Source organism: Eurosta solidaginis, chromosome 4, assembly GCF_040869045.1.
Source record: "Eurosta solidaginis isolate ZX-2024a chromosome 4, ASM4086904v1, whole genome shotgun sequence".
NCBI lineage: Eukaryota > Metazoa > Arthropoda > Insecta > Diptera > Tephritidae > Eurosta > Eurosta solidaginis.
The window spans coordinates 274,993,570-275,065,658 of NC_090322.1; the positions used below are offsets into that span (position 1 = coordinate 274,993,570).

The 72,089-nt window shown below is 36.5% G+C and overlaps 1 pseudogene; it reads right to left on the reverse strand.

Moving 5' to 3' along the window:
* Positions 1 to 21,494: 21,494 nt before the first annotated feature.
* Positions 21,495 to 22,918, reverse strand: LOC137249565 (piggyBac transposable element-derived protein 1-like; annotated as a pseudogene).
* Positions 22,919 to 72,089: the final 49,171 nt, after the last annotated feature.

Sequence of the window (72,089 nt, forward strand, 5' to 3'; positions counted from 1 at the left end):
CTTGTCAAATTTGGTTTTGAGACAAACCGGTTTCGGCGTTGTGCCATCATCAGTGTCGATTTTCGTTCTGAATATCTTTATTTGGAAAGAACCATTTTGGTGTTTGCGGAAGTAAGTAGCATGTCAAATCAGATATCAGATACTAGATTTAACCATTGACTTTACTCTGTCCTTATCATATATGTTTTCCCTATATCTGTTAGGTTTTCGTATTCCGAAAGCTGTGAAATCATTTCTTACCCTGAAAAATGAAGACATCGTAGTAGATTGATTCACCTATTCACTTTGCTGATGCTAATACATACATGGCTACCTCCAATTGGTATACTTGTAAATACAAAACACAATTTACTTAGTTACTAGCATGTATGTGCATATGCATACGAGGGGGCACTATTTATATTTCAGAATGGAAAATAAAATAAGCACCTTATTTTATCAAAAACGACCAATTACGCCCTAACATATCCGTACTATGTACTTCTTAAGATGGCTATCGGTGCGCATACGTAACATTTTTGTAAATAATGCAAGAGGTAAAATAAAAAAAGAAACAAACATTAAATGTTTGAATGAAAACGTCTTCTTTTCATTTTTTTCACACATGGGTTTGACCATTTTTGTTGCCAAATCAAGGTTCCTTTAGCAGCTGAACCATCAGTTCGATATTTTCATCAGTTGAATATGCAGTTGTCTTCACAGGTGTGCGAAATCACGCGCTGCCTTGATGAAGGGTGATTCTTCTCTCGTTCCCTTGCTCGTCTAACGAATTCATCAGAGGGTTTCTGACTAGAAAATAGTGTTCCGCCAAGAAACGACTAAATCAATTAATTTATGTGTATTGAACCAAACCCAGCTGAATTAAGCCATAAGCAAAGAAACCATAACTACGTTCTGGAAGCCAACTTCTAAAAACTGGAAATTGATTTTTTTTGCTGCAGGCTCGATCTCTTCATAAAATTGGTTTGGTCTAATAGCCAGCTGGATGATACACAGTGTTACAGATTTTAGCCGAACTATCTTAATTTGTAGAACCACGCTTAAATTCAAGTTACTCCTATTATCCAAAGGCAAACAATTAAGTTCATCGACATACCTACTATTGTTTAGATAATCCACATTCAAACTTGTGAGAAATAATAGAAAGAAAACATTCACTTGAAAAAAATTTGTTTTCCCAAAGAAAATTTTTTGGACAAGACCTCTGAATAAGTTTATGTACAAAACAGTCAATCTTTATTTTCCCTATTCCATAATTCCTCTCTCGACATTAGTGTTGCTAGTTCCCAGAATATAAATGGTACCCTTCGTACATATCTCGGCACCTTGCGCAGTGGGTGCAAAAACCTTCATTTATTCGTTTTCTTGCAACAATTCTCCATTGAAGAGCCTCGCATATTTCCACTTGTTATTCATTTGATTCACTATACGTTCGGAATGGCCATAGCGACTGCGCAACGCCAGCTATCGCTCCAATTTATTTGTTACGCTTGGCTAACGTGAACAACAACGTCACCTTTGGAAAGAAGCTACATGAAACTTGTTGACGCAGTGGCGAAGGCTTTGCTTTGTTGGTTGGCCATAGAAGACGTCGGTCGAAAATGACTGGTAGGCATTTGTTCGTGCTGAGCTCTAGCATTGCTGTTGGTCACTTTTGTTAAAGCTTTGGGCAATGGCGGTGGGTTGAGCAGCATTGTGTCAACATCAAGCGGATGTACAGTACATGGACTTAGCAATTATTTGACCAAAGTGAAAACATCAAAATGTAGAACAACAAAAACCAACCAAGCCATCGTCGCATTGATGCAGACAGTAGCGCACCAAGTCGATAGCCTCGTCCAGCGATACGCTCTGGCGGTCATACTGAAATCATTCAAAATAGTGAATACTGGCGGCGTAACATTTATATATTTGTAACATACATATGTACTTATGGTTGCAATAAAAATGTCTGACGCGAGTTCGAAGTATTGCACCAGTTTCGCTCATTAACCCATTCATATATACTCACAGAAGTATAGATGCACGCAAGCTTATTTGTGCAATGGCACAATCGATCGATTAATTGTATGCTCCGCAAAAGTTACAACAAAGTCTTTACAAATACATACACCGAATGCATACGATTTATTGTCTTGTACTTGGAATGGTTGAATTTTTTGTGCCACAATTTTCCAATGATTACATGCCAACACTTTAGTGACGGATGAACGCGCACATTCCAGTACACAACAAAAAAAAGTGCCACAACATCAAGCACATGATGATTGGTGCCACATTTGGAGGGGACTTGGCAATACTCGTGGCCACAAATCAAGTAACGTTACGCAATTTTAGCTGACCAGAAAACATTGGGCCAGGTCGCGGGCCCATTGTTTGTTGTTGATTGTGAATAACCGCAACAACAGTAGCTGCTGCTGCTACCGAAGTGTTACAACTGTGAACAAACAAGTGCACACACAGACATATATATATGTATGTATTTCCTCAACCATCAAAATACAATGGAATGTTGTTAATTTGTCAATTGTCATTAGCTTTTGAAATACGAAAACCAAACAATTAAACAAAAATGCGACCTTAAGCTCTATAGGACAGTACTAATGCATCTTCGTTGGTGCATTCCATCTCGAACCCCGCAATAGTCCATTGCTATTGGGTCAACTGCGACCAAATGGCAAACCACAAAAGTCTGTCAACAATTTTCGTCTGATTGCTCATGGGCACCTACATATGTGAGAATCTACATACATGTGGCATTGCTTGCTAACTTATAGCCAGCCCCCTTAGACCCTAGACACCTGCCGTTGATGTTACATTAACAAACGTTTTATCTCTCTTTTTCTTTCCATTTTACTCTATTTTCTGTCATCTGAACTTAGTCACCGCACGCATTCCCTGCTACTGTAATTTCCTCTGGTTTTGGCTATTGTTTTGTGTTTTTCGGTCGTTTTACTGCGTGAGCCAAGCTTTGTCATTAAATTCACGTAAGTATTGTTGCAATTTAGGTAACTTTTATTGTTGACTGCTTATGTATTTGTGAAATATCTAGCAATTTCATTGAAGCAGCCGTATTTAGCCAGTTTACTAATTTTTGGTCATAAACGTCATGAATGGCCGTGATTATTCGTGTCATATAAATAATTATTGCATTATAAAATGTAAATGTAAACTAATAAGGAAATTTAACTAAATTTAGCTTTTTTGGGTTTTTCATATTGTAACGAATTTACTGCAAATCCTCTTATTTGCAACCTTCTGCTAAGTTCGAATAACTAAACTGTTGAATAAATAACTCCAATATTTAATAATGCAAAATGGCCTTTATTAAATAACTCTACTATCGCCCGACAGATAGCGTGCTTACTCGAAACTGATTATTGCGCCTCTACCGTTGGTGCTTTTATACTCTGTGATTTCCTCGTTGCATCTTCTAGGCGCTTCCAGAATTTACTTAGTTACTGCCGTATAATTATAACCACAGATGCACGTGTATAACTTCTGATATGCGCGTGTATTTGTGAGCGACACTTCCACAATTAAAATTGCATACTTTTGGGAGCATCTCAGATAAGATATCTGCATGTGTTTGTGCATCTCTTCTCCGCTGCGTGTACGTACATATGTGTAGACATAATGATTGAATTATTGATGTGCGTACAGTCACTGCTTAGCATCGGCTTAGAGATGGCAATATCCCTTAGTTTTGCTAATATTCGTAACACTGCCCTCCACCTAAGTCTGATCGTCCCGATCAGACAAATCTCTCGATCTAAACGTTGCTAGTATCTCCAAGTGTACCACTCTTCTATTTCGTGGTTTCCCAATGGTTTGAATGCGGTACATGGTATCACTGATCTTCTTCACAACTTTGTACGGGCCTTCCCAACTGCACCGAAATTCGGATGGAGCACCTTTCCGCCGGTGAGAGTTGTATAGCAGTACCAAATCTCCCTTCAAGAAACCTTCCGAATTATTGTTCTCATCGTAACTGGGTTTCATCTTACTACGCATTACCCTAGTTCGTTCCTTCACACTCTGTTGTTTAGCCAATGAACTACTTCGTAGAGCTTGCGCTGGACGGATTTGCTTTGCATAATCAGTATCGTTCCGACGCTTCACAACAGTAGTGTGCCCTGGCTTGAAACCACCCTTGCATTCTTTCTGCGAAATTCTTTCCCTCGTTTTAGTGCGTCCGTTAGGGCTTTTCAATGCCAGTGTTTCTCTCACAGGTGCCTTCGGTTTTGATTTGTTTGGCCCATTTGTTCCATCAACCTTTGCTCGATCTACTTTCCTTGACTTTCGTGGTCTCTGTCGAATCTCCTCCACCAGCACCCGCTTACTGCTGAACCCTTTTTCCAAACTGAAGTTAAGTGGCACATCCTGGTTTTCATAACGCATCACCCTTCTCTGCATATCGATCTTGATGTCATGGTCAACCAAGAAGTCCACTCCCAATATGACTTCATCAACGATCTCCGCCACAACGAATTTGTGTAGAACCATGACCTTCCCAATTAAGAGTTCACAGTCCACTTCTCCCCGGACTTGGTTATACTCGCCAGTGACCGTACGCAACCTTGCTCCAGGTAATGAATTTACTCTCCTGTAGACCAAATCAGATCGAATCAAGGAATGAGAGGCGCCCGTATCTACAGTCCGTACATGTTCTTTGCCATCCGTATTCCCTCTGACGGTAAGACTGCTCGATTTTCTGTCAATTTGCGACACAGATATCACAGGGCATTCAATAGCTGGATCTAGCTCTCGATCTCTACATCTTACTCGCTCTTGCTCAAACCCTCCAGCTTTGTTATTAAGACCACTCATGCTGTTGTAACCACTAGGATCAAGATCGCAATGACGTGCAATGTGACCGGGCTTCCCGCATTTGATAACTCTCTCATCCCGCTTTTGCGATCCTTTGAGCGCCTCCAATATTGCGTCTACCCACTCTGGTCTTTCTACTTCCACGAGGCGTGCTTTGAAAACTGGCTTACCCAGAAGCGACGCTGTTTTCTGAATCAGAGCTTGTGACACCGTTTCTGCGAATTTTGGCTTTGGGTTTGCGTATGTAGCTCACTTGTTTTCGACGCCCCGTATGCCATTTATAAAGCTCTGAATCTTTACCCTTTCAGTGTATTCCACGGGTGCGTCCGCATTCGCTAAATGTGCCAGCCTTTCAACATCCGACGCAAACTCTTGCAATGTTTCACCAGGTCTCTGGAAGCGGTTCAGTAACTCCATTTGGTATATCTGCTTCCTGTGTTCGCTTCCGTATCGCCTCTCTAGAGCGCTCATCAATAGTGTTGGGAACTATCGAATGAAAACTATCGAGTTATTCGATAGTTCAATAATTTTCATTCATTCGATAGTCATTTGAAATTCGTTCATTACTATTTTTTCGAATTACTAGTTTTAGGTATGAATGATTCGTTCACTACTATTTTTTCGAGTTACTAGTTTTAGGTATGAATGATTCGTTCATTACTATTTTTTCGAATTACTAGTTTTAGGCATGAATGATTCGTTCACTACTATTTTTTCGAGTTACTAGTTTTATGTATGAATGATTCGTTCATTACTATTTTATCTAACTACTAGTTTTTGGTATGAATGATTCGCTCATTACTATTTCTTCGAATCATTCGTTCTATTTAAATTTTTGCTGTGCATATATCAGTGTTAAAAAGATATTAAAATAAATTTAGCATACGTCAACCTAATCGACAAACGTTTTAAGCGTGGTAATTGTTAAATATTTTTAACTGAGGAAGTGATTTTAACGATTTAATTTATGTAGATATTTATAATGCGGCCTGGATTGAAGAGATCTTCTGTTTGGGAGTTTTTTACCAAAAATGGCAATGAAGTTAAATGCCATATATGCAAAAAAATTTTTAAATTTTCTGGCAACGCATCAAATTTAAATGACCATCTACGCTGTAAGCATCCGTCTTCCTCAGAACATAGGAATCTAACTTCAGGAGAAATAGCGCCAGTAATTTCAGAAGAGGAACGTAGTTCCACTTCTCTTTCGTCAACTACTGCAGGGAGTGCAGCGCGCAGTTCGTTAACGGTACCTACCGAAGACATTTCCAATAGTGGATGTTTGAGAAGGACTGTTCAAACAAAATTATTTGTTACCAGCACACGTTCTGAGCTCTCAGAGCAAGAAAAAAATAATATTGATGAATCTCTTTTAAAGATGATTACAAAAGACTTGCAGCCGCTTTCCATCGTTGACAATGTAGGATTTGTAGAATATACAAAAAAGCTTCAGCCATTATATTCCTTGCCAAACATAAAAGTTTTATCAAATACAATGCTACCTTTTAAATACAATGAAGTAAGAAAGAAACTGCATGACTTGCTCAACATTGTAACACATATTTCAGTTACAACTGATATGTGGACTTCTGATAGTCAAAAATCTTTTTTGTCAGTTACTAGTCATTTCGTTCGGGATAACAAAATGATTTCTGCAGTTTTATCAACAAAGGAAATCTTACGAAATCATACCTCCCAAAATATAGCTACAGAATTGAAGTTAATATTTGATGAGTCGTCCGTTTTTGACAAAATAGTTACTGTAGTATGTGATAACGGGGCTAATATTAAAAAGGATATAATTGAAATGCTACAGAAGCACCTCCACCCATGTGTAGCGCATACATTAAATTTATGTGTAATTGATGCCATCAAAGTTGTTCCACAAGTTACTGTGCTCATAAACAAGTGTCGTGCCATAGTCACTTACTTTAACCATAGTTCTCAAGCGACGGAAAAATTAAAAAATATGCAAAAGCAAATGGGCGTTACTGAACTGAGGTTAAAACAAGATGTCCCTACCCGGTGGAATTCCACCCTTATAATGATGGAGCGCATATGCTTGGTAAAAGAACCACTCTCTGCCATAATAACTTCTTTACCAAATGCTCCTGATTTCCTCAATTCATCAGAATGGGAAACATTGTTGGACTACACTAACCTTTTCAAGCACGTAGAGGCCATGACAACCGAATTGTCAGGAGAAAATTATCACACGATGTCACTGGTAGTGCCCCTAATCAGAGGTCTTCAATACGCAGTACGAAATCGCAAAATGAAAACTGTAGAGGGAGAAAGTTTGAAGAGCAGATTGTTAGAGGTAGTTTGGAGACGATTAGGGCAGTTGGAGTCTGACAAAATGTTCGCTAAGTCAACATTCCTAGATCCTTGGTTTAAAAAAATTGCGTTCGGTAACGAAATTAATGCAAATAATACAACAAAATGGCTAGTGGAAGAAGTAACTTCCCTAAAACGGCAACAAAACACAAGTGTTTCTACCAACACCCCAAGAGAAGTATGGGTCGATAAAAGCGAAGTATCTCTCTGGGACCTTCTCGATGAAAAAGTTGCTGAAGCAAAAACAATTTGTCAAAACGCGCCCAATGTCAATGCAAATATTCAGTTGGAGCAATATCTAAGGCAAAATTTTGTTGACCGCTCAAATAATCCCCTAGACTATTGGAATCGTAGCCAGCCAACATTTCCGGAACTATATATGCTTTCGAAAAAATATTTATGTATACCCGCAACATCGGTTCCGTCAGAACGAGTTTTCTCGAAAGCAGGGCAAATAATTAACGACAGGAGAAACCGACTTAAAGGAGATAAACTAGATATGATAATATTTTTGAACAGCAATTTAAACATTGAAGGTATTTTTCATGTCAACTCAATGTACATACTTGTATTATTTACTTTACAATCAATTTTTTTAGGGGTTTAATAACACAATCAGTTGCCATCTCTGCGGCGAAAATTTAATATAGACCCTCATGCACTATCCGATTTTGGCTAGAACAACCATAGCGACTTTTAGTATTTAAGTGTTTGAAATATTTGTTTTATGTTTCTTTTATAAGTGAAATTTAATGTGCAATTTTTATATTAATTAAACGTGACCTGAATTTTGCAAAAAAAAAAAAAAAACAGTAGCTTATGTATAAGTTAAGGCAATCAATAATGCCTCTGAAACAGATTTGAATAATACAGATAAAAATCCATTTTAAGTAACCTTATTTCCTGTTGTTGTTGTTGTTGTTGTTGTTGTTGTAGAGGCATAAAATCTCCCCACAGGTTTGGGGAGACCAAAAAACTCTGTGGGTTGCGAACCAAGGTCATTTGCATATCATTCATGCGCTTTGCATAACATGTAACAAAGGCATTTAAATTGAATATTTTCATTATTTACTTGAAGCACAATTTACACCATTTTAGTCATATTTAACGTTTTTGTTACGTTCCAATGTAGCGTGATCCAGATACGGATAGAAATTTAACATACAAATGCAACAACAAATTGATCCATATGGTTCACATTGTTGTCGCATTTGCATGTTAAATCTCTAGCCGAATCTGGATCTCGTTTCATTGGAACACGACGTTTTTTGTCTTATATAGGTTTGTTCTTTAGCTACCCCGAGGGGTAACTAAAACAATCCAGAAATTGTTCTTTTGGCTTCTGGCAAGCTAAAGAACAAATTAAATGAATGAATGAATGAATGAAAAAATTCGTTCGATAGTTAAAATCATTCAGTAACTAACTATCGATAGTTGAATTCATTCGATAGTTCCCAACACTACTCATCAATGTTTTTTAGTTGTTCCGCTCTCCCTCGGGAATAGTCTGTAGGATTTCAGCAGCAGATCCTTTCAATGCCACGAATAGTGCAACAACTTTATCTTCATCACTCCAGTTGTTCACTGCTGCGGTCTTCTCAAACTGAATCTTAAACACCTGGAAAGGAACAGAACCGTCAAAGGATGGTGTTTTTACCTTTGGATTACTCGCAGAAACTGCTGGGCGATTTAGTTGCAACTGCTCCATACGACCTTTTAAATCCTCGACTTCTGCCTGAAATTGGGCGATTTTTGTATCCTGTGCTTCCTTCCAGCTTTGATGATATATGGACTTCATGCTCTTCAAGTTGTGTAGAGATCTGAGATGATATCTGCGCTGAAATTCGTGACGACATTTCGGATATACGCGTCTCTTGCGCTTCCAGTTGAGATGCCAAATATGTCTTCTGTTCTTCCAATTGTGATGTTATATTTGTCTTTTGTTCTTCCAGTTGAGATGACTGATTTCTGAAATGCGTACCTCCTGTGATTCCAGTTGGGATGATAAATGCGACGACATTGATGTTACTGTCGGTGTTTGAGCAGTTATTGCAGCCAATATCATGTTCAAGTCTGTGCTGGTAACTGTCTGCGATGTTTCGTTTTTCTCTTCAATTTTTGTTGTTGTCTCATCGACATTAAGATGAAATACATACTCTTCCACGTTAATTCCTTCTGCTTCCATTGCCTGTCGTAGTCATGCCTGAAGTTCGAGTTTAATGCCGGTTGTATTCAATCCACGGCTCTCCAACTCCTTCTTCAGTTGCTGGATCTTCAATTCACTGAAATTTGCCATGTCCTTGTTGTCCTCTGGAATTTATTCAACAATTCCTCTTCTGACACCAATTGTAACGAATTTACTGCAAATCCTCTTATTTCAACCTTCTGCTAAGTTCGAATCACTAAACTGTTGAATAAATAACTCCAATATTGAATAATGGAAAATGGCCTTTATTAAAGTACTTCACAAAAACACTTATACTTTGCAACGAATAGCTTGCTTAATAACCAAACTGATCTATTGCCCGACAGATAGCGTGCTTACTCGAAACTGATTATTGCGCCTCTACCGTTGGTGATTTTATACTCTGTGATTTCCTCGTTGCATCTTCTAGGTGCTTCCAGAATTTACTTAGTTACCGCTATATAATTATAACTACAGATGCACGTGTATAGCTTCTCATATCTGCGTGTATTTGTGAGCAACACTTCGACAATTACAATTGCATACTTTTGGGAGCACCTCAGATAAGATATCTGCATGTGTTTGTGCATCTGTTATCCGCTGCGTGTACGTACATTAGTGTAGACATAATGATTGAATTATTGATGTGCGTACAGTCACTGCTTAGCATCGTCTTAGAGCTGGCAATACCCCTTAGTGTTGCTTATATTCGTAACAATATTAAAAAAAAAAAAACGGTGGCCCAGTTAAGCTTTAGCAACCATGTCACTGTTGAAAGCTTTAACTCTAAAGCCGTGAAGGACATTTTTGTTTCGTAACCGGCTTTAACAATAAAAGTTATATGATCCTAGAAATCTTACGAAGATTAAATTTGCTCCGAAAATGTTATTCCGAATCTAAGACTCAAGTCTAAGGGGCTAAAAACAAAAAGATTTACTAATCCGTATTATATCAGTACATGCAAAGTTCTGAACTATTTTTAATTGCAAAAACTTGTTTCCAATGTTGAATTTAGAATATCTGGTGTGGTTGGTGGACTTCGAAAGTGATTATCTATTTATGTTTTCGTAATCGATTTTGCCAGTTGAATTGCGGTGAACAGGGGATTTATATTAAGATTGAATAAAAGTGAAACTTATAAACATATCAGTAAAAGTGCTGTTAAAATAAATTCATCCAAATATAATAATCAGTATAATAAAACGATGTTGGTTCGTTGGATCACACAAAGTAATTGTCTTTATTTTGGAAATGCTTTTATACCAAATGTTCTTGTTCTACTTATACCTATTTACACTAATACTTACGAATTGTACATTTTAGACATATTTCCTGTATGTAGAGTCAGCATATTGGAATGACCTATTTAGGTACATGAGTACATATTTGTGTATATGGCCAAAGTGTGCCAGTCAACGTGACCAATTGACCGATATAAACAGATATGTGCGTTCAATGGATAAGTGCATAGTTAGCAATTGGATATTCATATTTCGTGACGTGTGAAGTCTGCATGTGTGTAAATATGTATTGAACAATTGAATATATAGCGGAACTAATTCTAAGGGCATATGACACTGTAAAAGAAAAAAGAATTCAGTAAAACGGCACTTATTGTCTTTTTCCATCAAAACGAGGACACATCGATTCATAAAATAAAACGGCTATTCATTATTCTTTTTTATATTCGCGTGCTTTGCACACAGAGTATATTAACTTTGATTGGATAACGGTTGGTTGTACAGGTATAAAGGAATCTAGATAGATATAGTCTTCATATATCAAAATCATCAGTATCGAAAAAAAATTGATTGAGCCATGTCCGTCCGTTAGCACGATAACTTGAGTAAATATTGAGATATCTTCAACAAATTCGGTACACTAGCTTATCTGGACCCAGAATAGATGGGTATTGAAAATGAGCGAAATCGTATGATAACCGCGCCCACTTTTTATATATATAAACTTTTGGAAAACACAAAAACCTGATAATTTAGTAAATAATACACCTAGGATGTTGAAATTTAGCAGGGACTGATATTGAGAGTCTTAATAAAAATTTGTAAAATTTTTTTAAAATGGGCGTTGCACCGCCCACTTGTAATAAAATCAAATTTACAAATAATATTAATCATAAATCAAAAACAGTTATACTATGTTCAAACAGAAAAATAAATTGAGGCAATTTCAATTTAAATTGAGTGGTGTTCATACAACTCAATTTAACTTGCACAATTGTAATTTGATAGCCGGTTGGCTCATCTCTACAGCAACAACATACCTTTGTTCAGAATGCCAAAATTTGCGTGTTGGAATAAGGCGAATTGCATGGAATGGAAAACATAAAACTTTGAAATTTTTGTGTGTTTAAAGAAAATGTATTCAATGTTTTGGTTTCATTTTGAGTTTGCCATCCTCTTTTGACAATTCCTACTCCAGTGAAATTAAAAAATTAATATCAGCTGATGAGATGAGGCAACCATATAGTTGAGCCATGCGCAACTGACGTTTAAATCTACTAAATAAACACACTTTACAAGGTTGTATTTGCAGTTTGAAACAATTTATTACGCAATTTTTTTTAAATTGGCAATTTCTTATTACAATTTATTACATGATAAATTGCGAAATAAATTTCCCAAATGGTATAAATTGCCAATTTGGTGTGTGTTTGTACCTAGTATTAGACCTATCGTAACAAAATTCGGCAGGGAGCTTGCCTTTACATAAGGAATGCTTTGAAAAAAATTAACGAAATCGGTTAAGGACCACGCCCACTTTTATATAAAAGATTTTTAAAAGGCTCGTAGACGAAAATAATAAGCTATATCTTAGCGAAAAAGAGCTTTGTGTCAATAGAATTTTACTTTATAAATTGAATTATAACATTTAATTGGAAAACACTAAAATTTTTGAAAATGGGTGTGGCACCGCCCTTTTATAACTAAGCATTTTTCTATGTTTCGGAAGCCATAACTCGAAGAAAAATTAACATATCGTAATGAAATTGTGTACACATATTTTCCTTATAGCAGAAAATATTTGTAGTAAAAATGGACGGGATCGGTTAAAGACCACGGCAACTTAGATATAAAACAAGTTTAAAGGAATAATAAGCTATAACTTAGCAAAAAATGGGGAGACATTTTTTTTTAACGGGCGGTGCCACGTGTTGTGTAGAAAAGTAATTTATCTGAAATGAAATTTACAATTGAAGCTCACGCTGAATATATAATGTTCGGTTACACCCGAACTTAGACACCTTTACTTGTTTTTTAATGATTACGATATCTGAGGTATGACAACCTACAATTTAAATGTCATGTTATTTTTTGAAGATTTTCAAGTTAAGATTTTTCTGTGGCTGAAAAATTAAAAAAAAAAAATAAATTAACCGTGTAAGTCATTGTGGATAAAATAAGAATAATATCTTATACGTCAACTGTATGACAGGATATTCAATATGGCTACTTTTTAGCGTTTTGGCAGAGTTTAGACAGGATGTTCAATATGGCGGCGCATAGGGCCGGCTATCTTCACCGGGTGATCGAAAGAAATACCGAAAGAGGCCACGATAGTCAATTAAAAATCAGTTGATCAGTTCTATTTGTTATTTTGACGTCTATGCAGAAGTTATCACACCTGTCTTATCCACAATGATGCAAGTGGCCCTTTATGCCTACTTCGATATGAAAAAATTAAACGTCAAATAAAACTGGAGTGGAGACAGAGTGGATTCAAATATGAGAGTGGGTTGATTTTAATTGATTTATTATAGCATTTTAGATTAATAAGTAAGCACCTGAATATTAACGGCAACAAAAAACATTTTAAATAATATTTGTTTTTATTAGTTGATTCACAATTAAGGTTAATAATGACAGTACTTAAAAATAAATAAAACCTGAATTCTTTGCATTTTTTTCGATCTCTTAATCGCTGCTAGCTCAATATACATAGGTATGTATATAAAGAGGTACCTGCCGTAGAGTGGGCCCAATTTTTCAAGGTGATCCAATTCGCGATCTCACCCTCCTCTCCCCTCAAAAAAATGTGGAATATTCCTAAAATTGAATGTAAAAAATTTAAGGCCAATCAAACAAGATTTAGAAGTAGCGCAAGGAATTTCAAATCGTGAAGAGGGCGAGTTTTTGTAATTCCTTGGCTCACCCTGAATTTATTTTATTTACTGTGAGCGGTATTGCCTCTCACTTATTACAATGGCCTCTTGTTTTCACACATATCTAAAATTTAAAAAAATTCTCAAATAATAAAAAGATTTCAATAATGTGCAAAATTTTAGAACTTTCATTATGACTTTTAAAAAATTTTTAAATTGTAGCACATTCAATTTGACTATAATGATGTGCAAGTTACAAAAAGCTATCGACTTTCGTTTTGAAAATTTTTTTCCATAAAATGTGTGTAGAAAATCGGTTTTTATTTATATTATATTTTTACCTGTAGCTCTGTTAGTAAATTGCCGTTTTCTAAGATTGTAGTAATTTTTAAAGAGCGAGGGAGTAAATATATAAAAATTGGTTTGAAAGGAGTAAATGGTTTCTAAGGGGAGATACCGAAAATCTAAACATGTTTTTTCTCCACGCAACTAAGGGCCACCCTAATCTACATGTGTGCTAAATATTTATTTTTCGATTTCTTATCAGTTAATGTACGCAGAGGTTGCTTTATTTGTCTCTCTTTTATTTTTAAAAAATAACTATAAGTCATCTTCATATAAATCTCCTTATATTTATATAAATACTTATTTTTTTATCGTTGGGTGACAGATAAAACTCCTTAAGTACATGCAAAGTATATTTCAGGTAATCAAGTTTTGACAATTTACTTCGTTGGTATATTTTAATGAAATTTGTATATAATAATATTATCAGTTTCATTTAAGTCTCTTCTCTTAATTGGCACCCCAAGAGTTCGATGGAAAAAATTAGTTTTATGCAAAGAACATGGCTTCAAAAACTTTACTTAATAGGTTTTACCTGTCACCGACGCATACATATCAACAAAAATTTTGTTTTTCTTATGTACATATGTAGAAATGCTTGTATATGTATGTGTTCTCGAAGTTCACATTAAGTTATCCACTGAAGCCAAACATTTTAATTTCGAATATGATTTCTTTTTTTATTAACGTGTTCCTAATTTTAATCAAATAGCATTAAAAATTACGCAACATTAATCATTGACAATCAGTAACCTAAACGTACATACATACATATGTACACAACTCGTGAGTATGTATGTATAATATTAATTGTATATGTGCTGCACGGCACAGGAAAAAATTGGGTAAACAATATCAGAAAATAAGACTACACTCCTCTGATGACACCGATGATTCTACATAGAAACACCTTCTGGGCCGAGGCATCGACATAACTTCGTCCAACATGGCCTGACCATTGTAGCGGCTCAACTTGTTTTCACTGACCTTTGCCTCTTACAGCGTAGACCTCGTGCATATCATCATTAAATCATCATTCAATGTTATCCGTTGGCGTGGAACTCTTCTAAAGAAATTTCCCTCGAATAATGCTTCTGTGCCATGTGTCATGTAGTTATGAAGACTTTATATACTTCTTAGTTCCCTACTGAAGGAAGAGTGTATTAGTAGAAAGCCTTAGCTTACCTGAACCTTCACCAGAGTTTCCGAAAAAAGGAAAATAATTGATGTAAAATATCGAAAAGTGTTAAGTGCTTTAAGTTTACGAAAAGAGAGAGAGAGAGAGTCGAATGAAATATACATACATATGTGTCTAATATAAGGTGCCCATTTTATGTTGGGAATATAAATACGTATTTGATTGTATTTGTCCACTGATGGCGGCTTGTCAAACACAAATGTCATAATGATGAATGAGCTACATTTTGTAATTAAACTGCTGATTAAATTCATCAATACGATATTTGTGTAGGGTATTAGGGCAGATGACAAGATGCTGCGAATGGCCAAAATGCAAAAACAATGGAAATTGGATAATGAACCGTTCAACCACAAATAAAGAAATCAACAAATCTAACATGACATTGACAAAAACAATGTAAACAACAAATAAATTATCTGAGTTCTCCAGTTGGGGATAATGTTTAAAACTAAATAAATTTTCAAAGCTTTCACTTATAGTACGAGTTGGAAAAGACTTGAAAATATTTCCTAATTTATCCTTTAAATAACCCAAATCAAACAAATTCAAGACTGATTTTCGAACCTTGCGTGGCTCAATCTAAATTAGGTAGATATTAGGGGGACTCATGTAAGCTTATAAATGCCTTATAAAGTGTGCAAACGTATAAATTTATCTAGTGCGTAAACGAACTGTCAAATTTTGTATGAAAAATCATTTACACAATTTTTATAAATTTACGCGCACATTTCATTGTGTAAACGCGGCAAACTCAAAGGAATGCAACCTTGCAGACATTACAGCCGGAATTTTCATCAGAAATCTCCAACATCAGCAAGTCATTTACAAATATATCTTAGTAAATACGTTTTAGTTTTGATTTTTCACATAATCTTGGCATTTTTTAATTTGTATAACAAATTTTTTTGGCAATAATACGGCTGATAAGAATTAAGTTTATCAGGAATATTACTAGGCGCGTTCATATAACAGAGTGTGTAAATGGATATAATTTTACACCTTTTAAGTTTATATGACTTAATGAGTCCCCCTATTGATTTATTGCTTTTTTTGAAGTATTCCATTTTACTTAACAGAATGAAGCGTCTTTCTTGTCTCCCTTACATCAGAGCATGCATATAAACACTAATATTTCAAAGTCATAATTACATTAATTAAAGCTTACGATTTCTTGTCAAGTACAAACAAGAGTTTCGAGATTTAAGAATTAATTGAATGTCTCGAAGCTCGCGAGTCTAACGAGTATTTCGGGATTCGAGAATCTTTCGAGAAGCCGATACACGCGTGAAATTTATTCTCGAATAAACTCCAGATATAGTAAGCTCTACCATACATTGATCTAAATGATGAATACTATCCTCACGTACATACATATGCATGTATTAATATTCATATAAAGATTGGTCCACATACTAGACGTAGAACTAAATACATTCCCATTCATATCCTCACCGGGGCTTTCTTCTATGTAAATAGAACATTTATCAGGTAATTCGAGTCTCACATACAAAGTTCAATATGCTCCATCCCCACACACTACTGATAAAATAGTACCGAACGTGTAAGAAACATCTTTGACTTGACCGCAAAGTTCACCGGACATATTACTCAAAAAGCCTATACAGTAATAAAATATTGTAAGTAAAAGTACAAAAAAATAGTCAAACGATCATTTGCGTGTAAAAGAGGAGCACGAAGGGAAGAACGTGAATGCAAGGGAAACGCATGATTGAACGTCTCCGATGTGAAACGTGCAATGTGCAATGTGCGAATGGCAAGATCATTGCCGGATTAAAAACGAGTCAAGTACATAAAATATTTATCAAATTTTTAATATCAGCAAATAAAACGAAATGCTTTGAAAAAAAAGTAAAGGTTGTTAAGAAGCAAATAAATAAAGGATAAGAGGTAAGGAAAAGTCGCTTGCTTACTCGCTTCAATGGCCGATCGCTTGGGTGATCATATGGCAGACCGTCGGTTGGTTGTTTGTGGCCAGCGGCAGGCGATTGTCGGTTAGCAGTTCAGAGGTTCCATTGAACGGCGGCAACTAGGAGAACGGACCAACGTCAGGCTGGGAATCAATAAAATATGAATGCCCGATAGCAAAAGTGATTGGTCAATGTGAAATAATCTACACACACATACGCATAGAATGTTTTTGCAAACGAAATGGTGCGATTCGCAGACTTTAAATTGCGACGAGTGAATGGCATTGCCATAGAGGACAATATTCAGCGACACAACTGCTCAACGACTTCGTCTGGACAACAAAGGTGCATATCGGTCATCACAAACACCAACACTACCACTACCAATAACTAAGACCACCATCACCAGCGCCAAAACCAATCGCTGACGAGTCACCAATTGGCCAACTGGCCATTCAAACGATTACTTCATCGATCGTTTGGTCATGGAAAAGCAGGAAATAATGAAACACATGCAACAAGCTGAAAAACATCTGCTCAAGTCTATCCTTTCGATCGACGTTCATTGCTCATCCATTCATATGGTATTTTAACGTATTTATGTTTGTACGTTTATTGGTTTTTTACTCATTTTAAGCTGTTTCATTCAGTTAATTTTTTTTTTTTTTAACATCAAGTTTGGCAAATTGCGGCTCAGATGTTCAGATTAGCTGGAGGGGTTCAAATATTGCAATGCATTGACGTTACTTAAGTACAACCGGAACGAAAATGCGGCAAAACGGTGTTTAAATGAGCGAAAAGTTTATGTGATTAGCTATTGGGAGGGTTGCGGGAATACATGTGGTATGTTTTTCTAGAAGTATGTACACATGACCATACATACATGCATCTATTTTTTAAATGAAAATTGGCTATTCGAATGACAATTTCTCACTCAAGATATTTTCCTTCAGCATTACAAATAAAAATTAATTAAACTACAGTTCTATATTCCCACCCAAGTGAATAGAGCTCAGTTGATTTAGAGAATTCCACATGGCTTATTGTTAACTATTCATAAGAGAAGAACTAGTTTTATTAAAATCTGTAGAAACGGCATGTCGATTGAAGTGACATAAATCTGTCATATCAAAGTCAGTAATGTCGACCATGCAATACTTCCAGAGACAAACCAGCAACTGATTTGAGAAATCAAACAATAAATAGTTCTATATGCCTGTAGTGATACATATCGTCGTCACGCCGCTAAGTCCACTTTTCGTTTGAAACGACTTTTAGATACTGATTAAAGAGTGTGTTCCAGCTTACTTGGGATACACGGATAAATATCCGTTGATCACCGGCCCAGCAAAGTGGGTACCAATGGGCTGAAGTTGGAAGTTCAAACCAACCAGCTTTGGTGAGTTCGGGGGTCTATCTATATGACACGCGGTTGATCGGAAACTGCACCGCAAGTTCCGAGTTTATTCCGAGCTCAGTATCCCTCTCTCATTGATTATTGTTGTCACATTATCTGACAAAATTAATAATAAGTATGAGATATGTTTGTATGTTTATCACAATTAGGGAAATGCACATCTGCACAGCCGATGCAACAATCCTGAAGTGAATTTCTGGTTCGGAACTATACTTAAGTGCCAAATAAGTACTTTCTTGTTAGTAAATAGATTTTCTCCAGTTACAAATTCGATATTTTAGATATTTAAATTTCATGTTTATAATATACATACTATATTTGAGAAAAAGGCCTCCAACAAAAAAACTGCTACCAGCCTTATCGAACTTCGACTATGAGTAGCCTGTTTTTTCCACACCTTCCCACCGGTTTGGAACTATCGAAAAATGGGATAATATCGAAATTGTAGAATTTCGGTTTGGTCCGAAGCCAACGAAATAGTACCAAAAAAATAACTGGGTCTTAAGTGTAAATTTTTACACTAGTTCGGAACTATCGAAAAAGTGCCAATAAATAACTAGTTCTAAAGTTGAAATTTGTATCTAGTTCAGTACCAGAGAAAAGGAAATGTTTAGGACATTTCTATGCTAAATTCGCTAGTTGAAAGCATGCAAAAGAGACATATGGCTATTAGTGGTTTTAAACTAGAGATTTTCCCTACATGAAATGTACGATACATTGTTGACAACAAACTGCTTTTTACTACGATATTGTTTCAACTTAACGACTTTGCCCACCGCTATGCACCTGTTGCTGTTGTTGTTATTGTAGCGATAAGGACACTCCCCGAAGGCTTTGGGGAGTGTTATCGATGTTGACGGTCCTTTGCCGGATGCAGATCAGGTACGTTCCGGTACCAAGCCCGACCACCTAGGGAACTACTTGTTATGACCACATGCGACCTTCTAGGCCATCGCGCCCTCCCACCGCCTACATCTATGAGGAGTTGGTTGCCGCCAGAGCCCCGGCTATTAATGAAACAGGATTCTCCACGGATAGGCGAGGTTGACAATTCGGTTTAGAGAAGCTATATATTGCGCTGGCAACCTGAAAGGGTTGCGCTACTCAACCCCTTCAATTTGGTATTTTAGTCGCCACTTACGACAGGCATATCTACCGCGGGTATATTCTAACCCCCTAACCCGAACCTCGATCCATCTTGTTCGAATCCTCGGCCCCTTAAAAGTGCGAGAGGTTACAAGACATGTTCTTAACTCATTCCGTTGTTAAAAAGGGGCTATGCATTTTCTATAATTGGCATGGTATTAAATTCATATGTTGTATCTTGAATGCTCAAACAAATAGAGGCTTTTCGGGAATTTGCGTAAGCTGCGAAGACGACCAGAGATATTTATAAGTTACAGATATCTTTTGCAAACGCCCCCTTAATGTAATTCTACATTGGTATCAATCCACCTTGCAAGACTTATTTATTTTTTTGACAAACTTTTCCTAAATCGATCATTTTTGTTTCGATTCGAATCTATTCAAAAAGTATTTGTTTCGATATAAATAAGTATATTTCATATTTAATAGAAATCCGCGTATACATACATATGTGCATCGAGCTCTCTTTTAACAAACAGCTCAAGTATTAACTTTGAAGTATCACATGAATTTGATTGTGTATTAAACTTAATTAAATTCCGTATTAAACTAAATTAGTTTTTATTACAATGACAATGACGAATTAAAGTATCGTAATATTTACATCTACGTAGATTCAAAAGGCATCTGGCATGCATATAGAATGTAGGCTACGAGCTTTTTGAGTGACAGCTGGGCTTAGTGTTGTTTCGATACGATTAAATACTCGAGTACACAGCTGAAAAGCCGATCACTTTCCGTATTCGATTACCTCTCGTAGGCTGGCAATAATTAAGGTTTTTTTTTATCGGTTATACAACGAATTGAGAATCAGCGCTATTCTCACGTCTACACGGCAGTATACGATTCCAAAAAGGTTAAGATGATTTCTAATTTTCTAATGGGACTCTAAGATTTATAAGATGACGGTAGGCACACTTAAGTCAGTTAGGCAAGTCGAGAAACAAATCAATCAAGCCTTTTCACCTCCTTTGCCATACCAGGCGGTGGAGTTCTGGCTTTACAGCGGCCCTTCTCATTATAGTAAAGAGTATTTGTACAAAACCACCGAGCGACATGTTAAAAACCATTTCCAGCTTGGCGCAGCAGCTAATCGTTTGACATTTATGTAAAAACGAATTGTCAACCCAGATGTCAGTGTCTGTGGCATGCAGGCATGTAATCTTCCAGTTTGGGTAATTATGGAGCCAATGCCAGATCGTGGTTCGTTGTTTATTATTAGAATGGACACAGTGTGTGTGTTGCTTGTTCCTCATGCTTGCTTTGAAAGAAATCGAAGAGGTTCTGTTCAGAGGTTCGAAACTTGAACCGTTCATGAACCAATTTGTGGGTGCCTCTGAGGCGGCGAAACGGTTTGGTTCCAGCAGTATAATCCTTTTGTATTAAAGTACCTGGGAAATCATTGTTTTTATGGTTATACATATATTTTGTAGTTCTAGCAGATTACACTTGGAAAAATTTCTCATCATGTCCCACTATAACATTTTGCTATATTTTTACATATGGCTTGTCTGGATCAATAGCGAGCTAACTCGAAAATCTTAAACTTTAAGTTATAAGTACCTCTGTGGTAGACGTACCAATCTGTTTGGAAGAAATCAAAAGTATAAAAGAATTGCATATAATCCACCAAGCAGGAAACGCGTGGACAGAAGCGAGGGTCTGCAAAATTTTTACGATCATGTGCAAATCTTACGATACTGGACTCACTAAGTGGCTCAAATCTCCGAAAAGAGAAGACTTAACCCTCTAATGCATGAATTTTTGTTTGGCTCCAAAAAATTTAATTACATTAATTTCATGTATCTGAACTCGAATCTGCTAGTATTTTTTTAATGCGACTTTTCGTTTTTCGGAAATAATTAAAAAAGTGCAGTCCGCCTTGAGGCGGACCCATGTATGAACGCCTGGATAGTTATAAAAAAGAAAACAGCAATATATTTCGAATGTTAAACATTTTCCAGAGATTTATTTCAAAATTGTTTTTATTGTTTAGTGTGGAATTCTATAAAACATTGTTTTGTTGTAGAGTTACATAAATTTATTTCAAATTTTACACAAAATGATTGGGTTTCTGATTTACAACCTGGATACTTGCACATTTTCTTTCCAGATCTATCTAAAAACTTGCACCAATGTCCTGATTGGTCATAGCGAATGTCAATTGGTGGCATGTACGCCTTTTTCGTCTTTGGTTCAGGGGCAGCTAAAGGGGGGCGACCAGGTTTCGTAGACGGAGTTGAACGCGTCCAACATAATACTTCTGCAACTTCTGTTCGGAACTCAGGTAGGATATACTGCTTTTCATTAGGATTTTGATGCAACCACTTGTACAATATATAAGAATTAACCATAGCCACATCTAGTAAATGATAGAATAAGCGATTTGTTCACTTTTTTGTTTTCATTCGAATATGGTATCGTCCGATAAGTCCATCCAATAAGTTGACTCCACCCATATGTTTGTTGTATCCTTTGATTATTGCTGGGCAGCTTCTATCAATTTCTTCTTTGTTTTTTCGATCCCAACGTGTTACTGTTGAGGGATATGATGCGACTGGCGACTTATAAAGGGTTCTGTTCCCACATAATTAGAAAGAAGACGAACTGGCCTTGTATCGTACCACAGAACATTGCTTACTTCCACGCCATAAGCTGCTCCAACATACTCTTCGGAAAAGCCACGACTTACATTTTTCTTTTGGAGCTCAGCATTAGTAGAAAACTTAATGTTCGGAACGCGATTTGCCCGCACTGTTCCCAATCCGTAAAAACCGCGGCTTTTCAAATTAACTAGTAGTCCTACTGATGTGTAGAAATTATCGAAGTATACGATGTGATTTGTATTGTTCGTTATGTTTTTTGACAATCTTACAACGACGTTCGAAGCAGCTCCTAGATCAGGACACTCAGGAAAAACTTTATTGTCCCCAACGCCGCAATATAATTCGAAATTGTAAGAAAACCCCGTATAGTCGCAGAGAACAGATAACTTCGATTCCCACTTATGAGCCTTTGCCGGCATATACTGCTTAAAAGGATTTTTTTGCATTTTCGAAAAACATATTTGTTCATCCACACAAAGACGCTGAATCATAGGATTTTACCCGAAATGGTTATTCAAATGTTGAATAAGAGTTCTCGCTTTATACAACGGGTCATACCCAAGTTCACGATTATTGGAACATAATGAATTGTCATTAAAGTGAAGTTTTGATCGGAGCTCCTCAAAACGATTACAAGTCATTGCTAAGCGTACCGGTTCCAGAGAATAATGTCCCCAATACGAGCAAGAACTCGGATACCGGAAAACTGACATAAAAAACAATATCCCCAAAAATTTTGGAAGTTCCACTTCGTCAGTTTTAAACTTTGTAGAAATATCGTTTTTGGTGGCATAAAGATTCATTTGAGTAGCTAAAGTCTGGATAAAAAAATTTATCAAATACCTGTAATATCTTGAAGTAAATAAAAATTAATTTAAAGACATACCTTTAGAAAATCGTCTGAAACAAAGTGTTGAAAACAATCATATGGTGTTCTTAAATTTTTTCGAAAATCTGGGGTGTCCTTGTCACCTCGAAAAAACTGTTCGTTGACGTGAAGCCGAACGTGTGTGTTTTTCCATAAAATTCCTTTGATAGCTGGCATATCATTTCGAATATTTTTAGGAGTGCCAAAAAACATACTGCCAGATGACTTATTAGGGACACCTTTCTCATATTCCAGCTCTGAGATATTTTGGAGAAGCATCCGCGTTTGCGGCAATACTAGAATTTTCAGACGACGATGGCCCATAATCGCATAGATTAAAGTTCACATCAATTGCGTCTCTCAAGGTTTCTGATGAATTTAGCAATTCGTTAACCAAAGATACTTCTGGTAGATCAAAATCAAAATCCTCAATGCTATCTTCATCCGTGTCAGACTCATCCTCCGAAGAGTCATTGTCAAACGGTAATTGTTCAAAAAACTTTTGTATTTCATCATCTGATAAGTACTTATTATTTGGTCGGAACATTTCTAATAATAATACGAAAATTTAAACAAATCGTAAAGTAGTAACGTGGCTCTTTTTCAGCAAAGGCTACGAAAATAAACGCACGTATCTGCATGGGTCCGCCTCAAGGCCGGGTTATTTAAATTCAATTTACTGACCTTCTTGCTATAAATATTTTTAAAAATAATGCTTCTTATGTATAAATAATACTATTTAAATTCGTATTCAATTTTTTATTCCGCTCTCCAGCACCTCAAACTATTTTAAATTTTTTTATAAAAAAGCAAAATGCAGCGGAAAAATTAAAACCAAGCGAATTGGATCAACCGCAACTTCAAACTGATATAATCTCAAAGCCAACATTAGAATTGACAAACCTAATGGCACATAGATGAAGCTTGAGATATTCTGCACAGACCTGTATAAAATTAAAAATTTTAAAACTTTTATATTAATTAATTGATTTTGTATTGCCCTTCTAAAAGCGGGACGATGCACTAGAGGGTTAAGGCTCACGATGGGCATACTGATTGGACACTGCCTTCTGGCATCACATGTTTATAAGTTTGGCCTAGTCAGTAACAGCAGATCTAGAAAGTACGAGCTGCGGGAATAACCGATTGAGTACGTTCTGTGTTCGTTTCCTCTGCTCACCAGGTCAGATTCCAGCTTAGAGGCGGAAGAATTGCCAGATATCGTTGCAGCAATTGAGCTAGGTCCTAGAAAATTTATAGTATTTGCTAAGACGACGGAGCTCTTCTATAACATAAGCCCTGTCAACTGATTGGGGTTCTTCCGTTTGGTCGTCAAACAAATTCTGGTAATACTATGGTCACATTCAGTCTATGTGAGGTTCTTTATTGACCGGCCAGTTCACTTATCAGTGAGAAAAGATTATATTAGATTAGTTGTATTCATTTTCTTTCAATAAGTTTTTTACATATATGTATAAAATAGGAACTTAACTTAAAAAATTAGTAATAAATGAAAGAAAAGTAAGGCATTCAGTAAAATGGTATGCAATTTTAGTGTTGAATGCCGTCACAAATTAAGATTAATGAACATGTACGATATGTGTGGGGTGAAGGTGGAGATAATCCATAAGTTCAATGAGTTAAATAATGAAAATAATAAAACATTAAAAATAACAATTTTGGTTTCAGTTCACTAAGTGACAGGGTTCAGCAATGTTTTGATGTCGTCGCATAGTCGCAGGTATCTTATTGAAGACTTTACAAGAAACGATAGTAAAGAAGTTATTAAAACGAGTAGTACGAGAAGTGGGAACAACAACAAGTCCGAGTGAGTTTTGCCTCAAGTTATAATTATCAGAAAATAAAAAATATTTTTAAGGTTTTATAATAGTACATGTGTTTACCGGAAGAATTTTCAACTCCCTGTATAAGTCCATGCTGTGGTGAAAACGGTTAACGTTGCATATCTTCCTTATGAAAAATTCTTGAGTAATAAGGAGCTGCTGGATATTATTGTGAGAAGCACCTCCAACAGCACATGCCATACTGAAGCCTTGAGTGAACCAACGCGTAGTAGATTGTTCTAAGCGTTGCGTTTGAACATATCTTCCTCAAACTATAAAAATAGCCAACTGTGGATCGCATGTAGGATTTCAGGCGAGAAATATGTGTTGACCAACTTAAGGATTGGTCCACAGAAATTCCCAGATATTGGAAGACTTTAACTCTTTCAATTGGAAAACACTTGTCGCTACAAGTTGCTTCAGAATTATACCACGTTCCGGAACACAACAAATTGTTTATAGCAAAATGTTCGCAGTCAGTAGCGTGGAATATAATATCAATATCGGGGGAGATTTGTGAATGTAAATCGAAATACATCATCTGTATTTTCCTGCTGACAATCATTTCACACTCTCAACAGATGAACATCACAGTTGACACCTGCTACCAAATCTAGATAGTTCGTTGAACTATAGGCTATAGCAAGATTATCTGCAAACGCGGTAACCTTCCCAAAAAAGGGCAAGGAAAATATGGAATTCAAATAAACCAAGAACAATGTCGGACCTTGGACAGAACCTGGGGGTACTCCCAGGTTGATAGTAACAGAATCACTGAAACAACTCTTAACCTTAACTTTTTGCGCTCTTCCTGATAAGTAAGATTTCAACCAGTTATACATAAAACCACGAAAGCCCACGCAATGTAATTTATTTAAAAAGATTTGGTGATCTACCATATCAAATGCTTTCGTGATATCTACGAATAGGTCAGCACAGTTCTTTTTTTGTCTAACTCGCTATATATAAAGGAACAAAAGTTCAAGAGGGCATCTTCGGTGGAACGTCCACATGGAAAACCAAATTGCATCGGGCTGAACAAATTTTTGTTGTTAAGAAATTCAAGAATTCTACGTTTAACAAACTTTTCAAAAGTTTTCGAGATGGAGGAGAGTAAAGAAATTGGTCGGTGATTGTTTATATCTTTTTTGTTACCCTTTTTAAATAAGGGAATGACTACAACACAATTCAAGTCAGCAGGAAAAATTCCAGAAAGGATGCTTTTGTTAAACAAATAAATTAAAATGTCGACTAAATTTAAAGCGACATGATTGGAAATTCCATCAGAGCCACAAGATCTGGAGTTATCTAAAGAATTAACTGCCTTTAATAATTCAGCGCCGGTAAAAGGTACAAAGAAAAAACTGCTACCTGAGGTCGAAAGCTTTGTAAAAACTAAAACCTGCATTGGCTAAATTGGGGGATGCAGCCAATTTTTCACGTTTCGGAATTTTCTAGAATTTACTTTGAAAAACTCTCTTAGAAACCACGACCTATGTAATAAAATAATTCCATCCTCTTGGCAAATACTAGAAACTTTCTAGGACCTATGCAACTTACTGCTTCTATATCTAACAGCCGTATCACACCTTATAGCTGGAGTTTTAACCTGGCAAGCGCATGGTATGAGCGCAAAACGTGTACCTCGAACCCTATTTCCTACAGCTGATATCACTAACTGGCCCTTATTAGAGAGCTTATGAAGCCAGAAGGCAGTGTCCAGTCAGAATACCGGCCATGAGCTTACAGTCCTCTCTTTTTATTTATAAGAGTAACTTTGTTATTCTAAGGTGGTAAGACCTTCAAATGATCTTAAACACTTTACAGCCCCGCGATTTGGTCCACGCCTTTTCTGCTTGGTTGATCATAAGTAACTCTTGCCTTATCCTAATTTGGCGCAATCTTTTTGGGACGTCTACGGTACAGCTGACAGACATTTTAATGTAAAGTTTAAAGGAACTTTAAGTCCTTTGAATTTTGAACCGAACTTAATTATTTTTTGATTTTTTTTTTTTTTTTTTTTTTAATAATCGGGGATTGCCCATATTGCTTTTTTTTTTTTTTTTAAATGTATGAAAACATTTATTTGAAGCAATTTTTTAATTTTATAATTTATTTAATAATTTGGGAAAAATTTAAACAACGTGACATCAGGACGGACAAGGCGACAGCTGTTTCGATTATACCTTGTAAATCTCTTCAAAGCCTTTTCTCCCGGGAGTGGGAGTCGAACTCGCACCCCTACGATAGTTGAAATGGTTGTAAACGCATTCAGCTACGTCATGCCTGTTGTGAAGTCTTTCCCAATTGCCTTCTTTATGCATATTTTAATCTTTTACACATTGCATACTTCGTATGCAATTATGTGTTAAAGCTATGCTTGGTACGGCGGTTTTCAAAGAAACTTTGGTTTTTGTTGCTGTTTTCGTTCTATTTATAGAACTACAACGAATTAACCAATTTTGTCTGTTTGTATGATTTTTTTTTTTTTTTTTTTTTAATAATCGGGGATTGCCCATATTGCTTTTTTTTTTTTTTTTTTTTTTTAAATGTATGAAAACATTTATTTGAAGCAATTTTTTAATTTTATAATTTATTTAACAATTTGGGAAAAATTTAAACAACGACTCCCACTCCCGGGAGAAAAGGCTTTGAAGAGATTTACAAGGTATAATCGAAACAGCTGTCGCCTTGTCCGTCCTGATGTCACGTTGTTTAAATTTTTCCCAAATTATTAAATTAATTATTTTTTTTTGATGGGTTTCGGTTCTGTTTTCGAATTAAAAAAAAACCGGCTGGGTTCGTTGTTCGGTTCAAAGCGCCGAAATAGCGGGTGGTTTAGTTAAAGAACCGGTTCGGTTAAAACGGGTTTATGGCCTTGATTTTCTCATCGATTGTGTGTATTTACACACTGAGGCATATATATTTGAAGGTATGCACATTTGTACATTCATGCATGCATGTGATTTTCTCATGGTGTGGTGGGGGTTCCTTGGTGCTGGCAGGTTTTATGCGAAATAAGTTTGAGTAATTTTTGACAGCTTGTTTATTTTATTTTGTCGCATTGTGTGCGTGATTTGTGGGCGGTCGAGCATTGTGGTCCTGTTAATTACTTAGTTTATAGCACGTATACCTCATCATTCGTTTTTAGTTTGAGGAACACATTTGGTAATATTCCCTGAGTGACTGCTAACTACTCGACGAAGTTGCTAGACGCCAGTTTATGACAACGTTGCTCGATCAAATGGCAGCACATCTAAATATTTATAAGCAATGAAGAGCGTTTAATGTGCATTTAATGTAGATTTTATCACCAAGAACCAAGCCAAAAGTGTCTAGTACCAAGCAGCAGAACTAAATGCCAAATTATATGAAATACAATGTTGACATAATACTTTAATCATAACCAACATCACAATTAGTTGAAAATACCACCCACGAATTAAGGCATTTCGTTAAAATATGTAAAATTAGCCAATTTTCAATTCAAATTCTTCATACCCAGCATTAGGACTCCATTCGAACTAGTAGCCCGTTACAGTTTTATCGGCGTCATTATGTATTGGCGCTTAGCCGCGACATTGGCCATTTTGTGACGCCAGCTACATCTGTTTCCTGACAACTGATGCATTTTGAAAGATCAAAGGGAGATCAAGTCCTAAAGAAAAGCTATTGGGCTTTAATTCGTTGCACTATGTTCATATCAACGCTTCGAAAAAGATATTGGATCCACAATCGGGTCGAGCTGGTTGGTATGGTTCCAAATTAACGAAAAGGGCCCGAACTTGCTGTCTATCCAGAAATTAGTACGTCCTAGAGGTTGGAATATACTGTAATGTCTTTAAAACGGATATTGTAGTGGTGAAGTAAGCTGCAGACGTTCTGGAGGATGCGTGCTTAGCTGCAGCCGCATCAATATATATATTTATAGTTAGGCGGCGAATAATGAAATAATTTCTTGCAGTACTTAATCAAGGAGCTCCCTGGAATGCACGCAATAATTGCATATACTTTGATCAGGCCGAACCATACATTCATAATTTGCTGCCGCTCATAAAGGGATGGAAATTAACGAAAAGGGCGTAGGAGCGTGCAGTCTCCTTGAAAAGTATGTAGCCTTTCGAATCCGTTTGGGAAAATCAAAGGGAGACAGGAGTTGCATGTCATCAAGCAGGTAAGGCGTGGATCATGTACAAATCGTACTGTATCAGACTTACAAGAGAGAAGACTTAAAAATCCTGACAGGCATACGGACACTGCCTTTTGGCGTCACATTATTATAAATTAGACCTAGTTAATAACAGCTGGGCATGTTATGTATTTATATTCAATATTCCAGCTACTAGATATGGCAGAGTTGCCAGATCTCGAGGCTCTCATTAAGCTTGTCCTAAGAAAACTTCAAGTATTTGCCAAGAGGACGGAGTTATTTTATAACATAAGTCCTGGTACCTAGTTGCGGTTTTTCCATTAGGTTGTCAAATAAGTTCTGCTAACACTATAGACACGTCCAGTTAATGTCAGGTCATTACTGACCGGCCTGCTCAACATTGCCTAACCTTTGTTCTTATCTATGGAAAGCTTAAACACCGCTTGGAACCTCCATCGATGGAACAATTATTCCTCTGAAGTATTTTTCTCTAGAATAATCCGTCCACGATTCCGAGTCATCCATCAGGACTGTCATAATAGGTAATTATATAACGTGACTATTCAATCCAAAGTAGCAATCCATGGCAAGAGTGATTCTACCATCGATTTCAAGGCTGCCATTGCTGACTCTTTCATACCCTTGAATTTGCTCGGAATATTTCCTTGATACCAGCAAGTAACTGGTTTCGTCCTCGTTTACCGTAAGACCCAGTTTTTTTACTCCTTATTGCTACATGTTTCCTCTATAATTAAAGTAAGAACTTTTTGCTCGTCGATTACGACGCCGTTATAGTTCCTGCAGGAATATATCTCGATCCAAAAATCTCCTGTCATTGCCGTAGAATTTTCGACGTTCGGTTTCACGTTTCTACATTCCTCTTCGCTTCATTTACCGTATGTTGCTGCTTCCGTATGGATGGTCCTATATGTAACGCCTTTTATAAGAGACACCATCACATACCAGTTGCGACCGCAGAGTTACATTGTCAGTTCGCAGATTGGTCTCACTGAGAAGCTGCCATTCTTTTGGTGTACGTTAGATCCAAATTTTACTGACCATGAATTAATTACACCACAACCTCTGAAATCTTTATCAAAACACCCTGTATATATGCAATTTTATTTAAATATTTGTGATGAATATGTATACCTAACACCTGACATCAACACACTCTCACAGCCCACGCTTTTTATACTGAGGTGAGCAGAGTTCACAGAGTATATTAGTTTTGTTCGCATAACGGTAATCCGTAATGCCATAAACTAATCGAGATAGATATAGACTTTTATATATCAAAATCATCTGGGCGAAAAAAGAAATTAATTTAGCCATGTCCGTCCGTCCGTCCATCCGTCCGTTTGTCCGTAAACACGATAACTTGAGTAAATTTTGAGGTATATTGATGAAATTTGGTACGTAGGTTCCCGGGCATTCATCACAGATCGCTATTAAAAATGAAGGAAATCGGACTATAACCACGCCCACTTTTTCGATATCGAAATTTTCTAAAAATTGATAAAGTGCGATAATTCATTACCAAAGACGGATAAAGCAATGAAACTTGGTAGGTGAGTTGAACTTATGACGCAGAATAGAAAGCTAGTAAAACTTTGGACAATGGGCGTGGCACCGCCCACTTTTAAAAGAAGGCAATTTAAAAGTTTTGCAAGCTGTAATTTGGCAGTCGTTGAAGATATCATGATGAAATTTGGCATGAACGTTACTCCAATTACTGTATGTATGCTGAATAAAAATTAGCAAAATCGGAGAAGGACCACGCCCACTTTTAAAAAAAATTTTTTTTTTTAAGTTAAATTTTAACAAAAAATTTAAAATCTTTACAGTATATAAGTAAATTATGTCAACATTCAACTCCAGTAATGATATGGTGCAACAAAGTACAAAAATAAAAGAAAATTTCGAAATGGGCGTGGCTCCGCCCTTTTTCATTTAATTTGTCTAGGATACTTTAAATGCCATAAGTCGAACAAAAATTTACCAATCCTTTTGGCATGTACATAGATCCTGTAACGATAAATGTTTTCTGTGAAAATGGGCGAAATCGGTTGAAGCCACGCCCAGTTTTTATACATAGTCGGCCGTCTGTCCTTCCGCTCGGCCGTTAACACGATAACTTGAGCAAAAATCGATATATCTTTACTAAACTTAGTTCACCTACTTATCTGAACTCACTTTATCTTTGTATTAAAAATGGGCGAAATCCGACTATAACCACGCCCACTTTTGCGATATCGAAAGTTTCGAAAAATGAAAAAATACCTAATTTTATACCAAATACGAAAAAAGGGATGCAAATTGGTGATTGGACTGGTTTTTTGACGCAAAATATATCTTTAGAAAAAACTTTGTAAAATGGGTGTGAAACCTACCATATTAAGTAGAAGAAAATGAAAAAGTTCTGCAGGGCGAAATCAAAGGCTTTGAAATCATGGCAGGAATACTGTTCGTGGTATTAAATATATAAATAAATTAGCGGTACCCGACAGATGATGTTCTGGGTCACCCTGGTCGACATTTTGGTCGATATCTCGAAAACAGCTTCACATATAAAACTAAGGGCCACTCCCTTTAAGACCCTTATTAATACCTTCCATTTGATACCCATGTCATACAAACAAATTCCAGGGTTACCCTAGGTTCATTTTCCTACGTGGTGATTTTCCCTTATTTTGTCTCCCAAAGCTCTCGCTGAGTATGTAATATTCGGTTACACCCGAACTTAGCCTTCCTTACTTGCTTTTTATTTTATTTTATCTTTTTTTTATTATATAACATTTGTCATTTTCAATAGTCATTGCTCACCGTGTGAGTGAATATTAAGTGATTTCGAACTGCTTTGACATTTCAGTGGTGTCAAACTCTCGCCCAACAGCTGCAAAAGATTTTGTAATTATTAGCGTTCGTGCGGCAGAAAAAGAGAAAAAAATTTTATTTGGTACCATTTGTATGCCCTGAAACTTTTATTCGTTTGTTGACATTCGACCACGTAATCTTTAATTCGCTTACGGTCGGTCATTCATGCATTCCATAAGTCATTAACCCATTATTGCTGCCTTGTCCACACATTTGTACATACATAGATACCTTTTGGGTGTTCTTAAGCATTTATTGTACCACGTGCTTAAAAATCTTTGAACTTGTCACTTTGCCTCATTGAAATCCCACATCAACTCGATTGTGTGACAGCCATTGACTCATTGAATCGAACGGCTGCGTATCGGCTTGTCAAATGTACTAAATCGCATTTTGTATTCGTAGTTGTGTCGTTCCACTTGTCAACTGGCAAATATCCAACGCTTTTTCGCCTTTCTGTTTTCGCTTAATTTACCTGTGACAGTTATGCCGATTATCTTCGAATGTTCAAGGTTGAAGCTGTCACTTGTCAACACTGTCAGAATGCGTACATATGGACTCATATCGTTTCCTATTTATACTTACACTCTATTGTCATGTTTCCATTCATGCTCACCAAAGTAACCATAAGATTCGGTTTTATTTAACTGCTGTCAAAAAATTACGTTTACTCCCTTTGACACATAAATAAAGTGTCACTTTTAACGATATCGAACTTTTGCATTAACGATTTCCACATAGCTCCAATAGTAAAAGCATCTCTGCCGTAAAAATCCAAACAGGTTAAACAAACAAAAAAAAATACTAGTGAAAAAAAAAACAAACTTGCACTAAGAAGTTTCGAAGAATGTCGGAGAAACACCAAATATAGCGCTGGAGCCCAATGAGCTCCGCTATGTGAGCAAAGTACTACTGCGTCCCAAGTCATCTGAATTTTTTTTAAACTTAATTCAAAAAATATTTTCTTGCCCACTTTTAAAAATTGACGCCTTAACACAGCCGAAAGCGGACAATCGAGTATCGTGGAACTTTCGAATTTCGGAGGACATTTTCAAAATGGCTCTGTCTGCACAGTCGAATGAAATTTAGGTCAATAGTTGGTATTGGAGTTTATACTAGTCTTAAAGTTATTAAAAATAAATTTGTTTGTACCTACACACTCAAATTTCTAAGAATCCCATTATTAAACTGTAACATAAACTTATAAACAATTTCAAATGGGCAGATTGGTTTGAGTCAATCTATTCAAACAGTAATTGGATCTTGTGGCTTTACTTTAATTGCAAAACTGGCACTTACTATGGCGCTCAATATTTTAAAGCGAGAGAAACACACAGAATATTCTTCTGTAAATCATGGGGGAAACAGAATTTTTGTATTGCACAGTGTTATAAATTCTTATTTCATCCACTCAACCTTCTGAAATGCTGGAAGGTTCTTTGCTCTAAGCTTAATATATACATTAGCACACTTGACAGATATTTGTCCTAATTTTGATGTACCTGCACGATGGAAAATTTTAGTCTAAATATTAAACTTCCTGGTCTACATATATGACCAAACTTTTTTCGGTTTTAAATGCAGACCTTGGAAAGTTTAAAACGAACGAACCAAATAAACTGACACAGTTTAAAGTTTGAGAAATGGAAATTTTCTGGACTAAAATTTTTAAAAATTGGGTTTGTTCTCTCATAGTTTATAATATAGACCAAAAAAGTTTGGAACTCGGTACGGATAAAAAATTTTGGTTTTAATTTTAAAGTTTTCATCGAAAATAAATTTTCAAGTGTCTGGACTAAAAATAAAACCAAGTTATCTTAGAAATTGCTTTAAACTATTTAGTGGTTTTAAAAGAAGTATAAACAAGTAAGGAAGGCTAAGTTCGGGTGTAACGGAACATTACATACTCAGTTGAGAGCTGTGGAGACAAAGTAAGGGAAATCACCATGTTGTAAAAGGAACCTAGGGTAACCCTGGAATGTGCTTGTATGACATGTGTATCAAATGGAAGGTATTAAGGAGTATTTTAAGAGGAAGTGGGCCATAGATCTATAGATGGACGCCATTTAGGGATATCGCCATAAAGGTGGACCAGGGGTGACTCTAGAATTTATTTGTACGATATGGGTATCAAATGAAAGGTGTTAATAAGTATTTTAAAAAGGAGTGGGTTATATATGTGGACGCCTTTTCGAGATATCGCCATGAAGGTGGACCAGGGGTGACTCTAGAATTTGTTTGTACGATATGGGTATCAAATGAAAGGTGTTAATGAGTATTTTAAAAGGGAGTGGGCCTTAGTACTATAGGTGGATGCCTTTTCGAGATATCGCCATAAAGGTGGACCAGGGGTGACTCTAGAATTTGTTTGTACGATATGGGTATCAAATGAAAGGCGTTAATGAGTATTTTAAAAGAGAGTGGGCCTTAGTACTATAGGTGGATGCCTTTTCGAGATATCGCCATAAAGGTGGACCAGGGGTGACTCTAGAATTTGTTTGTACGATATGGGTATCAAATGAAAGGTGTTAATGAGTATTTTAAAAGGGAGTGGGCGTTAGTACTATAGGTGGATGCCTTTTCGAGATATCGCCATAAAGGTGGACCAGGGGTGACTCTAGAATTTATTTGTACGATATGGGTATCAAATGAAAGGTGTTAATAAGTATTTTAAAAAGGAGTGGGTTATATATGTGGACGCCTTTTCGAGATATCGCCATGAAGGTGGACCAGGGGTGACTCTAGAATTTGTTTGTACGATATGGGTATCAAATGAAAGGTGTTAATAAGTATTTTAAAAAGGAGTGGGTTATATATGTGGACGCCTTTTCGAGATATCGCCATAAAGGTGGACCAGGGGTGACTCTAGAATTTGTTTGTACGATATGGGTATCAAATGAAAGGTGTTAATGAGTATTTTAAAAGGGAGTGGGCCTTAGTACTATAGGTGGATGCCTTTTCGAGATATCGCCATAAAGGTGGGCCAGGGGTGACTCTAGAATTTTTTTGTACGATATGGGTATCAAATGAAAGGTGTTAATAAGTATTTTAAAAAGGAGTGGGTTATATATGTGGACGCCTTTTCGAGATATCGCCATGAAGGTGGACCAGGGGTGACTCTAGAATTTGTTTGTACGATATGGGTATCAAATGAAAGGTGTTAATGAGTATTTTAAAAAGGAGTGGGTTATATATGTGGACGCCTTTTCGGGATATCGCCATAAACGTGGACCAGGGGTGACTCTCGAATGTGTTTGTACGATATGGGTATCAAATTAAAGGTATTAATGAGGGTTTTAAAAGGGAGTGGCCCTTAGTTGTATATGTGAAGGCGTTTTCGAGATATCTACCAAAATGTGGACCAGGGTGATCCCGAACATCATCTGTCGGGTACGGCTTATTTATTTATATATGTAAGTACAGTATTCCTTCCAAGATTCCAAGGGCTTTTGATTTCGCCCTGCAAAACTTTTTCATTTTCTTCTGCTTAATATGATAGGTGTCACACCCATTTTACCAAGTTTTTTTCTAAAGTTATATTTTGCGTCAATAGACCAATACAATCACCATTTTTCATCCCTTTTTTCATATTTGGTATAAAATTATGGCAGTTTTCTCATTCTTCGTAATTTTCGATATCGAAAAAGTGGGCGTGGTCATAGTCGGATTTTGGCCATTTTTTACACCAATACAAAGTGAGTTCAGATAAGTACGTGAACTGAGTTTAGTAAAGATATATCGATTTTTGCTCAAGTTTTCGTGTTAACGGCCGAGCGGAAGGACAGACGACCGACTGTGTATAAAAACTGGGCGTGGCTTCAACCGATTTCGCCCTTTTTCACAGAAAGCAGTTATCGTCCTAGGAGCTAAGCCTCTACCAAATTTCACAAGCTTTGGTTAATTTTTGTTCGACTTATGGCATTAAAAGCATCCTAGATAAATTAAATGAAAAAGGGCGGAGCCACGCCCATTTTGAAATTTGCTTTTATTTTTGTATTTTGTTGCACCATATCATTACTGGAGTTGAATGTTGGCATAATTTACTTATATGCTGTAAAGATATTAACTTTTCTTTTAAAATTTGAATTTAAAAAAATTTTTTTTAAAAAGTGGGCGTGGTCGTTCTCCGATTTTGCTAATTTTTATTAAGCAGACATAAAGTAATAAGATAACGTTCCTGCCAAATTTCATCATGATATCTTCAACGACTGCCAAATTACAGCTTGCAGAACTTCTAAATTACCTTCACTTAAAAGTGGGCGGTGCCACGCCCATTGTCCAAAATTTTACTAGTTTTTCTTTTCTGCGTCATAAGCTCAACTCACCTACCAAGTTTCATCGCTTAATGCGTATTTGGTAATGAATTATCACACTTTTTCGATTTTTCGAAATTTTCGATATCGAAAAAGTGGGCGTGGTTATTGTCCGATATCGTTCATTTTAAATAGCGATCTGAGATGAGTGCCCAGGAATCTACATACCAAATTTCATCAAGATACCTCAAAATTTACTCAAATTATCGTGTTAACGGGCAGACGGAAGGACGGACGGACGGACGGACATGGCTCAATCGAATTTTTTTTCGATACTGATGATTTTGATATATGGAAGTCTATATCTATCTTGATTCCTTTATACCTGTACAACCAACCGTTATGCAATCAAAGTTAATATACTCTGTGAGCTCTGCTCAACTGAGTATAAAAAGCTTAAAATCAGCAGTAAACTTTGCTTGGTTTAAAGAATACATTAAATTTTTGACCGTGTGCATATATTTTAAAGAATTCCAAAAATTTTCCATCGCTCACTGTTCTTTCCAATCTGGGCTTCACTTTTTTTGAAGCTTCTTTTTTCCCTATCACTATTCTCCTTTTCACTGACCATCCTTATACCTTATACCTCTTTATATTCCTCTCACCCTGCTAGGTATACGCTTTTTTCGAAGGTGATAGTGGGGACAGATAAATAGGGAGATGGGAAGGGGTATGCAAAAAGTACAAAGAGGTAACAGTAAAGGGAAGGAAACAGAGGAAAAAGGCAAAAAGGACGGGTAGCGGAAAAAGGATTGGAAAATTAGAAAGGCGGAATGAGAGTATTTTGCGTAAAATACGTAGCTGGGTGGAAAAGGCAGAGAGCAGGAAGAGGGAAGAAAGCGGTATTAGGAAAAAGGTAAGGGAGTGAATGAGGAATTGAAAAGGGAAAGAGTGAGTAAGATGCTGGAAACCGAGGAGGCCGTGGGAGAAAGGCGGAAACCAAGCCAAAGGGAAACAAGTAAGGAAGGCTAAGTTTGGGTGTAACCGAACATTACATACTCAGCTTAGAGCTTTGGAGACAAATTAAGGGAAAATCACCTAGTAGAAAAATGGACCTAGGGTAACCCTGGAATTTGTTTGTATGACATGGGTATCAAATGGAAGGTATTAATAAGGGTCTTAAAGGGAGTGGCCCTTAGTTTTATATGTGAAGCTGTTTTCGAGATATCGACCAAAATGTCGACCAGGGTGACCCAGAACATCATCTATCGGGTACCGCTAATTTATTTATATATGTAATACCACGAACAGTATTCCTGCCTTGATTCCAAAGGCTTTTGATTTCGCCCTGCAGAACTTTTTCATTTTCTTCTACCTAATATGGTAGTGTCACATCCATTTTACAAAGTTTTTTTTTAAAGATATTTTTTTCGTAAAAAACCAATCCAATCACCATTTTTCATCCCTTTTTTCATATTTGGTATAAAATTATGGCAGTTTTCTCATTTTTCGAAATTTTCGATATCGAAAAAGTGGGCGTGGTCATATTCGGATTTCGCCAATTAAAAATTGGTAAGATGAGTTCGGGTAAGTACGTGAACTAAGTTTAGTAAAGATATATCGATTTTTACTAAAGTTATCGTGTTAAGGGCCGAGCGGAAGGACAGGCGGACGACTGTGTATAAAAACTGGGCGTGGCTTTACCCGATTTCGCATCGCCATAGAAGCTATACCCCTACCAAATTTCACAAGGATTGGTCAATTTTTGTTCGACTTATGGCATTAAAAGTATCCTAGACAAATTATTGATTTGAAATTTTCCTTTATTTTTGTATTTTGTTGCACCATATCATTACTGGAGTTGAATGTTGGCATAATTTACTTATATACTGTAAAGATATTAAATTTTTTGTTAAAATTAGACTAAAAAAAATTGTGTTTTAAAGGTGGGCGTGTTCGTCATCCGTTTTTTTTCAAATTGTTATTAAGCACACATATAGTAATAGGAGTAACGTTCCTGCCAAATTTCATCATGATATCTTCAACGACTGCCAATTACAGCTTGCAAAACTTTTACATTACCTTCTTTTAAAAGTGGGCGGTGCCACGCCCATTCTCCAATGGTTGGTTATAATCCGATTTCCTTTATTTTAAATAGCGATCTGAGATGAGTGCCCAGGAACCTACGTACCAAATTTCATCAAGATACCTCAAAATTTACTCAAGTTATCGTGTTTACGGATAGACGGACGGACGGACAAGGCTAAATGAATTTCTTTTTTCGCCCAGATCATTTTGATATATAGAAGTCTATATCTATCTCGATTAGTTTATGCCGTTACGGATTACCGTTATGCGAACGAAACTAGTATGCTCTGTGAGCTCTGCTCAGCTGAGTATAAAAAGGCGGGGAGGGGAACATAAATTAAAGAGCTTAAAAAGCTCTATTTGGTGTTTCACATTTAATTGTCAACGTAACAAACGACAATTATTTATGAAAAATAAAAAGACACAAAAATGCAAAATTTTATTTCTACAGTGTTTGTCAACATCTCACCCACAGTGCCAGTAACCAAAAAAATGCATCTTCTTTATGGAGTTGTATAGTGAAAGAGAAACAAAAGGAGACGAAGGAAGGAAGAGACTCGTCCAGCTCAGATGGAGTTTTCTCTCCCGCGTCAGGATACGGAGTCATGGCGAAGTTCAAGCCTACATACTATTCGTAGAAGTGGGACACCAGATAACACCTGACCTGGATAACTTCAATAATTCTCTGTGTGAAATTATTAAAACTCATTTACTTATTTAAATTTTCAAATAAGATTACTCAACTTTTGTCCATTGCTCACATCAGCCGATTAGTTATGCGACGTCCAATGTAGAAACCACATCACCAGAAAGCCAAGCACAGACATTCCACGGACATATATTCTCCCGCAGTTACGTCAAAGCCAAGCGCCAAGCTATTTTTGTTAAAATTATGTGTAATGTCTGCCTCTTATGACCAAATGTGTTCAATCTTAAGGCGAACTCTCACAAAAACTGGCAATGGGGTGAAGTTGGTCACTAAAGATGATGCAGAAAACTCGACTTTACGACACCCTTGGGAGCGCTAACCAATCATGCCACCAAGAATGTTTGCATTAAAATACATAACAAATATTTCCAGATGACCGCTATTCATTTATAATTTGGTTGCTCAAAAGTACATGTAACTATATATGTATGTATGAGTATGTTTATATGTATTTTGCGGTGTCTTAGATTGTCTTGAAATATCCTTTTGACTTTGTATTAGAACATTGTAAACAAATATTGTTTATGGACATTGGTCAAATCTGAAGTGAATCTGAACGAAGAGTGGCGAGGGGTTTGGTGTTGCCCTTGGGGTTGTTGCAACATGTAAAACCGCAACTAAAGCTTACAAAAGCGGTACTTGTATATGGACCAATAATCGTACATACCAACATATGCATTAACGTATGAATGTCTGTTTGTATGCAAGTGCTTTGTGCAAAAATATTTTCTTAAGTAGCATAACCTTGGGAATAATCCATGAAGTGGTTTTGGTTTGACTTTCATGTTGGTCGAAATTCAGGAAAATAGCCAAAATTGTAGCAAAGTATGAGGGGAGCTGCTAAGATAAATTTTTGTTTTTAATTGAAGAATGGTACATTCGCATATTTACATACTTTCACATACTCGTGAATGTTGCATGCAAGTATTTAGTTTTATTTACAAACGTTTGACTCATAATTGAATTTCCAAAACAAACTTTTGCACATTGTATGTTCTTAACCCGTGTTTAAACGAAGTTGAAATTATTTTTCAAGGCTAGTGTTAGGACCAGATTTTATATGAATCCGTGACACTTTGAGTCAGTCGAAGTCAATATCATTCACATCTACCTTTTTATAATAACGCAGCCGCCGTGGTGTGGTGATGCGTGCTCCGCCTACCGCAACGAAGGTCCTGGTTTCAATTGTTTTTCATTCCGCGTTTTGTGAACGCTTTGCACTTCACGAGCACTTGTGCAAGAAGTTCCTGTCTGGTACGTTTGATCGGCTTGCTACTTGTAGCAACAATTGTTTCATGATTGACACTGTTGAGAACTTCCAATACCTACCATCTTAAACAATATCTCCAATCTTCTTTACGCTGTTTTTATCATCTAAGAAGTTGCTGTTCGAGCTCTACTCTTAAAACGGTCTATTATGTACATATTATTTAATTCTAAATTAATGTATAGAATCAGCTGTTGGGGAGGCACTACCCTGAACAAAATTCAACCTATATTTGTTTTGCAAAAATCTGTTATTAAGAAATTATCTAATGTTAATCGATTGCATCTCTCAAGAGAGCTTTTTAGAAGTCTAGCGATTCTTCAAGTAAGAGATAATTATTATTTTAAAATTTAAAAATTTTTTTTCATAAATTGTGGATATATACATAGTATGAGATCGGAAACCTATAATCTAAGGTCAAAATCACATCCTGCAGCAGTTGTACCTTCCTCGCGAACCATACACTCTAGCAAGTTTTATACGATAGTATCTAGAAAAATTTTTAATGCACTACCTGCTGAAATTCGTGCCTTACGAAATTTACAACAATTCATGAAAAACGTGAATTCCTTCCTTTTCGCCCTTTCGCATAACGAAATCGAAGTTTTGCTGCGGACCAATTCATAAAAAGTTTTTAATTAACCTATTTTGCCTTATATTCACTGCTTTCCTTTGGATTACCTTTCCTTACAAAAGTTCTATTAAATGCATTTGTTACATAAAGAGATTTATTTATACCTATTTTCAACACATAACAGTCCACCCCACTCTATCTTTAATGAAGATGACATTTAACACTATTTTAGGTATAACATATAAAATGTCTTACCTTTTCTTATATCTAGATGTACATATCTATAAGTTGTAAGATATTATATTTGAAATTTGTGTTGTTTAGTTTGTAATATTGCGAAACTTGTACATAAATAGATACAAGTAAAATGCTCAATAAAAATGAATGAATGACTGAAGTCCCAGGCGAAAAAACATTAAAAATTTATAAAAAAGATCTTAAATGAACAAACATTTTTTCTAGTTGAGGTCACCCTTCGGCAAACACTCCGAGTGTATTTCAGCCATAAAGAATTTCTCAGAGAAAAACCTGTTCGGAGTCGGCATAAAACATGTAGCTGCCAAGCAAATTTGTAGGTAAAATTAAAAAGGAGCACGACGTTAATTGGAGGAGAAGCTCGCCCCTAATCTCCTCAAAGGTAAATGGAGCAAAGTAAATTTTTTTTTTTTGCTTAATACCAAATAATTCATTGAGGGACTCATTAAAATGAGTGAATGTCATTGTATAATTTTCTCACCATAAGACACTACGGGTAAACCTGCAATTTTATTTTCGAAGCTATTCGGCGAAGTTTTTAAAAGCTCTTACATATATTTGAGTACGTGTCTATGGTCGTATCAGAAATTTAAGTAGCCGTCAATGCAAACAAACACAGTTTATGAGTCCAATTCATGGTGTGAGGGAAGTTTCGCTCCAAAGTACTGTTGTTCACGCATATGGACGAACCTTTCGCCTAAAGGCAAAATTATTTAACATCTCAATCAACTGCCTCGATGGACCGCAGGAGTAGTATGAAGAACACTAGCGGCTGAAACCTAAAACACACGAACGCTATCGCCGCCATAATGGAAAAGTTCTACTTGACGGCTACAATTCCAGAGTGGACAAGAATGTGTTTTTGCCCTACAGTCCGAAAGTGCAGGCACCATGACGAAACTTAATGACTAGAGGCTGTTTTTTTAGCAGTGCTTTGCCCGATAGGTGCGTCTACTCACAAACTGGCATTCTTATCCTCTAATGGAAGTTCAACAAAACTTGCAGTTTCAACAGGTAATTGAGGAGTATCGACTTCGCCGATGCTAGAAACATGGTCACATCGCATTGAATTGAATTGAATTGAAACTAAAGAGAAGAGTGTGTTAACACTACTGTCATTTGAAAAAGTAAGTGAGATGGCTTTTCAGGAAGAAAGCGGGAAGGCGAGAGTGCGAAGAGCTACTAGTCAGTAGGAATCACGCCCAAAAATTCGGTGAAAGACGAAAGGTTTCAAGCGCGGGACTAATTAATGTAAGAAAGAATATCGCAACCTGATGGCTGGTGTTCAGAAAGCGTTTAGAATACGGAGCCACAGGTGCAGCACTCAAGACAGATACTGAGCTTGATCCCGCAATCGAAAACGATAGAGTTAATGTAGCCTTTCACGCCTATGACGAGATACGAACAGAAAAATGTTGGATAAAAAGCAGAAAGCCGTGGGTGCTGCGCAGCCATTTAAATACGACAATGAGGAGTTGATAAAGCACATACATCAACTTCCATGTGGGACGAGTGAGTGATTGACAATTGGACTCGAAGTTTTCTTTGGGGTCTCCACCAGAAAATAAATCTTCAGTACAACAGAATAGGCCCTAACAAGCATGTTGTTCGAAAGATTGAAAATTCCGTTAACCGACTGATTGGACCCTATCAGTGCAGTTTTAGACCTGGTAAATCTATCGTCGACCAGACTTTCACTATACCAAAAACTAGCGAGCAAAGAAAACTTATACTTTAGCCTAGAATTATAGCGAAAAATGACTGTTTCCAACAAACGCCACTTTGGACTCAGTAGACAATTAACAAATAAAGTCTCTGATACATATTTTAGGGATGCCATGTTGTGCGAATGAAAGAAGATGTTTACGAAATAAATTTTACCCCCTTATAAAAGCAAAGGAAGAAAGAGGCCCCCACTCGGTTGGAAGGACCATATGGAAACCGAGGGTTAAATAATTTTAGATCAGCGCTAGATTTCGCATCCACAGACCGCCTAAGGAGCGAGTTATCTTTTTTTCCTGATTTCGTGCCAAAAGTTAGTGACATTTGTTATTGTCAACATCAACTTATGTACATTTGTAATGTTTGAATGCGACGATCACGTTTCTCTCACTTGTCCTGCCTGTCTGCGCTTCATCTCCCCGCCCAACTAGTTTCATGTGCTCATAAGCAATTACAAATGACAATACAAAAAACTTGATTTCACTTGTCATTAACCTTGTTATTGAAACACTTGTTCTTTTGACCAAAACAACTGGTGTTCATCTTGGCTGGTTAAAGCTGCGGTTTTTTTTTTTTTGTTAATATATCCTGGCAAGACATGTACAAATTTCTTACGTGCTTGTCATTATTTTGCGTAGTTTTCGTGGTTTGCCATACTTTGTTGGTTTGCTGAATTGCTCCTTTTGTTTTTGCTTAAGTGGTGTCCTGTCACTTGACATACTCCAGCCATTTCTCTTCTGTCCACTTATGAAGTACGCTGGCAATTTTTATTCGGTCATCAAATAAAAGTTTCACAGAATTGAACTAATTTGCGGCATGATTTCGAGTCATTTAGTATAGCGTTTTGTACAGCTGCGGTTTTTGGAATGACCATTCAGGCCACTTGCGAAGTTGTTGATTTGTGGCTCCTCTTGATTGAGCATGAATTTGACAAATATTTTATTTCTTTTTTTTTGTCATATTTTTTTTATTGCCATCAGCTGTGTACATACTACGAGCAAGAAGTTGAGTGCCATTTTTATCGTGAATGTTGTTATTGTTAGCAAGTAATTGAATTTGTCATTCTGCGCTGCATTAGCTGCCAAAAGTGCTCCAGCTTTCATTTGGAGTGAGTTAGGTAATAAAGGAGCATAATTCCTTAAAACCGAAAGATCGAATAATATATAAGAAGGCACTATTGAAAAGGTCCATAAATGGTTGCGAAAAGGTCCTGGAAACAATCTAGAAATTACCACGAAATAGATTTAAAATGATTTTGAAAACAATCACTAAAGGGAACCAATATTTTCCCTAAATACTCCCAGAGACAATTTTAAAGTAGTTTCTAAATGATCTCGAAACAGTCCCGAATACACTTAATTAAAAAAACCCGTTAAAATCAACCAAATTACGAGTCAACTCAACCGATACTTCTATCAGTTGGTATCAATCGCAAAACAACTGATGAATCAGCTTTGCACAAATTGTTCATTCTGAATTAACTGTTTTTACGGTCAAATCAACCAACACAATAGTTTTTCAAATGTCAGCCACAGCTCTGTTTTTCCTGAAAATTTTGATGTTGATTTTTCCAGGGCTCAGGATCGCAGCACGCTACCATCACCGCCACGGTGGCCGCCAAGCTCTGGGGTTTTAACTTATAGTCAATAATTGTCACCCCAAAATTACCAATGAAAGCTGTGGTGACTGTTGATATTACAGAGATTTATCTATTAACAAAAAAATTAGTTATATTGACTGGGAATCAGTAATTTTTACAGAATATTGTTAACTGAGATCAACCGTTTTTCTTCTGTTGGAACAACTACAAGTTTTTCCTATTGTCAAAAAACTCCGTTGAATTATCAATTATACTGCATAACAGTTAGTTCAAGAACAATAACCCTGATTTTTTGATATTAAAAGCATCATTTCTTCCGGTGTATATAGCTCCTAAATATTCCTGAACTATCGCCGGAATTATTCGGAAGATTATTCAAATATGATCACAAAATAGTCCCGAAATGGGCCTGAAATCAATGCTTATATAATCCCCCGAATTATTTTTGAAACAGACCCGAAAATATTTTAAAAACAAGCCTAAAGTTACCGCGAAATAGTTTCAGACTGATTTCGAAGAAAACTTTAAGAATAATCCAAATTGATCCCGAAATATGTCCTTAAATACAATTTCTACCATCAAATGTGTTTCTAATTCCATCTTCGAATTGAATGAAAGCGCTGCGTTTCCTTAGATACCTAGCAAATGTCCCAACCTAGAGAAACTTTGTGCGCCAATAGTGACTGTACAATAGATACTTACAACAAAATAACCTTTTATTTTTAATTTCAATATTTTATTAGAAACATTTCTCAAGTTGACAAGGATACACTGATGCTGCATATGAAATTAGCTGCCGCTTCAACTCCACTCCTCACTACATATATACGGAGCCGCATAATGCTGATTAACGCAGCGCGGCGCTGCACCATTGCGAAAATACATTTATTATCACGACTGTAGCCCCATCAATTCCGACTGCTGTAATGCAAATGGCATATAGGAAATTTATTCACAGTACTGTAAACGATATTTACCTTTTCCTATTTTAACAAAAGTTATTGCCTTTAAATTTTTGTAAAGAGTCGCAAATTTTACGATCGTTTAAATTGGTGTCAGAATCCATTCCGGGCAAAACAGCTGATTGCCATCTCAGAAAATTCTGCAGTCGCATTTACTCACCGATACAAAACATTGCCCAGCAGTAGGGCAACAGGAAATTGATATTGAATTCTCATTTCTTCCTTTTCCCTAAAATGCTGATTTTTCGCTTGGCTGGATTATTTATGTGTCAACAGGGAAAAGAAAAATATGTCACAATATAACAAACGCCCGTTACAGTTATATGCTCAGAAAATATGTACGTCCCACAACGGAACACCGTAACGAGTCTCTATTCCCGGCACACACACGAGGACATTTCCATTGCCACTCTTTTGAAATTATCTTTGGTATGATTAGAGAAAAGATTGTCGGCTTGTTGCAGAAGTGTATTAAGCATGAATTGCCCTTAAGTGTTTACCAATATATCTGTTAAATATGCTTATCCTTATTCTTACAACGTGGTAATCGTTCGCGCAAAAAGCGACAAATCATTTCTGCCTTGCCTCCACCACCTCTTTTTCTTTAGCTGGCTTATGATGCATCCGATGGCCCAATGCTAACATACAATTCATATTTATATACATGAGTATATATGTACGTATGTATGTACAACAAGGGTGGCAAAGCGTTACAAATCCTTTCAAGCCAGCTGAAGTACACTGACTATTTGGGTACTTAGTGAATTTGTCATAGTTCTTTTCCATGCCATTTAACCCTTTCAGCTTCTTAAGCTTCGACAGCTACTGGAATTGCTATCGGTCTCTCCAATTGCTATTTTCAATGTCCACTTCAGCGATTTCAGCAACAACCTTTTACATCTAGTTTGGGTAGAAGATGACTTTTTGTCTTAAGGGTATATGGAAATGAATCTACTTTTGTTTGAAAAAAGTATAAAATAAAACGTGTTATTTTATGTAATTTTTTTGCTGGTCCGAAACGAGCAATAAAATATTACAACTCCAAAGGGAGATCTGAAAGGATTTCCTTACACAAATCAGAAAGGTAGAGGGTAGCAATTTAGTTGGTGAATGGGAAGGCGAGTATTGGAGCGATAATGATAAATGCGCCATTATGCACTTATCGTAATTGGAAAACGAGAAGCTTGTGGACACCACCCCAAAAATGGAATTGAAAAAAGTCATAGAATATGTATGTACAAATGTACAAATATCCAAATATGAGCAGGTAATCAGTGACAATATATTACAGCACGCGTATTATAATATTAGCCGTAATGTTGTGTCACAAAGTAACAAAATATCCATGATAGAATGCTGAAATTCATTTCTTTTAATTTCATTTTTTTTTTTTTTTCATTTTATTTCATTTATTTAACAAATTTGTACAACTAAGAACTTAAAGTCTTTTATATGTACATCAACTGACATTAAAAACTTATGCTAATATATTTTATGTAAATGGGAATTTCAATACCAATAAATAAAAAATGTAAAATTTAAAGAAAACTAAAATTTACGTACTGACATAAAAGTATGCGTTTTATATATGCATTTACTTAAATTAATCTTATAACTATTACAAATTAATCTAGACACATGAATAGCAGAGGTACAGAAAACAATGAAAGGAGAAACAAGGAAATTAGATGACATAAAGATTATTTTAGAAATAGTATTTTAGTCAAAATATAGAAGAAATATCAACATTAGCGAAGTATTTCAGTATAATGCTTTTGCTTTCGTGCAAAATAACAGCAACAACTCAAGTTTTAAACCTTCCTAAACTAATTTGATTATAGATCTTTTTTCAGAAAGATTATGAATCGCTTTACTGTCACCCGTGAGTAGGGGAAACAGAGAAAATGATTTGAAGGCAATCATTCACGACGGTCCTTTTACGCCATGAAGCTTGTGGCGTGGCGTGGCACCTAAAGTTACATATGTTCATGCCCAACACACTCTGAAATTTGATAATAAATAATAGAGGAAGGATAGATAAAAGTTAGAGCCGACTCGAGAAGCACTAGATAAACAAAGCCTTCTCAAACATATTGTGGCATAATTATCAAATCGAGAAAAATTATAGCTCTCCAATCGAACTCTAACGTATTTCACTAATGGGATCCTAATGTGAATTGAATCTAAAATAGTTCTTTAATCATTCCTCACTCCATTAGTAGTGAAGTTTTTCCGAATCGATATTACATTAGTTATCTAACGTGCCTACATACAAATTCTGTAACGTTAGAGACTGCGTTTACTATGTGCCAACTTTGGACAGCATTTAACAAGGCAAATTAGATGCGTCCTATCTCAGATATACAGCGACCAACATAATTTTTAAAACAATCTTTTAACAGGAATCGAACCTCCAGTAAGCAAGGCGAGAGGCCTATGTATTTCGTAATTTACGTATGTAAGCCCATCCCAACATCATCAACAATAAAATTCTGAATTTATGTGAGCTGAGTAGTGTCTTATATCTTAATCTATTACCTCTGTAAACTTTTTTGTATATTCATATATAATAAATATGTATACTAGACTGGGTCGATTTTATTAACCGATATCGCGCCACTGATTTTTCGATAGGATTTGGGCTCAGGAAAAAAAGTTCCACTACGCATACACAAAAAAATAATTTTCGAGCCTACAAAAAAAAAATGGCGAAAGGGTCAATTTTTCGACCAAAACACTCCCCGAAACCCAATAAATATATATATATTTTTTTTTTCATAAAACTGTTGTAAAACCGTTAGCGATAACAGTTAACTTTCGTCCATAAAAATCGACCCAGGTTAATGTATACTGAATAACTTTAATTGAGAAATTGCGTGCACAAACGGATGTTCTTTGAAAATTACGTTTTGAGATTTTCGTGTTTTAGACATTTGAGTTGATATAGCATTTTTGTTGTTTCAGTTATTGAAACCTTTTCTTAATATATAATATATATTAAAGATAATCTCTCCAATGCAAAATCCATTCTTCACAATTGTCTACAAAAATTGTGAAATAAATTGGGGATAGAAGTTACCTTTTTGCATAAACCATAGAATCAACAGTTATATGTTAATAAAATTTTTGCATGCCCCACTTCTCATGTTTAAAAGGGCAAATATAAAATTTTAGCGAAATCGGGAGACGTTAACATAGCATATTTGGGGAAGCACATTGTATGGGAGTGTGACTAACTTAAATTTTTTTAAGAACAAAGAAAAAAAACTGGCACAGAGCTTTATATTTTGCGTAGTCACGAAGTGAGTTTCAGATATATAAAAAAATATTTGGCGTGGGTATAAACCTGGAGCTCTTCCTCCTATTGAGATGTTTTATGGGATCAAGAATCGAAAATCCCTTTTTGCGCGCAACTTCTCACTTATAACTGCACATATTGACTGTAATATTTGATCAATCAGTAGATTGTAGATGAAATAAATTAAATAAATAAATAAATAAAGCTAGCCGTTAGTGCCAAAGAAGGCAACGTATCAGGTCAATTAAAAAATGTTTAATAGTTGTGCCTCGGCATAGTCTTTGGCTATGTGAAATTTTATCCACTCAATGCAATGTTCTACAAATCTTTCGTTGTTCTTTTTTTTTTAGTAATGGTACGTACGTACATACCAATAAATGTGCTTGTGAATGTGTTTTTTGTCAGTACTTTATGACACGCAATTTGCATGTTAAACAAAATCATAAAGAACTTGCGATAATCCCAACGATATTAACTGCGTTACACCCACGACAAACAACAATGTCAGCGATAAACCCAGCGATGACAAGCGACTCACGCAATTGACGAGTCACAGACACGACCGGAGAGTCCCATGTGGGCAGTGAAGTTTTTTAATCAAGGCTCGTGTCAAGTGTTTACAAACAAATAACGTTTATATTCATCAATCAAGGCACGCGAGCCAACGCTACTGAATTACTAAAACTCAAGGCTCATGAAAAATAACGAGGAAAATTGCCAAACACCCGCCAATAGTGGAGCTAAGAACAATGAATTTGCATGTAAGCACCGGTGGCTGTCATCTGTCGCAGAGCTCTGGTTGGAGCAGTCGCTTGAAATACCAACAGTTGCTGCACGCACATACAAACTCAGTTGACTCTATTGAATATAAGTAGAACAACAACAATTTTAGCAATTGTCAAAAGTGTCTATGGCTGTGCTTAAATGCAGTATAAACACGCTCAGTCAACTACACCCCACCCCCACTCATTACGCAACCGACGTCCTGACATACATAAATACATACAGACGTACTGCACTGCACATTAAATTGTTTAATTCCGAAGGGTGCGAAAAACAGACTGGCTAAAATGCTGAAATCCTAAAGAACGGAAAATTCATCATAGTAATTTTTGGAAAAATTCACACTCAACTGGGAATTTCGTGCGGGTGGGGGTGGGCTTATAACATATCTCTAAACGGTTTCTAATGAAGTTCCGCCTAGTGACATGCTGCCAGCGCAGGTTAAAAGATGAGATTGGGAAGGGATGTTGGTAGGATCATTCACTCACTGTACAAAATTCATCTTCACCGTAATATGTGAACTGTCAAAAACTGTTTAGGCTCGAAACGACTTGGTGTGAGTTGAAGTGTTGGTGCGCGAGTGTAAAGTGTCATGTCTGTCATACGTCATTGTCAACAGTAGTTTTAAATTTAATATGTTTGCTCACTGCCACAAATGAAAAATAGCCAAATCCTTTATTTTTGACGGGTGAATGCTGGTGCGAACGGTAATTGCTGTTACAAAATATGTTCGATTCGCTGGTAACCTCGAAGTTTATTTGGCAAAAAACAGATTGTGAACAATGTCTTTATTAAAAATATATTTTAAGGCGCATATTTTGCTCAATCACATGTGTATAAATTACAGCTAAATTCCTATATCCTTTGTATATATGTATTTGAACTTGGCAGATTAAGGTTGTTAACCTGGCCGTGCAATAAAGACTTCGCATGCCTCAAAACCCTCAATTATATACCAGGACTAATGCTCCATCTGGAAATTGCTGGAAGTTTTATAGGACCGAGCTTAATAACGGTTTCTAGTTTTGGCAGCTCTGCCGCCCCTTTTAGCTATAGCCAGGCGCAGGATACGAACGCAGAACGTGCTCAACTGCTTCTTCCTTCATTTGCTGTTACTGACGAAACCAAATTTAAAAATATGTGACGTCAGAAGGCGGTGACCAGTTAGTATGCACATCATCAGCCTTTGTAAGTCTCTTATCGTAGGGTTGGCACATGATCTTAGAAATTTCGCACCCCGCGCTTGTTACCACGCCTTTCCTACTTGATGAATCATATGCAACTCCTGTCTTCTTCTGATTTCTTTAAAGTAGATTGCAACTTCTACCGTCTATTAGCAAGTTTGCTAATTAAGCTGCTTAAGTATTTAATAGACTTCGTCGCCGTATCATGCACGAATGTGGATGCATGCACTTTACCAACATCTCGACCCTCGATTTCGCAGGTCCACAAGTCCATAACGCCATAGGCGGGAACCCCTTTTAATTGAAAATATGAATATCGTTTCTCTAATATGGGATATGAGGTCGTAATACTGATGTATGCGTCACCAACAAACAGAACAAGACAGAAAAAAGTGTATGATAATTCAAATTTCTGTTTCAGCTACATATTAATCAATTCACAGGATTATTGTATAAATAATATGCATACACCATGTAATTATGTAATGTTGTGAAAAAAGTTTCGCTGCTTTAAGAGCTCGATTTCATTTGCTTCTATTTCCAATCTTCTTTCTGGTGTTAAATCAATTTAACTGCAACCAATTGTGATTAAAAAATGTAAAAACTCTCAGCCCCTCACACCAATATTTCACTGCTTTTCTACCTCTGCCTCTGCCACAGCTACCGCAACGCACCTATTAAGCTCATCAAATTTCTCTTAAAGACCTGCCATTTGTATGAACGCTTTGCGTATCGTATTACAAAACAAGAAGGCATTTGCATACATACATACTTACATAAAAGATGGTAAAATTGAAAACAGTAGCTGCGGACAATAACAATGGTAATAATAACTGACATGGAAATGTTAATGAGGACCACCAACCGGCCGTAGGACTGCACCGTCGCCTTACAACTGCATACCGGTCTTGTTGTTGTCGTTGTCCGCTATTCATAGTCATAGTCGCAGTCAAAGCTACAACCGCAGCCTCAGTCTCACATCGTTCTGGCGATCATATCATCGGTAATTTGTTTCAACGCTTTTCGAGTCGCTACTGTGGAAAAAAGAAGCGGCCATGATCAAAAAATCACTAAATAAGAGAAAAAAACAACAAATTAGACGGAACGAAAATGAAACTGAAACTCAATCCACAACAAACGACATCAGCTAGGCGGTAAGCGGCAACCACCGGCTCGTCGCTGGGCAATAGCTGGTGAGGAGTAGGAACAGTGGATACCTCCTGTCCGCGCGCCCTCGTAGTGTTTTAATGCGGATATGAAATGCCTACAATAGAATCCTTTCAACTAGTTGTAGCACCGATTTTACAGGTTAAGATCAGATTGTTGTTAAAAGTTACTAAAAGATGAGCCGAATGTCGTGTTTGTATGGGAATTTTATGAGATACTAAAAAATCTATCGAGTTGAGTAGCATCAGGATCAGCTGCAACTGGCCAACTTCCCAAAAAGCCAGCAAAAAGTATACTTCACCATTGAGCTTACACACCCGTATGTGCAGATCCAACTGCATGTATGTATGTGTATATGAATAAACAATGAGTATGTGTGTGGCAAGCAATTGTCGTTGCAATGAAGCGCGAAATTTAATTTGCTGCTCAGCTGAAACTGCTAAGCACTAAACAACCAAGCAAACCCAGCATCAACTTGGCAAAAAAAAGGCACTTACCAGATGCATAACATGAACTGCAGCAGTGTTACCAACTTATGGAGTTTACCTCCCAACTTCGGAGACGAAAACAGCTCGATCTCTTACTTACTTAATTGTCCTCATTCACCATCAAACCCATCTTATTATAGGGATCTGAAACCTGTATCGTTTAGTTTCGAACGGTTCAGAGATGTCCTTCTCAATTCTGACTGAGCTGATGGTGTTGCTCAACGTCATTTTGAACAGCCGTATACGTTTTACGGGGAAACCAAATTCAGACAAAGTGGCATATAGGCAACTCCTTTTCGTAATGTAGAAGGCGGCTTTAAAATCGACTAAGAGGCGTTGTGTGTCGATTCTTTTTTTTGCAGGTTTTTTCCAAGATTTAGAGCATTGTGAAAATCTGGTCGATGGTAGATTTAACAGGTCTAAAGCCGCACTGATAAGATCCAAACAGCCGGTTCACGGTGGGCTTCAATCTTTCGCACAATACACTTGAAAGGACCTTATATGCGATATTAAGAAGGCTGATTCCACGATAGTTGGTGCATTTTGCAGTATGCCCCTTCTTGTGGACTGGGCAAAGCACACTTAGATTCCAATCGTCGGGCATGCAATCGTCCGCCCATGCGCCTTACCATCTCCTCGCCGCCGTATTTGAATAGTTGTTTATGGCGGTAATGCCGAATTTTGCTTTGACTAGGACATCAACCAGGCAGGCCGATCCCATTTGGAGAACAGGCACTCCAGGTGCATGCTCTCAAATCATTGTCCTTTAAACGTTTGCCATGGTCGTCATCAATTAAGGGCTGTATTCTTATCCGATGACTTTATTTTATTTTCATTGGAGTGTGGTTTGACGTGGCGGGGCCCAAACCCAGCGCACAATCTGCTCTGCTGGGATGAAAATATTATCTGCACGTTTATATAGCGAGCCGCATGACCAAAACAGACGCCCGCTTGCAGCCACTGCTCGTGATGGAGAGACGCTGCCCATGAAAATTCCCCAGGCAGCCCTTAAACCGAGTATTTCAGAGTGGCCTAGCCAGGTTATCGCCGTCTCACATGAGCTCACTATTAAGCGGATGTTCAGTGGCTATCCAGAGAATACTTGCCTGCAAGCGACCGGAACTACTGAGCAGCTTGAAATGTAGGCAAAAGAATCGCTCTAGCCATTCCCAGGTGAATGGCGGTCAGAAACTTCTCCACTTTGGTGGACTCTATACACGACTCCACCTTCCATAACTCGATCTCACACGCCTTTGATTTATGTTTCATTATCACGTTATATACCACATTTCAAAAGATATAGAAGGCATAAATTCGTCTACTGAAGGTGACTTAAAGAAAACCACTATAATAATTTTAACTCAAGGTATACCCATCTCTACATCTCGCAACACTCACATAAAAATATATGTCCTTACTCACGGTATGGGGGAATTCTGAAGTGTAGGCATGAGCAAGTCTTAGAGTTAATATGAGCGGAATCAGACGGAAAATCAAGGCAAAGCAGAGCAAAGCTAGGAAAGTAAAGGAAAGGAAGGGTAGGGAAGGGAAGGGTAGGGAAGGGAAGGGAAAGGAAAGGAAAGGAAAGGAAAGGAAAGGAAAGGAAAGGAAAGGAAAGGAAAGGAAATGATAGAAAAGGAATCCAAACCCGAATCCGAACCCGAACGAAGAGCAGGAACCGAACAGGAACCAAACCCGAAACCGGAACTGTAACCCGAAACAGAACTTGAAGCTAAACCCGGAAGCGGATATCCGAAACCAGAACCGAGGTTGAAGCGAAACCCGGAACCTGAACCAAAGCTCGAACGGAAACCGAAACCAAAACCGAAATAGAAAGTGGACCTCGAAAAAGGAAGCGATTTATTAATTTTTAAGTTTTTAGCGGTTTTGTGTGTGTGTCCCACGCGTGCCTGGTTATGGTTTCAGTGGCTAGGAGTACAGAGTTGCCACACCTCTCTTTAAAATTTGCGACATTGGCCGTTATTTATTTGACTCGCATATGCGTTTGTGCTCCAGTTAAAAGAAATACGGCCATTGTAGGTGTAACGCGTAAGCGTTGAATAACTTTAAACCTTTTTCTTCAACAATCTTCTTTATGATGGATTTTGAAAAGTTATTCTATACGTTTGGCAGCACTGAGCTATAATTTTGGCTGGCAGTGCAACCAATGAAACGCAGCTTCGTGCATGCCACACTTGAAGGGATCTTGTTGCAGCATTGAATTGTCTTCAATGAAAAATGATTTTGTCGACAAACAGTGCCAAGCAGCAGTAAAAATAATCATGAAAATCACTTAAAATTTTAGTTATTTAAATGCACGGCAACGACTGTGGTTATGGCCGCGACTTACCATTTGACTGACGGTAAAGGCGTAATCAGTGTAAAGGCTCGGTCCGCTACCGCAACTATTACTAGTACTGGCCGCCCATTGTTGGTGGGCATGGTAAGTGATGTTTAACGACGGCTTTTAAGACGGATCTTTTGTACCCTCTGCCGTTGATAATTTCGTGACATTTAAAAGCAACAACTAGCACAGTAATACATATTTGTATAAAGGACGCTGTCGGCTGTTCTGTAGGTTCCATTGTGACGCAGACCAAAGTTCAGTCGCGTTTGTTGTTTGCTGTTATCAATACTGGAATGTGCAATGTCACATCACTGTCATACATCTGTCATTTGTGTGCCAATTCCTTAGCAGATAAGCTACAAAGATTAATCAGTAATTTTTGCTGATGTCGCCTTGCCGCTCAACATGCTTCATTGCTTTGACAGCCGTGACGTTGTTACACATAAATCAAACACTGACTATCTGTCAGCGGTGAAATTTGTGTCACCCAGTAAACAGGCGATAACGTCGTGATGCTGATATTACTTACATAATGCATAACGGAAACATGCACACAAACTCGAACGCTTTTGCACTGTGTCTACGGCTAACGAAATTCGTTTCAAATACGTAATTAAAACATCTTATAGAGTGGACGTAACAGCAACCCTTCTACGTATCTATCGCCCACATTCGATTTTATTTTAAGTTGAACAATTAAAATATTTTATTTTATTCCCAGTCGTACACTTCCTTTCCATTCACAGAAAACAAGCAAAGAAATAATTTGCTATTGTACTTTCCTTTTGTCGCATTTTTCGTGTTTAGATCCTGCGTGAATATCTCCGGTGTCTCAAAGGAGCCATAACTAAACGTTGTAAACAAATTTTAATTATATTTCGCATTTCGGCTGTATTTATTTTATACGTTGCTAATTTTCAAGTCCTATATTTTGGCTGAACTCTTAATTTGCCAAGAATTGTTAAGCACAAAAATTTAAGTATTGAAGTTGTGTCAGTTAGCTCGAGGCGCTGTGGAGAAGGGCTGAAGCTTGAATAATGCACCAGTGGTTTCATTCACTATTCTGTCCCCATCAGTTTGCTGTGCAATGCAAGACGACACCGCTCAAAAATAGCGCAATTGTGCGTGCCGAAAGTGAAAATTACCGAACGCATTGGCATTTCTTCGGTTGCAATTCACTGCCGCTGTGTTTTATTTGATGCCTCGTGGTCACGTTCTTGCATAAAAATTCTATGGAATATCGCACCAATTTTTGCAAATACGAGTACAATTGTACTGAATGGGTGGTGACCGCGCTAAAAAGGGGAGACATCGATTTTAAAAAGCGGCTGCTGAAGACAATGCGGATGTGAACTTGCCACAAGTGCTCCCATAAATATTACAGTAATAACTTTTTAAAATATAGCAAATTGTTTCGTGAGCTACGGGAAGTCTGCGACTATAAAAGGGAACGAAATTTTACTCGGTGAAAATATTTGGATACGGCAGCTGCAAGCACTGAAATCGTTGTCACGACATAGCAGAACTCCGTTTGAAACATTTTATCCCCTATATGAAGTTTGATACCAGAACATCTGTCCCGGAAATCAGGAGTTTATTTAATTGTGTTATAAGTCAACGAGTACTAGATTGTTAAGAGTCGCTTTTAAATATTTAGTTGTGTTTGCCCGAGTACGTACTAAATTTGATATAACTTCCATAAGATAGCTCAGGAAGAAAGTAAGCAGAAGTCTCAGTGACTCGAAAAATAATTGAGGTGGATTTACAGCGGTTCGTGATACAATAAAACAGGCAGGTGAAGGCAATAGTACAACAACGATCCTTCATGAACCGGTAATTAGTTTCAAGGTAGTACCAACGGACAATTTTTGGTACTGTTTCGCTAATTTTTAACTACCTCAGTATTCAAATGTACACTCTTCGTAGAAAAAAGCTAAGTTCGAAATGTCTCTGCATAGGAAAATGAAATTCGAGAGAAAAACAAGTAAAGGCGAAGTGAAAGGAAAAGGAGGGGAAGGTGAGGAAAGGGAGCAATAGGAATGGGAAATTGGGAGTAAAATTTCAAATAAGGGCAAAAGTTTGAGGAGGAAGGGCAATAAGAGGTTAAGAAGAACAGATTAATACAAAGGTAAGACTAAGAGCATAAAATGGGACAGGAAAAAGTAGGAAGAGGAAGGTGGATCACAAACTATTAAGAAGTTCCGTATTATATCTTCATGGACCAAAATTTCACTAACGGATAAATATAGATATGTCAAACGGACTAAGACTTAATCATGGCAGCATTCTTTGAGGATGGCTCGCAACGTCTTCCTACCAAAGACGTCTTCCTACCAAGTATGAAGTCAAGTATAGACAAAAGGCTGTTTTCTTCAGTTGGATTGAATGTGATACGTTCTAAGCTGAAGGAAGAAAACTTCTCAATTGGGTCTATTTAAAGAAACAAAATCAGTAAACCGGAGCCCCTCGCAGGGCGCGGCATTATCATAGAAGAGGACTCTGAGACATCAAGACGCCAAGAATTACTTCCTGTGCTTGTTGTAGCAGTGCTTCGCCCCATCCAATAGGTACGACCACGCACAAATTTGCATCAATATCCTCTAGCGAATGTCTAAGGAAACTTACACGTTCAACAGGCGTCGACCAGAGAGAGAGCAATGCTAGAGGCGTTGGTTCGTCATTGCAATAGAAAAGATGGTTGGAGTCATACATTGTGTATGTCGGGACTGATTCTGAATACGTAAGAGTTTAGTCTGTTACATTATCCAGATCGAACTTGAGCTAGGGTGACGCGCGTACCCCTAAGGAGATAGCTTTCCTTTTATCTTTAAAAACGGGGTTCGCCGGACGATTTCTGGCAAAGAGGTCCGACGGCTTTTATTCATTTATTTAAGACATCTAGAAAATGTGCATTTTCATACAGACTACGATTTAATATTTTTAAATAAAACAATGATGATTACTATCAGTTTTTGATCTCGTTAGCTAAAATAAATAAAATTGAAGACCGTCAAATAAAAAATGTATATATAACAATTTGGGAAAAATATAAACAACGTGACATCAAATAAATGTTATCATACATTTAAAAGTAATGAGGGCAATCCCTGCTTCATTCATACTGAAAAGGCTACATTCTGATTGTAAAAAAAATGTATACTACTATAGCAATAATTGTTATGTTTAATAAATAAATGTACTTATGTCCATACACTCGCCTCCGGAAGCGTGTAAAACACCTCACATGCAGTATAAATAAAGAATGTCGTTATAGGCATGACAGTTTTTATAAAAATAGATTTTTAGCTGCGAAGGGTGACGTGAAGAAAGAATGGAATTTCGTCAACGATATTCTTAATCGGAATAAGGAAGACCAAACTAATTCGTTTGTTCTAGATATCGACGGTAAACTTGTTTCTCACCCGCTAGAAATTGCCACTCATCTGAATGATTTTTTCGCTACAATTGGCAAAGAGTCCGCTCCAAACAACCGCTTAATTTACTCTGTAGATACTTCTCCAGGTTGTAGTTTCTTCTGTGAACCAATTTTTGGGTCAGAGATTTTAAGTTTAATAAATTCTTTAAAAAATACTGATTCTTCTGGGAATGATGGTATCTCAAATCGTACTTTAAAGAACATTGCTTTCTATGTTGTTGACATTTTAAAGCATTTATTCAACTTAAGTATAGTCACAGGAGTGTTTCCAGCCGATCTAAAATGTGCTATCGTCATACCATTACATAAGAAAGGTAATAAGAAAGATAAAAATAACTACAGACCTATTTCTCTCTTGCCATCAATCTTTAAGGTTTTTGAGAAGAGTGTTAAATGCAGAGTCCTACAATATTTGGAGAAAATCAAGTTTTTTAGTCCATTGCAATATGGATTTCGGTCAGGAGTATCTACTGAAGACGCTCTTCTTAACCTTTGCTCGTTTATTTATAAAACAATGGATGTAAAAGGGACTTGTGCTAGTCTTTTGTTGATATTACAAAAGCTTTTGACATGGTTGACCATAATATTCCTTTAAGTAAGTTGCACTCAGCAGGTTTCCGTGGAAACGTTCTAGATTGGTTTAAATCATTTCTAAATTTAAGAAGTCAAAAGTTGAAAGTAAACAATAATCTAAGCTCACCTAGACCAATTGATTTGGGTGTCCTGCAGGGCTCAGTCCTAGGACCAATTTTATTTCTGATTTATATAAACTCGCTTTTTTCAATGCCTTTTATAGGAAAAGTCACAGCATTTGCCGATGACTTGGCAATCGCATATAAATCAAACAATACTTTTAATCTTTATGTGGATATAAATCACGATGTGAGCCTCCTAAGAGAATGGTTCGCTTCTCATAAGCTTATTGTAAGCAATAAAACTAAACTAATGTATTTTGGTCTTGGTGGAAGGAAGCAACTAGTGGTGATATTATTTTTCATTCTGCAAGTTGTTTGCGGCACAAACTTTGTACTAGTGTTTGTATTGAAAACGAGTATCGAGTTAATTATTTTCCTTATTTAAACTGTGACGCAATGTGTTTCAACGTCGAAGTTGTCAATAATTTTAGATACCTGGGTGTTATAGTCGATCATAACCTAAGCTGGTCTTCGCATATCTCAGCCATGAAAGTTTACTTGCTAGCAACTGTTCGCTCTTTTTATCGCCTGCAAAAACTATGTGCATATAGTGTATTGAAAATGATGTATTATGGACTTGTACAGTCAAAACTTCAATATGGCATAAGTTGCTGGGGCAGTGCATATTCTAGTAGAATTCGACCACTCTTAATGTTGCAAAAGTGACTTATACGAAGAATTTGTAACGCTAACCGTTTAACGCACTCGATGATTCTCTTTAGAAGATTAAATATTCTCCCTGTAAGACACTTGTACTACTTTAAAGTATTAAAAAAATTTTTTTATGAGAAGTGGTTATCTCCATAGTCCAATATACACTTCACGTATGTTAAGGGGTAATTCTAATGCAACTGTTACTGTTCCTGCCTCACGCACAACTCTGTATCGAAACTTCTATACCATAGTATCGTGTATGATTTTCAAAAGCTTCCGGAAGATATACAAACAATTCGAAAAATAAGCGTTTTCTTAAAGCAGGTAAAACTATGGCTTCTTGGGTTGGGCCATGAAGATATTGAAGTTCTGTTACGGCCTATCACATAATTGGCTTCCAATTTAAAAACATTGCAACATATTTTATTACTACTTTTTTATTTTTATTTAATGAGTGCACTTGTAAGTTCTTTGCTATATAATGAACAGATCTACTTTATTTCTAATGAATTTAAATACTTTATTTCATTTTATTTTTAAAAACTTTTATTTTGATACATTTTTTATCATCAATTTGTAACCTTTATAACATTGCAACATGCTTTCTTGCTACTTCCATATTTTACACAATATGCTCACTTGTAAGTTGCTTGCTACGTAATGAACCGATGTGCTGATTTCTATTTATTTTAAATACTTTGTTTTAATATTTTATTCAACATCAACGTTAAACCTTTCTAACTCCGTTTAAATGTTATTTTCATTTCATAAGATAATAGTGTATAATAATAATAAAAAAAAAAAAAAAATATATATATATATATATTAAATACTTAGCTTAGAAGGCTTCGAAATTCTGTTCAAATAATATGTATACGTACATCCTTTAACTAACTTTGCAAGCATACAACAGTTCTGGTCAGCTGAATTATAAATAAAATCCTTTAAAGCTTTCTTCACATAGCCAAACTACAATAAAATAAAACCAAATTTTTGCAACCAACCACATCACAGAAACTGTCTCTTACCAGTCATCATTTTGTAGCCGGTTTCCAGCAAACACAGTAAAATAAATTTGAACGTCGTCCACTTGAAAAACTTTTCGGCAACGCCAAAAATAGACAAAACTGCCTAAAAGCCATTTCGACTGGAAAGTTTTTTCATATCAAAGTGCTTGACGATGACGAAAAATGTCAGAAATCGAGAAAATGAGGTACATATCAAAGTGAATAAAAAAAGTACCCTTTTAACTAAATGTTTTTTATATACAATACATACATACATATGTGTACGTATGTACACTAGGCTGCCTTACCTAGAAAAGGTTGCCATTCTCCACCGGATTCATACAATTCCATATATTTTGGAGAGTGGGGCAATCTAATGTGAATACACACAGGCATAGGAAACTTAAAAAATATATGATAAAGATAAATATGTGAAACATATAGAAAACAAAAATATAAAGCACGTGTAATGCGGCTCTATACTGAGGGGTTAATGACTGGTACACAAACACTGTTGGGATGCTGAAGGTGGTGGAGTTCAAGTGGAAATTTAATTGCTTTCGATATACGGGGCGAAAATATCCGGAAAAAGCCACTTAATGCGACAGCGACGAATTATTCGTTCACCTACACATTCACGATTTGATTTTGAAAATGTCAACATCCGTCAAATCCTGCTGATATGACACATGTCTTCATATATTAGCCCCTTCGAAAATTTCTTGTATTCTTTTTTTCTTACAACGGCTGTCAAAATACGAGCCTATTTTATTAATATTGAGGAAATACATAATAGATTCTAGATTGCTAATAAGAATTATGTGGAACTAGTATATGAGATGGGGTCGGCCCCATATGAAATAAGAATGTAGGAAAAGATCGCCCCTAAATTTGAGGCCTACGTTAAGGGGATTTCAGAGAGAATTATTTATTACAGCTCGTTTAATTCACATCCGATTTTTAAAATTAAAACATTAATATTTTTATCTTTAGGGGCACTTTAACTCTCTGTAACATTCCCTTAAGCTCTGATGGCATTTGCACATAGATGTTTGGTGAAACAAGAAGCATGTACTAAGCGGCTTCAACTCGGTGAACAAATAAAAAAAACTATGGAAAACATAAACAAAGTGAAAACAACTTCAGAACTCAAAAGCAAATATATAATTTTTCAAATCCTAAGTAACGGTATATAAATTTAGAAAATCTGATATCAAACAATCAATTAATAATTATGACTTTTCTTATTACAATTAATATAAAATTTTTTATATACACATATAGGGCGCTAAAATAAAATTTTAAAAATTTACAGTTTTTGCGACTTTTGTTTCGACCCAGTTTAAAGTTAATTTGTTTCTTCGTTATCTGACATTAATAATAATAACATAATTTTTCCCTCACGAATTGGCGAAACCTACACGGTGGCACCCAAAAGGTGTTTAAGTGCTAAGTTAAGAGTAGCAAAATCTATCTTCCTCTATGTCAAACATAAAAAAATTCTAATTAAGAAAGAGATTTTTTTGTCTAGGAAAAATACCTACACATATTTTCAGATAGAAAATAATTTTTTGTCATGGTGAAGCGTTTTCGACCTCATCTACAAAGTTTGAATAAACAATTTTATTATAGTTGTTGTTTTATCGGCCTTCATGGTTAATATTTAAACAATGGTACCTGGTGGACCTGCATTCCATGGTTCCTGAAGATGACTTCAGAATAAAGTCGAAATGTCGACATAAATAAATTTGACAAATATATGTTTACACATAATCATTTTGTGGTTTAAATTCTATATATGTATTTGATTTGACCTAGAACTTGATTATTGTTTAAAAATCAATTTTATTATATTTTTTTTTGTCTGATAATTCTAAAAATTAGGCACGGACTATCCTAATACTAATGATAATAGTATTGGTAGCAGGCACTTTTCGAGGTAAAACTAAATATATAACAATTCCGAAAGGTCTAATGTGCCTAATTGTGCCTCAATTATCCATCTCCTGCCTTCAGGTGCATTGAACTTCCGCATTGCAACCGATCGTGTCTGCCATTCGACCATCAAGAAAACATTCCCTTCGATTATTGTCAACATTGTAATGAATGCTACTCTAAACAAATCACAAATCTACTTGTAAACATTTGTGTGCTGTAGCAAGTGCATTCCACAAAATGTTGCTGCATGTTGCATGCCATTCGTTGTGCCACACGTGCTGAAAAATATAAAACACACAGAGACAAACGGGCCAACTATTTTAGTGGCATAAGAATAAACAAAGCGATCCACGGATGGCACGACGAGCTATTGGTTGTTGTCGACTGCTGTGGCAGCTAAACTGGCATCAACGTCTGCAGCAATGACAACAAAACCAACAAACATATATAAATTAAAAACAAAAACAAAAATCGCAGCCGTAATAAGTAAACATCGAGAGCGGTAAATTCGACAGCTAACATTTCTTGTGTAACACTAATTTCTTAATGTAAACATCGGACGTCAAAGTGTTAAGATATTTGAAAAATTCGTATTTGAAATAATTTAAGTTTTGGATGCCGTAAACCGTTATCTCTCATATGAAATTATTAGCCAAAATATTCCTCTGTAGCCCTGCACCTGATTTGCTTTCAAAGACTCAAATTGCAATCACGCACGTGGTCACCTCTTGAAGTTGTACCATTAAAATCGTCATTGTCAACTACACTAATGGCCTTTGTGCATTTATGTATGTATGTATTTATATAAGAGCATATACATATGAATGATGTTGCATCAACATCTGCAGCGGCGGCACTTGCTGTAACCGGCCAAAGTATTATTTCTTAAGTAAACCATCAGTCCGCCCGAATTGATGGAGCTGGTGAAAAGTAGAGGAACTATAACGGCGACAGAGATGACTACAACATCCATGGTTGACTAATGGAAAAATTCATATTAAATTGATTTTATTGACAGCCACGTAAATGTTTTGTTTGCTGACGACATGTTGACTATATTTATGTGTCGCCTTATCCCCGCGTACATGCATTAGGATGAGCCGAAGATTGACTGAGAAAATTTAAGCATTCTGTATTGAAAAGTAGTAGTGGCATTAGCCCTCTAAAATATTTAATTTTTTAAGACATATTTATGTGCTTACTAACTTTTTTTTTTTTTTATTTTAACTATATATCATACCGATCCGATTGGAAAGGCTTTTATGGGGGGTTTACTAAAATTACGTAAAAAGTAGTATTCATTAAAATTATGTTTTTTTGTTTTAAAATTATTAATTGCATCAATGTTATAGTTTTTTAATGTTAATAATTCGGTTTTTGTTTTATCGGTTTATTAATTTACAAGATCATGGGTTCGAAACGAGCTCAAAACCTTGGCAATATTTTGTTTTGTGTTTATTAATTGTATAATATATTTTAATTAGAACAGAAGAAAGAAAGTTTAAAACAACTGCCTTAGCTGGTTGTATGGATATACTTCTAGCGCTGTTAAATCCCAAATGTCGTCAGCGACCCTTTGGCCCGTTGTTCTAACCATTCGGCTATCACGGCGTTGATTTTTTGTCTTCTTACTATCCATTTCTATTCCTTTTTAGATATTTATTCTACTCTCTTTATCTGCTGAAACACGTTTTTACCTTACAATGAAGCTATTAAAGCAATATCAACATTCCAAGTCTCGTATGAATTTTCTAATTATTTCTACCTAAGCGCTACGTTTTCTTCTTCTATACGCTTTTCAAAATATATCGATCTGTGCGCCACTAGGCGATCATTATGCGATATTTATTTTCCTTCCTTTGACCTCTGTAAGACGTTTCAAACTTCAAGCCAGTAGTTTTTCGGAGAGTTACTTAAAAATCCATCTAAAAATTCTAAATCTCATATGAACCCCTGCGCCACCAAGTAGAATTTTTTCTCTCTTGATATATTGTCTCTCCTCTGAATATATCTGTGAGGTTTCGAGTTTGTAGCTCAATGGGAAGTTTCTCGAAACTTGATCACACAATTCGCACGATTAGTCAAAATTTCTAAATATCTCGCCGCGACACCTATCAAAATTTTCGTCCTAATTGAAAGCGCTTTCATTGGTTTCTTAGACATTAGGTTGGCAGCATTAATCGCAAGATACCGTGCGCTCAGTAAAATTTTCTTAAATATCTAGATCCGCGCGATACATTTTTCTCCCTCATGTTGCATTATCACCGGATTCTAAAGTATGTTCCCAGTTTCAGGATCGTAGCTCCACGGGACGCTACTCAAAAATCAATAGCAAGATTCCGAAATTGTGTACTGTAGTTTGCGGAAAAACATGAAACCGAACTATTATAAAGGAAGTAAAAAATATCCTAGCTGTGGTGAATTTCGTCAACAAGTTTTGGCTACATAAAATACGAACTCGGCTCAGAAATTAATCGAACTAAATATTTATCAAATAAATGTAATTTTTCAGAAGCATTACTGACATCCCTACTAAATCTCCCATACTCATCCTTCAACTAAAACGCCCGAAAAGTTTCACCCCTTTACAAAAATAACGTCAATGGCAGTAAACTAATTGCAGCGTCGATTTTGGGATCGATAGCGTGTGGCATCTGTGTCGCGGCTATGGTAGCGGCTGGTTTCGTTTAATTGCAAACATCAACACTCAGTGTATTATTTTTGGTAACAACAGCACAAACAAGCAGCAGCCACTACTTGGGGCTAAGAGAAAAATGGTAAGGGGGAAGTAATCAGCAAATGTGGGGACGACAATTTTCAAAATTTTAATGCTGTCGCGAGGCAAACGGGGCCTTGATTTGTATGCAGATTTAAATGTGTGCCATGAATGAAGCGACGAGATGCATAAACTTTTTTTAATTTTAGATTTACACTCGCCTCCTCAATCCGTGGTCGTACAAGGTAAAGGAAAAATTGTTGAGTGCCAGCAATTATAGAAGGTATGGGGCTAAGAAAGCCGCACGAAGATGCACTGTACAATTTGTTTACGCTCAGAGTTGTCGAGGTGTAACGAGGTGACAAATAATAAAAACAACAAGCACATGCTTTTGGAAAGCGATGCTACAAACCCCACATTTTGTTGTAAACATACATTTGTCCATATATATACATATACATATATGTATATTTCCCATTCACATCTTTCTTCAGATGCAAATTGAATAATTGGGGGATGCTTGACAAACGACGTTGTGGCATTGTCAAGTCATTTGTTTACATCTGCAATCAACAACATGCAGCTTGTGTGGCATGGAGAGAAAAACTAAAAGGTGGAAATTATCATACACCGACATTACTACGTATGTACATATAGCTGCATTAATGCAAAGTTGCCACCTTGGTGGTTTGGGCAGTAGATTTTGGTGATTTTTGACAACACCAAAAAATTTTAATAATTGTGTTTTTACTCAAAAGCGCCATCGTCATAAATTGACGCTTACTGCGCTGACGCTGACCTGACGAAAATTGGGAGCACCAAGGGAGTTAAAGTCTTTCTCCGCCTGTGCCTCCCTACTTAGTAGAGGCCGCTCACGTACTCCACTTCTTTCACACGTATAAGATTTTCTAGCCGGTGAAGCCTTTGGGCTTTTTACCTTTTCGCTATGACTATATCTCTGTAAAGCTCTTGCAGCCTCCAATAAACCTCCAATAACGCACGCCGTTGATATCACGGATAGGATAACAAATCTCCATTACATTTTCTATCGACGCCGTTTTTGATTCCGTGCCATACAACAGGACAGGTGTAATTAGATACTTATAGAGCGTGATTTTTTTGTTTTTCAAGAGAGACATTAAGTTTTCAAACTGTTTCCATGAGTGCTTTTCAGTCGAATTATTAGGTTGACAATATTTCCGGTGTTATATCTGTTAGCAGTGTTGTGAGCACCAGAGGAAAATTGCGCTGATTCCTTCTCTGAAGACCGCAAGACCCACATTTTATGCCTTTTTGTCCATGTCATTTAAATTTGGCAACACTGATAGATTGTTTGTGTGGATGGAGACGTTCCATGGCGTCCAACAGAAAGGCATCAGACATCAGTAGCTAAAATAATATCGGATTTAAACCTATATGTAGATATACATATATATATACATGTATGTGTGTATGTAAGTTGAAATGCTCCAATTGATATATTCTGCCGCTGTGACCACCAACAAAATGCTATCGGTGCCGCCCAATTGTTGAAGGCGCTTATAGCCAACCTCTGTAGAGCTCTACGTCATGACATTGCATATGAATTTGTCTTTTCGTCAAATTTTATAGATGTTGTAAATTTTTTGCTTGTCGCACAGATTATTTATTGGCGATACAAATTGTTGCCGTTCCGTGGAGTTTTGCCAGATGTGCTGACGTGAGTTTTAGAATATGCATAGTTTACTTTGGTACTGTTGCTTTTCAGCTTTGAAGTTTAATGGAAGCATTTGTTTCTGTTACTGCTTGATTTGTTTTTGTTTTTGGTTGTCTAATCCAAGTCCGTAATAGTTCTGTTTACAGACTAAGCAATTAAGAATCCATAGTCGTTATGGGGACAATTTCATTGCTTCTTTGTGTGTGGTCCATTTGAAAGGTGCGGAGTTAGAGATGAGTGAAAATCAACAAACACTTTGTTATAACCAAAGACGAATCAAGTTTTATCTTCAATAAGTATCTTCGGCAATGGTAAATGCATGTGGAATAGAAAATTCGAATGAGGTACACCTAGGGTACTATATAAGGAAGAAATAATTGAAAGGAAATCAAAGAATACGTTGCACTACCACCAACGACTTGTAGATATTTTCTCCACATTCTACCGAATAAAAAAGATAGGCTTGAAAATTACACAAAATTGTTGATTAAATATCGGAGTAGATTAGAAACTGTTTAACAAGGTAAATAGAGGCAGTGGCTAGCATACCATCCATCACATCTTTAATCGCAACGACTATTTGCAATTACAGTGATCGGACATACTGCAGGCTTAAATCGAGTTCCGGACGGAAGACACCGCCGCTGGCCTTCCCCTTCGACTTCGACCCATCCATAAGCCAGCTAACAGGTCCACTGCAACGGCTCGGATGAAAATATTGAGTCCCCCAGGAGGCAGTTACTGACCACAATAATCTGTCCTGGCTGTCCCGAAGCCTATTCAAAGTCCGGGCGAACTTGCGAGCGAATACTGACGGCCCCAACGACTTTTAAGGCGCGATAAACTTAATAGCCCAGACAAGTTTTGATGGCAGCCGAGATAGGGTGATATTCCACTCAGTACTCAATCTATTGTAGATCATCTTATATTTGTGTATTTATGTATATTTGGAAAAAAAGTTAAAACCTAATTTTTCAAGTGCTAGAGTACTAACATGAATAGAGTTAATTCAGCGATCTGTATACATAAGCACTTTATTCCGTTAAATAATTCTAATAAAGAGCTTTTGACAACGCACACAAATGTAACTTAAGATCATGACATTTCAAACTAAAGCTGCAGGTGTCACAAACTAGATTTCAAAATGAATAATACTAAAAATCCGATTAACTGGCATATTACAAGTTGGAGGTCCACGCTAAGATATTTTTTATCAATTCGTTTATTTTTATTTTTTTCTTTCAAAACTGGTTACCCAACATTGAAAAATTGATATTTTTAAACTGGTAAATGACAACTGTCGGCAATAATAGCGGCAAAGGTCACACACTGCAATTATCCGCTTTAAGCTGACGCTTATTAAGCGCATATTTTTCCATTTAGCAAGAACAAGCAGTGACTTAGAGGAAATTTCGTAACCCGATGTTGTTGTTTTGCATTGTATAAAATCTCACGCACTTTCAACGCCAAAGTCATAATGATCGCGAGGATCATGATGTAGCTGGCATCTGAAGTCAAGTGATGGAAAATGAGTAGTTCATTGCCAATGCCATCAACATAATTGTAGTCAACAACAAGAACAACAAATGATGCGCATGTGGCAAGAGCACAATCATGACCACAAAATTTTGCAGAAGCAGCAGTTATAGTCACCACTGCCGCCGCCGCCATAATTCAATAAAATTCTTAGTACTTGCAACTGCAACAAAACTCAGTCACATACAAAATATTCATATGCTGGATTAATAAAGATCGTTCGGTGTATGTATGTGCTTTGGCTGCTTACCGATTGCCAGTTTTTGTTAATATTCGCTGCTGATTGGCGGCAGTTGGCTTGTTATGTGTCCTTCTCAGCAATGCGGGCGCAGAAGCGATATGTTTTTGTTGTTGCCACACATCACTCGTATTGCATTTCAATGGCTTCACTTGCAGAGGACATCGCCTGGCAGTAGTGCATTTTGGCAGTTGTAGTTAGTTGTAGCTGAACACCTTACTTCCGCTTACCCCTTATAACCTCAAGTCATCCCACAACATACACCTACTGTCCATTTCGCTTCGTCAACTTGTCCACATTGAAGCGCCCGCAAGCGCTGCTTGTTCGTTGCGTTTGCTGCGGTGGAGGTGGCGATGGTGTGCTATGAAACCTGATTCTTTGACTCGTGATCTCAAGTCACGTTTTGGGGTGTGATCGATGCTATTTTATTGGCGGAATTTATACCCGTCGTAGAACAATAATAGCAGTGGTGAACAAGATGGAGAGCTTTAATGCGGAATAGAGGTTCAGCTGCAAGAATGATGTTTTATGATATAAGCATAGTGATGTAAACGCTTCTGCTCGTCATGGGACACACACGCACAAAAGCATGGCTACATGAGCAGTTAAACACCAAAAAATGATGTAATAAGTTTTTTATACTGCCATGTAAGTATGTCTTACAATATTATCTTATCTAAGCGTTTCATTGAGGGATCGTAATAATTAAAACTTATCAATGAAAATTCTTTTTAAAATTATTATTATATTTTACATTTTTTGTCCGGCTCCAAAAATAAAATTGATTATTGTTTTGAAAAACTTGAACAACTCAACCGAGAACAGTTTTATAGAAAATTTTTCTGAGAAAAACATTTGAAGCGTATATAAGCTGGGTAAATATGTATCATAACGTGTAAACACACTATGGGCAGGAATAGGGTTGCAGCAAACAATGCCGTTGTTGTTGTTGTTGTTGTATTAACGATAAAGACACTCCCCGAAGGCTTTGGGGAGTGTTATCGACGTTTATGGTCCTTTTCCGGATATAGATCCAGTACCTTCCGGTAACAAAGCACCACTAAGGTACTAGGCCGACCATCTCGGGAACGATTTATATGACCACATTAAACCTTCTAGGTCATACCGCCCTCCCCACCCCCTAGTTCCATGAGGAAATTTTGTCGCCAGAGACTCGGCTGTTAATCAAACAGGATTCGTCCAAAAGTAAATTGGCGGGCGAACATTTGACAAATTTAAAACGCCATATAAGAACGAAGCACGGAAGATTTCTAGACGGTTTCAGGTCTAATTTTAAAAATAGCGAAACACCAAACAAGAAAATAAAAATTTCAGACTCTATACAACCAGAGCCCTTTAAGAATTCGTTAACAAAAATTGTAACAAGGGATGGGCGGTCGTTGTTGCAACTGGACAGTGAAGGGTTCAGGGAGATAGTGGTTCCCATCTTCAAAGCCCTTAATATGAATATAATCAACTTCCAGTATGTTATGGAGTTAATAAATAATCGTGCTATAGCAATAAAAAACGAAATTAAAATGTGGTTGGAAAAAAATTAGTGTCAATTAAAATTGATGCCGCTACTCGGATTGACCGCTCAATATTAGGCATTAACCAACAGTATATTGAAATTCAAAATTAATACTAGGTGTAAAAACTTTTGGAATGAGACCATTGTCATACCCACACACTGGAGACAAAATAAAAAGGACGCTAAAAAAATTGCTAAAATATGCCCCTCTGTTGACCAGGAGCTCATAAACGCTCACCAAAGCTCGAAACTCAGTACCTTTTTGGATGAGATGGCTCAAAATATAGTAGCTGTAGTTCCTCATCATGAAGTTTCCGAACCAACTAATATATTTGCTCAAATTGGCAATTTTCAAACCTTCATACACGCTTGGCGGTATATGAAGACATTTTTACTTATTATCAAAATATTCGCTTTACATCTCCTGAGCTGTTTGAATTAGCCTTAGTCATTCTTGGTGTCCCTGCTACGCAATTATCAGTGGAAAGATCATTTTCTTTTTTGAATTTCATTTTGGATGAAAGGAGGTACAACTTAAGCGATGAAACGCTTGAAAAACTATTACTTGTAAAGCTTAACTCATAAGCTCTTGTTCGCTTTATTATGTTCAAAAATAAAATTTTTGTGTTGCTGAAAGACAAAAAAAGTTTAAAAATCACCTTTTTTTTGTTGATTTAGGGTTTTTGTTTTACATTTTATAGTTTTTTTTCATTCAAATACAAAAAAAATAATATTTGTTAACAATTATTTTCAATCTCTGATAAAAATACCAAAAATTTTATTTTTTTTTTATTTTTTATAGTAAAACAAAAAAAAATTCATTTAACGATAGTATGTGTAATAAGGAGTAGTTTTGTTGTTGCATTTCAGTATGATTTTTTTGATTTAAATATTGTCCCACACATTACATTACCTTTCAGCTAAAAGGTTGTCTTTCAGATACTTTAACCATTTGTCCGATTACATTCTATCACCAAAATAGGATTTAATATAAAAATTGTTTTTACAAGTAGCTACAAGTTTCAGTGTTCGTGTTCTATTTTTTTTTTTTTTTTTTTTTTTTTTTGTTCAAACGAATACCGTCTTACGAAAGAGCGAAGTTTTTTGGCGAGTACTGTATGTTAGATGTGTTCTCACTGTGATGGCTGTGAAATATGTATGCATGTACGTTGGTCGGTATGTGCAACAGTTGCACTATGGCAGATTAGGCGTTGCGCTTCCGACCGAAGCTTGTTATTATAGCCATTGTACATGGGCGAATACTTGGAAGTGGATGCATTTTATATGCATCTAAGCAAATTTAGATGGGTGTATGGTGGTGCCATTATTTCGCATTGATTATACGGCTTAAACTGTATATATGCGGATCCTAGTATATTAACCCGTTATTTCGATATAATCCGCATTTAAACTTTTATGTAAAGTAAGCATGCATGCTTATTAAGATACGACCCTGCCGACAAGAAGTTAAGCGAAAATATAGATATCTAAGTGATATTGGTATACAGAAACTTTTTCAAACAAAAATATTCTTTAAAATTAGATAAAACGCAAAATATGTTTCAATATGGAAAATTTAGGTAAGAAAGCTGAAGTGACGTTCCTTTCTACAAAACTTTACTTTTTATTTTTATTTTGGCAACGAAAATAGTAGATGTTCTTATACGCTTTTACGCTCTTACGTTATACAATATAACGCATAAATGTGTTTACGTCACGCCGACACGTTTACAACTGCAACTCCCTAAACTATGATTGCGGCTAGGCTCCGAAGGAAGGATGTACCAAAGTCACGACATAATTGCACTCATTTAATAGTTCAATATTCATTCATTTTTTTTGTGTACCAAATAAACATTTATTTATTTAGTTAAAAAAAAACTTAAAATTTGTACTACATATTTCTCTGATCTCACTTTTTACACTTTACTGCCTTTTTGCTATGGATGCAGTATACGCTGCTACGCATTTACGCTAAAACTTACCAAACGAACTGTTAAGTAAACATTGTCTAACAGCGCTTTAAATCGTCCCACATACATCTATGATATCTAGATTTTTTAACGACAAGTTATCGATATGTTTCAGAAA